The sequence below is a fragment of the Tenrec ecaudatus genome, chromosome 3, assembly GCF_050624435.1.
Source record: "Tenrec ecaudatus isolate mTenEca1 chromosome 3, mTenEca1.hap1, whole genome shotgun sequence".
Classification (NCBI taxonomy): domain Eukaryota; kingdom Metazoa; phylum Chordata; class Mammalia; order Afrosoricida; family Tenrecidae; genus Tenrec; species Tenrec ecaudatus.
Window position 1 is genome coordinate 41,819,497 of NC_134532.1, and position 72,089 is coordinate 41,891,585.

Here is a 72,089-nt window from a genome sequence, read left to right on the forward strand (position 1 = left end):
GTATGTTAAGATGGATAAAAAACAACGAGCAGGTTAAGTGATATGTTCCTGAATGAAGAGATAGAAGGGAAGTTAGTGTTGTCCCTCTTAAAACAAATAATGATAATAATAATATCTTCAAAAAGACCTGTTGCAGAAGCAGGACATCCAGAATTCTCATTGGAAGTTAAGAGACAAGGCTTTTTTAAAAATCATTTTGTTGGGGGCTCGTACAATTCTTATCACAATCCCCCATACATCCATCCAGTGTGTCAAGCACATTTGTACATTAGTTGCCATTGTGATTCTCAAAACATTTGCTTTCTACTTGAGGCCCTGGTATCAGCTCATTTTTGCCCTCCCTCCCCACTCCCTCGTCCCTCATGAACCATTCATAATTTATGTTACTTTGTCATATCTTACACTATCCAACATCTCCCTTCACCAACTTTTCTGTTGTCAATTCCCCAAGGAGGAGGTTATATGTAGATTCTTGTAATTGGTTCCCCCTTTCTACCCTGCCTTCTCTCCACCCTCCAGGTATCACCACACTCACCACTGGTCCTGAAGGGTTCATCTGTTCTGGATTCCCTGTGTTCAGGTTCCTATCTGTACCTGTGGACATCTCTGGTCTAGCCAGATTTATAAGGTAGAATTGGTATCATGATAGAGGAGGGAGGAAGCATTTCAGAACTAGAAGAAAGTTATAAGTTTCATCGTTGCTACCCTGCACCGTGACTGGCTCATCTTTCTGCAACCCTTCAATAAGGGAGTGTCTACTTGCCTACAGATGGGCTTTGAGTCTCCACTTTGCATGCACCCTCATTTACGATTATGATTTTTTGTTCTTTGATACCTGATCCCTTTGACGCCTCGTGGTCCCACAGGCTGATCTGCTACTTCCATGTCTAAGGTAAACTGATTTAGGGTGGCAGGTGCTCTTTCCACACTAGAATGGCTCTTGAGGAGACATAGCAGTGTAGTTGTCAAAGAAACGTTCTTCCTTTTTAGCGACTCACAAAAGCCATTCCTATTTACAGAAAACATTGGATTGGAACCACTTTTGGCTGAAATCAGTAAGATTGCTAGAGTTAGCTGATTTTCCAATTTTTGAATATCTAATAATGTTCCCATGATCTAATGCAGAAAATGTGTGTCTGACACATTTTAGATGCAGAGGGCTTAAGTGGAGAGCAAATGCTTTGAGAGTGGTTAGGGCAAAGAATGTACGGATGTGCTTTATACAATTGATGTATGTATATGTGTGGATTGTGATAAGAGTTGTATGAGCCCCTAATAAAATGTAAAAAAAGAAAATGATTAGGGAAAAGATGTACAGATGTGCTTTATACAATTGATGTATGTATAGATTGTGATAAGAGTTGTATGAGCCCCTAATTAAAAAAAAGAAAGTCATCCTCAATCCTAAGACCTGTCTACCTCCTCAACCATCTTCCACATCATTTTCTGTGGCCTGGAAAAACTGGACTTTGGTCTTGATGAATGGAGAAGTCATGGACAGGACTGTGTTCTCTGAGGAAAGTCAACATTCCCACCCCAGATGAACCCCTTTTTAACTTTATTACAAAGGTACCACTCACATGCAATCTCCACATAATCCATCAGATAGAGTCTCATAATGTATTTCTTTAAATTTAGGTCTTACTCACTCTGGATAATACAACTGGGAATCATGGACCACATTCCTGAGAATATTTCGCTTTCTTCCTCTTCTTGGGGGGAGCTCTCATAGGTGAATAGTTCGAAGACTGAAAGATGAAGCTTTTTTGAATGCTTTATCTCAGCACCTGCCTCACTGTCTCCAGGTGTAACTACAGGAGTTGGACCAGGATTTTTAAAACTCATAGACGTTATGCCTCACCTGTTCGGTCTGTAGATCCTTTTAATCAGCGATGAGTCCATATACTATGGAGTGGAGAGTACAGACTATGTTACTACTCTGATGTCTTGAGTACACAAGACCCCTTTAATAGTTAAATTTATTGAATGCTGAGCTCCATTGCTGCCCAGGCCATTGACATGCATCCCTGTGAAAAGAGGCGGGGAAAAGGCAGTGTGACTCCAGAACTCCTGGTGAAGAAAGGGGTCTGAGCTGCACTCTGCTCCATTATATTTATGTCTGTGTATCCTTTGTTTTCCTTGAACATATTTTACATTATTGTCTAGAATTGTTCTTTATTTTGATATTATAATTGTCTCCAAAAAATAAATTCCTAGTTTTTAAAATTAGGTCATCTTCTTTGTGTCCTTATCATACTATTTATAACACATGTAATGACATTTTCCTTATTTCCTTATTCTACTTAGTTTGAGTTTCATATTTTACTTTATAGTGCCCATCTCTATGTCCAGTGGGAGTCTCACCTTTGCTGTTTCATACATTATGACCCTTTTCTTCCTCTTTTGTGTGACTGATAACTTTTTGTGGATAGATGGACATGTTCAATATGACCATACATATCAGCATATTGTTTTATACACTGTGTTTTCCCTAGGGAATTGATAATGAGCTAACTCCTATAGACTGGTGGATTATTGTCAGGGTTTGTGAAAATATAGTCAGGCTCCCATATGCAGTTAACTATATGTAATGTCCATCACATTCCCTTGTTGTTCATTCCCTTCCTGCAAAAGGTTTTTATCAGTATTTTCAGCTACACATGTGTAAGGTCTTCCTCTTCAGATTGAAAACTTCACGCTTAAACAAAGCAAAGAGAAGTGGTTCTGGATGTGCTTTCACACTTGTTTGGCTGTTGCTAGTTAGGTGAAGAGTTTTATGAAGGTATTCCTAGCCTTTCAGTTATGTTGTTCTGTTTAGACTCAGGAGAGGGAGGTCTGGATGCTTTTGGGCAGTGCTACCATAGCCACCATCAAGGGAAGAGAAGAAAATTTATTTTGCTTATTATTTACATCTTAATGGAATGTGCTGCAATCAAACAAGTGTTATCTAAAGGTTGGGCTCATGGGAGAAACTATTCACTTTAACACAAGAAACTTCAAACTAAAAGTTTCAGGCTAACTTTTATACGGTTTAAACGTCATCCAAGACATCTGAAGATCAGACCTTGGTCGTCTTCTTTTTCTTCTTCTTTTTTTTCAACATTAGGGATTCATACAACTCTTATCACAATCCATATACACACATCAATTGTATAAAGCAATCTGTACATTCTTTGTCCTAATCATTTTCAAAGCATTTGCTTTCCACTTAAGCCCTTTGCATCAAGTCTTTTTTCCCCTCCCTTCCCGCTTCCCCCTCCTTCATAAGCCCTTTTCTTCTTAAGGGCAACTCTCTCTCTCTCAAACTATGATGGTTTTGTTATTTTTAATGTTACTAAGGTCATGTAATTTAGCATTCCCTTTTTAATATAGTGTTGGAGAAAACCACTCAACTCTACTGAGTGCATAGGAAAACAATAGCAGACAGTAGAGGTGGGCATATCTAAATGCTAATAAAATGTTATTTACAAAGACAGGCACTGGGCCATGAGCCATAGCCTGTTAATCAAAACCCTAAACTGAAAGTCTGTGTAAGTGATAGATGACCTTCTGGTTCTTTTTTAAAAAGACCGGTTTATTGTAATTTCATGCACATTAAAATACAATTCAATCATATCAAGAAAAATCATATACTATATCATCATCACTATAGTTTCAAAAAATTTCTTCTTCCTTGTATTCATTGCTATTTATGTAATTAAAATTTTAATTTGGAAAAATATACACAATAAAAAATCCCCCAATTCAACAACCATTATATGTATAAATCAGTGTATTTGATTATATGCTTCATGTTTTAAAATCATTATTGATATCCTTTTCCAAGTTATCTCACCACCATTAATATAAATTAAATGTCCCATAAGGAACACCCCTTTAAAAAAAAAAGGAACAACCCTTTCTCCTTCACCCATTGTAACCACTGGTCAACTTTGTTTCTTTTTTTAAAGTAGTTTTCTTGATATAATATCTACATAGCATACACTTACTTAGTTAAATCACTTTTTAAAAGAATCGTATGTATATGAATACATACATATATATCAACATAATCAATCTATATGTTCTCTCCCATTTCCCACATTCATTGTTTGCTCCCCAAATCACATCATCCTACCTACTACTCCATGCCCCATGCGCCTCATAAACCATTATATCAGTTACTGTCTCTATACATCCAATCTTTCTGTGATTTACAAACTTGGAAACCCATTAGAATATTAGAAAACAAAAAAAACCCCAGCAAGAATAAAATTAAAATAAAGGGTAAGAAAGAAAAGACCACCCTCCATACTTAAAAATTCGGACAAGAAATTTCTGTTGTGGAAAAAGTGAGAAATATTTGACCCTGGAGCAAATTTTGGTTGGATCAAGAGGTAAGTCAACTGGCCAAGTATCATATCATGCCGTGGTCCGATCCACCATGATCAAGTTTAGCTTTTGTCTGAAAGTAAGGCTTTTCAAGCCCCGCCTTATCTAGATAGACCTGCAGCACAGTATTTCTTAACGTCTATATTTTAGGTTCTCTGGTGCAAGATATTCTGCACCTGGGCGCTCTCAGACTTGACAAAATAGCATGAATTGTAGAAAATGAGTTTTCTTTGTTAGGTCTTCAAAAAAGTTTTTGTTTTCACTGTGTTTTTTGGAGTGTAGATTAATGTAAATCATCCCTAATTTGGAAAAAGAGCCCAAGTAGAGGCTTTACATCTGCAGAATGTAGAGAACAACTGCAGGAGACCTACAGCGAAACCATTCTCTACAGGAGACCTACAGCAAAACCAAATAGCCCACCGGTCTTTTGTGGGACCATATTTTTGTTTATATCTTTCTTCAGTGGGATAAGTGCAATTGTCCCTCCAAGTGTAATTGTCTAGGCCTTGTCCCTGATGGAGGTCTAAAGGATCGTTGGTAAATTGTTGCACTGATCAAAGGTCAGGACTTTTTACACGTATATTTATAAAAGTTTATACAAGACTTATACAAGAATGATGTATATTGCCAAACCAATAAAATATACATCATTAGCAAAGTGGAATTTCTTTGATACTATGAGCCACTGTCAAAGCACGTGGAAGTTCTGAGCTGTCTTTGATCTCATCAATGAGCAAACTGGCTTTATGCCACTCTTCTGTCACTTCGATGGTAACTTGCAGTTTGTCTTCTGGAACAATGATTAACAGCTTGTTAAAGCTTGGTTCTTGCTTGCTTACCTGGTAACTGAAATCAGTACTTGTAGGGTTCTAGGAGACTTCTTTGGACCGTTTCTTGAGCCGTCGTCACTGTTTTTAAATTTCAGAGCATGGTTTAACGTGGGTATCACGATTTGCTCAGTATGAGTGTGGAACTAGCTGGGTCCAGGATTAAGTTCCCACGTGACAGTTCAGACCACAGTTCCCTCTGACGCCTACTTGACTCCCTGCCCTACTTCATAGAATTCTCCACCCTCAGGTGCCAGCCACACCGCCTTACTCGGTGCAAGAGAATACATCATCCCGGTCACCAATGTAATTCTTCTTAATAAAATTACTTTGTTTAAAACGTATTTCTGAATGCAACTGAGGTTTACTAATAATTCATTTATTTGGAAGGAGGGGATCAAAATACTCCTACTTTGGAAACATATTAACTTTCAAAATAATCACATTTTCCACACTTTGCAACACAGAAAGCTGAGTTCCTGGATGCTGTCATTAGGAAAATATGTTTGAAATTCTTTACATTTTCAGGGGAAATGACATCTTTAATGTGACTCTTCCAGACATGTTTCTAACTCCCACAAAATGACCTTTCCCTGCTTGGGTCTAGTAGGAATGTGGGGGAGCAATAAGGAAGGGGTTCACCTGAGTAATTTCAGAATAAGATTCCCTGGAGAAGATCCCACTGTCTATAAAATGAGCCCTATGAGAAGCAGGAGGAAGGATGGCATTACCCACAAGTCTCGGATGGATGGAATTATCCAGTTCTGTGATCCCTGCACAGCGGACCTCCCCAATCCAGATGACAGCTATCCCATCAGAGACAGGGCGTGGAACCGTGATGCACTTCCCAATCCACAGAGTAAATGAACATGACTGTTCTTGGGCAGGAGGCTTGCCGACTGGACTGTCTTTGGGGACTCCTTCAGAAAGTTGGGCTCGCTGACTGTAGAAACTGGCGCGGAGTGCCTTCTGGATGAGGTTTGCTGGAGTTGGGTGCTTCAAGGAGCTTAAGCGGAATGCCTTCAGTCTGATATTTGTAACTGAGTGGTATCAGCAGACTCGACGGAACTGTAACATGTCCTGATAAAGAACTCAGTGACATTTCTAACTGGAACTACTGTTCCTGGAGTTGCTGAAGGAGTTGCCAAGAGCAATCGGGTTATATCAAAAAGGAAGAACTTTGTGTGGCCACCCTTGTCTCAGTGGGTGTGTATCCAGAAACAGCCTTCACAGCTGGGGTCTTACGGACTTTTACAAGAAAGGGATTACTCACAGGAGGTTGTTGGGGATTGGCAGGCCAGTGGATGACAGAAGCTAAAAAAGGCAGGTAAGCGTATCTCAGGGGAGGGTGGAGGGAAGGTGTGTTAGCCATGGCAGGGGCTTTTTGCATTTCTTTGAGGCCTCTTGTCTCTGGAGCAGTGAGTTGTCCCTGCCTCATTACAACTTGTTTGTGAATTCTGTGTAGCCATTACAATGGAACTTAGAACCTAGTGATGTGCAGTAGGTAACCCTAAGTAAGATATTGTCCTATCCATAGGAAGTTAGTCTCTTCTGTATACAGGGAAAGAACATTGTCCTTAGGTCTCTGGGACACACAGAGCTATCTCTCACACTGGGGAAACTTTTCAAAGCCAGGAGTGCAGGAGAATCTGAGTGGAGAGTGGGCATTTCTCCTGCGCGTGGCTTCCTTCCTCATGTGTGACATTCAGAATGTCATTGGCTGTGCGCTACAATCTGTAGTGGTTCCAAACTGAGTGTTTGCATCTTCTACACAACCCCCAGCATCGCCTGAGGAGAAGCAATGGAAGTGCTGGGAGGTGATCATTTCCCCTGGATTTCCGCCTCTCCTTACATGTGGTCCACTTCAATTTCAGGGAAACACAGGAACAACTGTATTCAAAGGCAGCTGATGTACCGAGTTCTCTCTACAGACTATTCTTGTATCACTTCTGAACCCCCATATGCAAACCACTCAGCCATGGAGGGAGGAGGGTTTTCAGCTTGGGCAGGTCAGTGCCGCTTTCAGTGAGGACTGGAGTCTGTGAGCAAGGCAGGATCCTCCGAGAGGAGAACACGGTGTGGTTGCGTCTCCTTCTCTGCCCGGTGGCTGCAGTCCCAGGTGAGATTGTCCCTGATTTCAGAGATCAGAACAAGGCACGGTAGGTCTGTCTGGAACTCACTGTGGTTTTCTTTGTTCCCAGGTGTTCTGTCCCAGGTGCAGCTGCAGGAGTCAGGGGCCGGACTGGTGAAGCCCTCACAGACCCTGTCACTCACCTGCACAGTCTGTGATTCTCCATCACCACCAGTGGTTACTGCTGGGAGTGGACCTGCCAGCGCAAAGGGAAGGGGCTGCACTGGACTGGGGAGATTTGTGCTAGTGGTAACACTTACTACAGCTCTTCCTTCAAGAGTTGCAGCTCCATCTCTAGGGACACAGCCAGGAACCAATTCTCCCTGCAAGTGAATTCACTAACTGCTGAGGACACAGCTGTGCATTATTGTGCAAGAAACATGGGGAGGGGAAGTCAGTGTGAGCCCAGACACAAGCCTACGCTGCAGGCTGACGAAGGCTCAGGCTGAAGGTTGTGCCCAGAACCCAAGTGTCAGAGCTCATACCCAGGTGTGTGGAGCCGGTGTTAGGAGAAAAATCACACCAGCTCTGTGCTCTGCTTGCTGTTCTTATGTTTTCCCACTGCTCTGCTCTTCTTTTTCCCTCTATGAACAAACAGTGACCCATAGCCCTCTGCCCCCATCCTGCCTTCATAACTTCTATTTCAAACAAGCTAACAAACAAAAACAAAACTTTCGAATCTGTTTTCTTCACATATGGAGTCTTAAAGGCTTGCTTCCAAACAAGCGTCCCTCTAAGTGAGATGTCAACTAAGCCTACATGGAAGAAGCACACCATCATCAGTCACTGCAGGATGGTAAACCATTTAATCTGAAGTTGCAGGAGGATCTGGTATCAAAGGCTAAATTGTGATGGTTGAGAATGGTAGCCCAAGATTCATTTGTGGAACTTCATAGGAAATAAGTCTTCAGAGAAGTCCCTCTATCTACAATTCAGGGATGGAGAAATGTGGTTCCCAAACAGAGAGCTTTGGAGAGATGAGTATAAAGGATCAAAAACATCAATCTTACTTGAACAGTTACAACATTGTCAGTAGATTCGCCTGCTCTACTGATGAGGCTGATCCTTATCTGGTGTCCTACATTTTCTGTATTTTTGGTTCGTGGTATTTGCTTTGGTTTGTGCTTGTCCATATTTGAATATATTTCAGAGGTGTTGTCATTGGAGGTCACCTTCTTGAATTTGTTGTATATTTTCCATTTTTTGTTATTTGCATCCTATGATTGATGAACGTATAGAGACAACAAGTAGAATGAGGGTTTTGGGAGGAGGAGGGGGGTACAATGGTGGAGGAGGGTAAAGTGGAGACAATGTCAAGGAGGCCGTGCAGAAAAAGAATGTTTGGAAAGCGTCATAGCAATTGTACAACTCTGCTGAATGTTTTAACTATCGAATTATATCATACCTATCATATTATTATTATATATAATAAAATAAAACCTGGCTTCTTCAATAGTGTACTTCTTAGTTGGGGCAGCATTGAGCATTCTCATAATGGAGAACTCTGACAAATCCTTCCTCAGCCAGGTGATCAAGGTCAAATTAACACTGTTAAGTTTGTGACAGTGTATATCCTGTCACAATAACATAGACAATTTCCAATCAGGCTATTCTCCAAAACAAACCAACAAAAAACAAAAACAAAATAAAAACTTGGCAAACACTGTCAGAGTTGTCAAGATAATTTTAAAAATAGAAAGGAATTTCTCAGAATTTGTCACATTAGAGAGCAAGCTAAAGGGGCATGATGACTAAATGGAATACGATGTCTTGTATGGGATCCCATGGCAGGGATAGTACCTTACGTAAGATTTAAGGAAATCCAAACAAATCATAGATTTTAATTCATAACAATGTATCAATATTGGTTTTTGATGATGAATATGTGCCATTATAATGCAAGGGAAAATCAGGAACAGCTGGGAGGTAGTGGTTTGGGGGAGATTATATAGGTATCTCTATTATCTTTACTGGTAAAATTAAAAATAACTTAATGAGCTTACATCTCTGCCATTGTATTAAACATTATGCAGAAACTGGTCCGAAGTCCATTCCCTCCCACTGACCTGCTGCCCTGGAGTCATTTCTGTCTCACATCAGTGGATGGGAGAGCAGTGCTTCCCCGCCTCTCTGAAAGGGCATTTCCAAAAGAAGCACCGTGATGCACCATTCACTTTAGGAGTAGCTGACGGATTTGAACCACAAACACTTATAGATAATACCAAGCCCATGTTTGACCTGTTGCACCACCAGCAATCCTTGATGTGAATTTGAGCTCATCCCTTCATCTTCCCAATAAACAGTTTGGTTCCTTGAAGGCAAATTTATAAAGTTCCCTTCAAATAACTGGAGTCACTCTGGGAAGTGTCATTCCAAGGGCACTTTCCCATGGACTCAGCGACATTATCAGCTTCCAGAACCTTTTTTGCAAGGCTTCCAAGTCCAACATTTCAAGTATCCAGTGAAGCAGAGTTAATGATCCTGATTACATGATTGTCCAGTTGATAGGAATTTATGAAGAACTGATATGAACTAAGATGATCTCCATTCAATATGTTTGTACATAAAATCGCCAGGGAAAATGTACATTTTTCAAAAGTGAATAATTGTAGTTTCAAAATGTGCTTTATTGTATTGGGTTAGACATTTCACCATTAAGTTTGAATGAACCAGGAAAATAAAGTTCTGGAATCTGTTCTTCTAGATCCTTTTGAATAAATTTCTCTCTCCATCATCAGCCCAGTAACTTACCAGGTGCTGGCAGATGTCGCTGTTGCCTCCACCTGCAACCCAGAGGTTTCTCACAGGCTGCAGCATCCAGCTCCTACAGCTGGGCTTGTGCCTTCTTCTAGAGAGAACTGTCCTCATCAAAGCTGCTCCTTAGGTTGAGATGTGTGCCCTCTGTACCATGGGCTGACTCAGTGTCCACAAGTTCATCTTCTGGCTCAAGACAGGATAAGTTTGCAGGATAAGTTTGCAGGAAGAGCCCTTGGTGTCTGTCCTGGTTGTTCATTGCCACATGTCCCCCATACGTCAAAAGACAGCTTCTTGAAGAACACGAAAATTGGGCAGCCCAAGGGCATTAGGCCCTTTTACAGAGAGAGTTCTCATATGATAGGCACTCTTCCTGGGCACATAAATCGATCAGAACCTTCACCCACGAACCCATGGCAATATTGCTGTTGTTGTTAGAAGTTGTCCATCAGTTCGGACTCCTCTCCACCCTGTGTAGAGGAGAATGAAACACTGCCCGAGCCTATGGCATCCTCAGAATTGTTCTTGTTGTTGGAGCCACTGTGTCCATCATCTTCTCAAGAGTCTTCCTCCTTTTGCTGCCTCTCTACTTTACGAGGCATGAGGGCCTTCTGCAGAGACAAGTCTGTCAGATAATATGTCCAAAGTCTCACCATGCTTTCCTCTGAAAAGAATTCTGGCTGGACTTCTTTGAAGATGAGTTTATGAATATTTTTGTTAGGACATGGTACTTTAAATATTTTTAACCAACATCAAAATTCAAATGTGTCAATTCCATTCTGGTCTTCCATTTTCCATGTGCAACTTTAGCATGCATAGGAGGGCCATTAAAAATGCTTGGCGTTTGTTTTTGTTGTTTTATTGTCTGGTTGCATACTGTTGCTTTGTTTTCCTCTGTCTTGTTTTCATGCATGTTAGTGTCTCCACAGGCCTGTCTGAATAGGACAGGCTGGATGAACTATCTGGAGGAAAAACAAAGGGACAGACAGTTCCTGGGGGACAGACAGTCCCGGGTGGGGGAGGGGGAGGAGGGTAAGGAAGTGGTGTTAATAAACACAGGGACAAGGGAACAACATGGGGCCCAAAATGATAGTGAGGGGGGAGTGGCAGGCCTGATGGGGAACGACCAAGGGTAAGGTTGCGTAGAGAAGAGGTATAGCTGTAGCCCAGGTGGGGACGGAGCATGGTAGTGGGGCAGGAGGAAAGTCAAGGGAGATGGAGGAAGGGGCTGGGAGTCAAGGGGCATTTATGGAGGTCTAGACAAAGACATGTACATACAAACATATATATGAGGATGGGGAAATAGATCTAAGTGTCTACATTTATAGGTTTAATATTAAGGTGGCGGAAGGACCTTGGGCCTCTACGCAAGCACTCCCTCAATGCATGAATATTTTCGTTTATTAAATTGGCACTCTATGATACTCACTCTCCCGACACAACTGCTGAAGCCAAAGTGGGTGAACAAGTAAATGTGGTGAAAGCTGATGGTGCCCGGCTATCAAAAGAGATAGTGACTGGGGTCTTAAAGTCTTGAAGATAAACAAGCGGCCAACTAGCTCAGAAGCAACAAAGCCCACATGGAAGAACATACCAGCCTGTGTGATCGAGTGGTCCCAAAGGGATCAGTTATCAGGCATCAAAGAACAAAAAATCATATCACTGGCTGCACACCTCCATGATAGGATCGCTGAAGACAAATGGGTGCATAAGCAAATGTGGCGAAGGAAGCTGATGGTGCCCGGCTATCAAAAGAGATAGTGTCTGGGGTCTTAAAGGCTTGAAGGTGAACAAATAGCCATCTAGCTCAGAAGCAAAAAAGCCCACATGGAAGAAGCACACCAGCCAGTGCGATAACGAGGTGCCCAAGAGGCCAGGTATAAGGCATCATGCAAAAAAAAAAGAATATATGTATGTATATATATGTATATATGTGTATATATGTATATATATACACACACACACCATATTGAATGAAGGGGGAAGTGCAGAGTGGAGACCCAAGGCCCAAGGGTCGGCCACTGGAGATCCCCTCATAGAGGGGTTTAGGAGAGGAGATGGGTCAGTAAGGGTGCGAGGTAGTACCGATGAAGAATACAGCTTTCCCCCAGATCCTGGATGCTTCCTCCCCCCAACTACCATCATCCGAATTCTACCTTGCAGGGCTGGATAGGGCAGAGGTTGTACACTGGTACATATGAGGGCTAGAGGCACAGGGAATCCAGGGTGGATGATACCTTCAGGACCAAGGGTGTGAGGGACGATGCTGGGAGAGTGGAGGGTGAGTGTGTTGGAAAGGGGGACATGATTACAAGGATCCACATGTGACCTCCTCCCTGGGAGAGGGACGGCAGAGAAGGGGGGGAAGGGAGACTCCGGATAGAGCAAGATAATGACAAAATAACGAGGTATAAATTACCAAGGGCACATGAGGGAGGGGGGAGCGGGGAGGGAGGGAAAAAAAGAGGATCTGATGCAAAGGGCTTAAGTGGAGAGCAAATGCCTTGAGAATGATTGGGGCAGGGAATGTATGGATGTGCTTTATACAATTGATGTATGTATATGTATGGATTGTGATAAGAGTTGCATGAGTCCCTAATAAAATGTAAAAAAAGAAAAGGAAAAAAAAAGAAAAGAAAATGATTAGGGCAAAGACTGTACAGATGTGCTTTATACAATTGATGTATGTATATGTATGGACTGTGATAAGAGTTGAATGAGCCCCTAATAAAACGTTTAAAAAAAAAAACTAAAAAAAAAACCAGATACCAGATCCTAATTCATAACATGATTTTCAAAAACCCCAATGATTTGAATAAAGACTATATTCAGAGACTATAAACAAAATGCTTGGCTTGGGTGAAGTGCATCTTTTTGGTCACAGGACCACTTGGTCCCCAGGAGTCATGAACCATACTGCAGTTTCCCTAAAGCAGCGTTGTGATAGCATACGTCTCCAAGACTGACTTCCCTCCCCTATCAGTTTCTAGCACTCCACTCCTGTCCCCACCTCCCATTCATAATCCTGCTCCCTCTCTGTTCTACTCCAAGAAGAATGGATTCCTCCTCACCCCTGGATATTCACGTTCCCTTCTATCTACATTTATTCCTCCTCACAGTCTTACCACATTGACTTTCAACATGAGAGGCACTGGAAGATTCCATCACAGGAACATTTTCCCTGATGGCAGGTCCTAAGGTGAATGACACAGAAAACAACAAACTGCTCATTGCTGTACCTTCCTGAATCCAGTTCTGATTCACAGCAACCTGACAAGCCCTCCCTCCTGCCACACCATTATGTGATTTTTTCCCCCTCTTGGGTCACCCTTTTCATATCTCATCCTTAAGAATTTTTCAAGTCACTTTTTGACAATATGGCATCTCCCCTATACTCTGCACTGAGCATGCTGAGTCACATTTTACCATGAAAATCTCAGCATGCAGTTCTGTGCTTCCTTTGGGAGATACACCCTGCAGTTGCTTGTCCCAACTCAGCCTTCTCTGACATGAAGGGGAGGTGACCAGAGAATGTTCCTACTCCATTTCAATGTTGCTTTGCAAAGGATCAGAAGCAAAGCCTGAGCTTCTGTCAATTAAAAAAGACAAATAAGCATATTTTGAAATGCTTCGTTATATTTTTGGTACCTTTTCTGTCATTTCTCCTAGACCATGCATTTTAAAATGCTGTTTTTCCTCTTATAGCTTATAAAGAAATTTCTCCCCAATTTGTCCTTAATTATCTGTCCCCAAGACAAAGGAACTTGCATATGGACGGTGCAGTATCAGACAGTGTTCTGTTGCTGTTCACAGGGTCACTGTGGGTCAGAACTGACTCAGTAGCACCTATCCACAACAACCACCACAACATGACCGTGAACTCCAATCTTGCCTTCATCCAGGACACAATGCTTTAGTGGGAAGAAGATATTTTAATTGCCCAATAATTTGGTCGACTTTCTGTTGGGATACCTATTTTATAGAGTAATCATGTAGAAATCCAAATAGGTTTCAGGGTGATGATCAGGGTTCATATGAAAAAGTTGTAAGAAGATATAAAACTGCATTTGTGAGAAAAAGAAGTTGGGTCAAGTATTTATTTATTATTTTTAAAATCCTTCATGACTTTGTATCTATTTATTTTTCAAGGATAGCAAGGGAACATAATTTGGAAACTTTTGTTCATCCACCCTAAAACCCTGATCATTCACCTTCCCAAATATTTTTGTTCCAAAATTTAAAAGGCTATTAAGAAGAAACACACACTGAGAGTTCCTCAAAGATATAACAAATACACTTATTACATTTCTGTTTATATTATTATTCCTATCAATCAGATATAAATTTACACACATTTTGTGTGTAAATAGAAAAATAAAATGGATTAATGTGTGATGACAATTTACTATAGAATGTCACATAATACATTATATTAATGACATTATTATTGTGCCCTTCACACCTAAAACACTCAGATCTGTTCTAGGAACAGAATCCTCAGATCTCAGAAGTCATGCAACTCCATTTATTGCAATATAGTAAGTGGGCATGCAAATCCCCCACTGCTCTGCCGATGAAAGCCAACGCGATCCCAACCCTGCAGCTCTGGAAGTGCTCCTGGATTCTCAGGAGTCCCCACTCAGTGATCATGACTGAGCACAACACATACAACATGGAGTCTGTGCTGAAAGGGGTTTTTCCTTGTTGCTATTTTAAGAGATGATTATTTTGTCAAGAACCAGTTTGTGTGCTTGGGTGTGAGTGAGAGACACGGTGAATATGTCTGATGGTTTTCCTGCCCAGGATATCTGTGCTTGCAAACGTTGAGAGTGAGGTGCAGCTAGTGGAGTATGGAGGCACCTTGGGACAGTGTAAGGGGCCTCTGAGACTCTCCTGCACTGCCTCTAGTTTGCCCTAAAGTAGCTAAGTCATGATGTAGGTCCACCAGACTCTGAAGAGGACCTGCAGTCGGTCTCAATCATCAGTATCTGCGGGTAGTGGTGGTACATAACACAAAGACTTTGTGAAGGGCCAATTCACTATCTCCAACGACAAGTCCTAGAACATGTTTCACCTGCGCACGAACAGACTGAATTTCCATGACATGCCTTTGTGTTACTGTGCTACCATCACAGTGAGGAGAATTCAGATTCAACCAGGATACAAGCTCCCCTGCGGGGAGAAAACAGGTCCCCAGGTGGCGTTCAAGACCCACAGAGCACAGATCTCAGGTCCAGGAGCAGGTGCAAATAGAGGTTCAGGGCTGCTTTCCTGTTGTGGTATTGGTGTTCTTCTCCATCTCTTCGTTTCCCTCAGAGAATCTCTCTATTTTAATACCATGCAGTGCCTATCCCTGAAATGTTCTACATTACAATAATTGTATTATAACAAGTAAACGTTCTGTACAAAAGTCATTCTGTTTGGTGTGGATGAAAATTACTCAGCCACGTGGGTCTCAGAATCAGGGTCCAGAAGATAATCAAGGAAACTCAGAGCTCCAAATGTAATGTGATTTAGAGAAGTGGAGCGATTGGGTGCTGTCAAAGGTTAGACTTTGAATTGGATCAGAAAGACTGGTTATTCAAACTCTCCAAATAGTGCCTGAAGAGAAAGATGGTGATGTGCTGTTGAAAGGACAGAGAGCAGAGGCTTCCATATAATTTCCCACTTGTGACATTGAGTTCCAGGTTAGAGTTATGCAGCCGGCTAGGTAGGGAACGAACCACATTAAAGCAGAATGTGCCTCCTTTCGTCAGTGGGAAGTGTGCAGGTCAGACTCAGCACTTGTCTGAAGTCTCTTTCTGTCTTTATCTATTTTCTGTGTCTCTTGTTCATCAAGATGATATGATTCAGGAATGTTTATGCTTCCCAATGCAAGTCTGTTCACATTCACATTCTCAATATGCCATGTTCATGGAAAAGGATACTCAACACCAAGGATATATCAAAACTACACAATACTGTCTCTAAATACCATGTAATTGTGATTCAAATGACAAATTAATCCATTAAGGAAATGGGAAATAGTTGCTCATTTTATATGGAGAATCCTAGGATAATCAAGGGACCCCAAAAGATTGAGATCAAGGTAGGGGCCCACACACAAACTAACCTGAAAACTATTCCACAGCCACAGCAGTCAAAACAGCCTGGTACTCGTACAGTGAAAGGTATGTTGACCAATGGAACAGAATAGAAAAATAACAAATAATCCATCCACACAACAGACAACTGATCTTCACCGAAGGCCAAAGGGACTTTATAAGGGAGAGTGACATTCTGTTCAACAATGATGCCGGCACAATTGGATCGTCACCCTCAGAAGCATGAAAGACAACTGAAACCTCAGCTCATGTAAAAATAGAAACACAAGATGATCAAAGACAGAATGTCAATCCCTGCGCTATAGAGACCATCTATAAGGAAGTAGGGACACACCTAAGTGGCTCCATTGCAGGACGTTCATACACTGTAAAACAGAGCAAAGGAAGCACACACAAAGAAGACAACATGGATGAGGGTGACCTTCTAAAATCAGACATTTATGTGCATCAAGAGAGTAAAAAGGGAACTCAAGCAATGAATAAAAAGCAAAAAGCTCCTGTAATTTTAAGCTGCAGAGTTGTATGTCTATTTACTGTACAATAGACTACCAGGGAAAATATTATTGCATTTTCCTTGGACATATTTTCTATCATTTCCACCTTTCAGAATTTTGAGAGATACAGTGTACCTTGACTAAGTGATTGACCAAAACTAAACCAGGAGATGGGGGACCGCAAAGCAAACCCAGAAATCTGAGTCTAGAAGAGCTCAATGTGTTGCTTCTTCAGAGTGCAGGGAGCACTCAGGAGCTCATTGAGAACATGTGTACCAAACCTGTTAGGAAAGTGATGTGCACATGGATAATGTCATGAGGGTGTCACTTAAGGAGACCCCTACTAACCACTGCTATGAAATTATCTGAGACAATCATGGCAGTCAAATTCAGAGATGGAAGTGGCTTGAACTCCTTGAACTCTTGTGCAGCTATATCACGATCTCAAGCTTAAATCGGTTAGAAAACCACCAAGAGCAGATGGTGAGATGGGGGCTTGGTAAAATGAACAGGATCAAGTGATGCTCTGCCAGTGTGCATATGAAAAGGGAACTGACACAATGATCTCCAAACGAAAAATGCTAGAGTGTCCTGTGCTTGGACCCCTGGATTTTGGTGAAAATCATGTGTATTCGTTTCAAAGCATTTGCTTATTCCCTTCAGCAAATTCTGGCCAAAAGAAGTCCAGGTGACCAATACTGAATGCTTGGATTTCCCCCCATTGAAAAACATATATTAATTTGGAGATATAAAGAGATTCTAATTCAGTAAATGGGTGGTCTCAAAACTTAGTCTGGGGACAATATTTTATACTTTGTTATTGAGGCAGACTAGCAAAAGAAATTCCATTTTTGTAAGCTGCTAAGTAACTTGCCCATTCCTCCCTCCTATCTCAGAAAGTTGACTGCTAATTGGTCTTCTTGTTCTCCCTCCCCTTATGGGAAATTCTCTGCTGGTGATTAATTTTAGCATGTGCTTCCATAGGTTCTGGACACTACAATTAGTTTTGACTATTCTTCAATATATCATTTGTTCTGATTCAATATTGCTCCCTGTGATGTGATAATCTGAACGGTGTAGTTAATCATGTTATGGTAACCAGGATGTTATAGTCAATTTTGGTATTGTTTCATTCTGATAAGGAATGTACCGTGTAATGCATACTTGGTCTTCTTGAAGTTACCAGAATATTATAATCAATGCTGTAACTTGTAAGGCTCCTTAACCCTAAAGAATAGTAACATTGATTTTGCTTTCTGCTTCTATTCATGCTAGCTTAAGTCTTAGACAAATGACAATGGAGTTTTTTGCATTGAAAAGATGGACTGAAACGTGGACTTAGGACTTCAACCAAGGACTCACTTTTAGATTCTAGCAGTCCAGTTATAAGTAAATAACGACTCATAAATTATGAAGACATTATAGTGGCTGCCATTTATTTGAACTTGCAACATTATGTAGAAAGAATCTGAAGGGGTTTCTGTTCTAAAACTGCATGGTTAGAGATAGTGCCACACCTTCTAGAGTCAGTAATATGAACAGTTTTCAAAAATTAGACAATCCTTGAGTTTAGGGAATAAATGTAAGGTGAGATCCATGAGCATTTGTGATGGGGCTGTGTCCAAAACACAAATGGAGAGGTTGTCCTTGAACCAGAGCCCCCTGGGTAAGGGACATTTACAAGAGTGTCTGAGCTCATTCTCTAAATTTTGAGGATCAGTTGTATGGATGAACCTAACTTTAGTGGAAAGTGCCTACTGGGTCTCAGGAAAATGTCCTTTTGTTGAAGATCTAAAATACTGCACTTGGCTTTTCGTTTTACTCTGATTATTTTCTGAAAGGATTATATTCCATCTACTGCTCTACTGAATCTTTATACTTGAAATCAAGACTCGACTTATTGTGCATCATTTTGGATATTCCAGCAAACAAAGGTGTGTGTGTGTGTGGGGGGGGTGTCTATTCAGAATCTTACATTTTTAGACACTACACAGTTAAAATATTAACTTGTCTGAAGACCAACTTTTCTTGGTGGCACATTCTTCCCTGAGATGCTATGGCACTTGAATCTCTTTACTTACATTGAGGTTGACCTCATTCATCAGGCTTTGGGATGTAGTGTGGATATTGCTTGTAGGAGTGGTGGGGTTGGTAAAGACCATGGCCCAAGGTCAGAAAAATCCTGGCTAAATAAGATTAGTAGCAGGACTACTACTGGAAACATTCTTTCAGAGTCTTCAGATTATGTGTGCATAAATAAAATGCAGAGCTAGGAGTGGAGACTGTTCTTCAGGCCCAGCAACTGGTTTACCCTTTTCTGAACTACAGAATTTTCACTGAACAGAATCCTCCACCACAATTCATTACCTCAGACTTTCATGAATTTCTGTTGGATGCTGCAGTGATTCTCAGAACCCAGAAATCTGAGGGGATCTCCTCCAGGGTGGAGTGGGTGGGAATTGGAGCTGAAAGGCTTCATTGAAGAGTTGGACCTTTGGGTCATTATCAATCCTTGGAACAAATTTGGTATTCGTGTTTCTAAAAGATGTTACTCTCACACATGGAAAACTACTAAGGACTATGAGGAGGTTAATTAAGAGGTGTCAGGATGTACAGGAAAAAATGGGTCTTGGAGAGTGTGAAGACCGAAGATGCTTTAAACAAACATCATATAGAAACCCAAGGAAGGGCAGGGGCAAAGAGGGGCTGGAAGGAGAGAACACTGGGCTCAGAAATTCTGGGCATTCTTTGACCTTTCCCACACACCTCTTGAGAAAAACCTTCTTTCATTATAGATTAACATGCATATGAGTTAAAGCAAACAGTTACCCTACAATGGGCTCATAAGGAAGAGGGGAGTCTGATCTCCATTACTTTCTGATTATAAGGACAGGGCTCCCTCATATGCAAATTATTCTTCAGACACTAAGGTCAAATTCACCATTGGTCTGGGAAAGCTATCAGTTTTCTTCAGACATGGGTGTAGGTCTCTTGGGAAAGCCCGCCTGCGGTCTGAAGATACTATTGCTGTGTGTTCTTCTGTGCCTGGTGACAGTCCCCCAAGGCAGGAGATTCAGATATCTGACCTGGGTCTATGGGGATGTTTTTGACCTCAAGTGACTGACAGGGACCATCTGTGTTTGCTTGCAGGAGTCCTGTCCCAGTGCAGCTTCAGGAGTCAGGTCCAGGATTGGTGAAGCCTTCCCAGAAGCGGTCCCTCACCTGCACTATCTCTGGTTTCTCCATCACAAGTATTGGTTACAGCTGGAACTGGATCCACAAGACCTCGGGGAAGAGGCTTCAGTGGATGAGAAACATATGGTATGATGGTGACACATATTATAAGCCGTCCTTCCACAGCCAACTCTCCATCACCAGATACACATCGAAGAATCAGTTCTCCTTGCAGCTGAGCTCCGTGACTGCTGAGGACACAGCCATGTATTACTGTGCAGGCAGCACAGTGAAGGGGAGTCAGTGTGATCCCAGACACAAACCACCTCTGCAGGGAAGACAGTGGGCAGGAGGGGGCATGCAGGACCCTCAAAGCACAGACACCCAGCCCTAGACAAGCCCAGATGGATGACACGGAGGATTTCCTGTTGTATCAAGGATGGCTTTTCTTTTTCTCTAAATTCTCTCCTCACTGAAGGCTTGAAATAAGGAATTAGCATTTTCTGTAGCAGTACAAATATTAAACCTGACTCTGATCCTTCATTGTCATCAACGATCTTTTTCTTTCTTGACAAGCAGGATAACATTATCATTCTCATTCTATCTCTTAATCTAAGTTTGTTGAAGGGTCAGGTCTCTGGAGATGTCTCTCTGCATTGCTCCCTGTGGGCTGTGGGTAGTGATTGACTAAAGATCTCTAGGTCTGAGAAAATAATTGTGGTGACTTCTGGGCCTAAACTTGTGACTTGTCTTCAGGGATGCTTGCTACCCATTGTCTCCCTTGATGCAGAAACAAAGCATATGGAGACCCTTGACAGCGGGAACAGGTGCACTGGAGTGGCCTATCTGCTTGGCGGAGTCCTTTGTGAGACTCCTCTTTGGAGTCATAAAGAGTCCACATTCTTTGGAAGGACACTTTTGATTTTAAAAATAGCAAATGTGTCACGAGAGGAGGAAATTCCAGACTAATATCTAAGAATTCTCTTCAGAATTGAGAATAGTGAGACTTCTCACATATTTTGAACATGTTATTGGGGAACCAGTCCCGAGAGAAGAACATCCTGTTTAGTAGAGTGTCAGCAAAACAGAGGAAAATGCTCAGTTAGATGCACAGACAGAGTGGCTGCAAACATGGTCTCAAACTCAGGAGCAAGTGAGGATGGTTCAAGACTTGGCAGTTCATGTGTTTCTTCTCTGGTGCACAGTTATGGTGAGTAAAACTGACTCAAAAGCTCCCAGCAACATCCCTGATGAAGTGAGGTACAGAACATTTAGACTAATTCTGGTTAGCCCAGTAATTAACAAAAATAACTATATATGATAGCTTTTTATATTTGAAAGTGATAAATTATTTAATATATAAAATTCAATACATATACCATTCTTATTAAATTTAACTATATGACTATCAAAAATTAGGAAAACAAAGTGTAATAAATAAGTAATAAAATGATAAATAAAGATGATATATAAATATACTCTCCCTGATACCATAGTGGATGCTACATTGGAATGCTAAGTACAAGAATAGTAGTTCAAAATCACATGCAATCCAAGGGAGAGCTATAAGGCTCTAAAAAGATGTCCCAGGATTGTAAATTTTAATCATTAAACTCCAAAGGGGGGAAGAATATCATGGCTTAAATTGGGAGATTCTGGTGTGCAGAAAGCTGTGGGTGACAGTGAAAACTCAAAACACTTACAGGATTTACACGGTTTATAAGTCTCCGGAAACTTCCCTCTAACCATAATTGAGGAATGGGAACAACCTGGTGCTCAGACTGAGAACACTGGAGAAGGGACTAAATTAAAATGGCAAATCTGACTTGAATGATTAAAACATTATCATTTGATCTCCCTTTTGATACCCTTTGTGCTTGATTTGGTTTTTAATATTTTCAGTGGGTTTTTTTCCGGAGATAGGTTTATTGATACTGTATTTTGTCATTGTTGGTAATCTTTTTGACTCCTGGTTAGGTCTTTTTTTATATTTAAAAATTTTTGAACCCCAGGATGGGTGAATCTACAGAGACAATGATGAGAATAAGGGTTCTGGGGGCTATGGCAGGGGATGTGGCAGGTAAAGGGAAGTTAACATAAAAGATTTCAAAATGAACAGTGTTTTGAAACGGATTGTGGTAACGATTGTATAACACTGCTTAATATGATTGAACTATAGAATAGTATGATGTTTGAAATAAATGCTCATAAAATGTTTTTAAGACAATATTAAAGGATCTTAATAGATAAACAAATGTTTTAGAATCTTTTTATTTTGAAAATATTTAAAAATTACTTTTATAAAATACAGTTGCACGTTCAAAAGGGAGTTCAAAATTTATATATTTTATAATACATATTTCATAGGAAAATGTGTCAATTTCTGAATGAAAGAAAAAGATTTCTGGCAGCTTGAAACAACCCTAAGGAGCAGTCTCCTCAGTCCTAGAGGGTCACTGTGAGTGTGGGTTCACTTGCTGCCAGTGGGTTATGGAATTGTGTTTCCAATTTGTATCTTATTTTGGTTGCGTTTCTCCAGTAGTTTGTTTTCTGTGTTTTTGGTATTTTGTTTAACCATATTTAATATTATTGTCAGGAATTGTTCTATTTTTCCATTATCTTGGTCTCCACAGAATTTTCTTCATGGCATTCTTATTTTATTTATGCCCTTTCATCTGTGACATCACTTATGATATCATTTATAATATCTTCATTAAGATGTTAATGGTTCACGTTGTTTATAATTTATTTACTCAAAAATCCTTTCATGGAGAATTTTACAATCAGCCCCACATTAATTTTAGAGCATCGTCCCCTGCCCCGCCATAGGTAAATTGCCTCGAAGATGGTTTATGCAATCACAATCTGTCCTAGTGCTCCCACCCCCTCCCATCTTCATTAGTTACTCCCCACACCCGCTTCCCTCCCGATCTCCCCCTACCTATTCCTATAGACCCTTATAGACGTTATTATCAACATGCATCCGCTCTACCTGTACTTCACTGCTGGGAGACCCAACAAAAACAAACAAACAAAAATGCGCTAAGTTGGTAAGGATAAAAGCATAATAGTATAACGACAAACATACAAACAATGTGTAAAAGGAAAAGACCACCAAAAATATTCAAAAAAACAGGGAAGAGGTTTCTGTCACAGGACCGGTAAGAAATGCTTGCGCCCAGAACAAATTCAAGTCTCGTCTTTTGGTGGTCCCCTGGGCGAGTGTTGAATTCAACCTTGCATAATCAGGATGACCATGGTCTCTGTCTGATAGTAAGGTTGATGGAGACTCTTGCCTGTGACTAGAGCCATCTGCCAGTGGCTCCGTCTGACCAGATGCTCTGCAGATGGGTTTGGGGCTCTCACCATCCCCAAAGGCCTCCCCAAATTGGGTGTTCACAATGTGTGCTCTGATGCTCTTCTCCTCACTGTACTGATGGTTTGTAATTGCCATCTTTGGGTCACACGAGCTGCTGTGCTTTCTCAGTGTGGAGTTAGCGGACTCCTTGCTTAGATGGCTGCTTGTTTGAATACAAGCTTTTAAGTCCGCAAACACTGTTCTGATTGATAGTCAGGCACCATCTGGTTTCTTCACCACTTTTCCGTAGCACCCTTATATCAAGAGATCATTTCATTAAGCTGAAGATCAAGCAGGCCCATGATGTAAGAACGGATTGTTCTTAAATTGGGGATAGGATTTAGTGCAAGCTCCAAACCCATTCCTTGATTTATTCTTTTATTTCCTTTTATTTGATAAAATTAAAATGATTTAACTTGGGAACCACTGCACAGGTCATATTGTTCCATAGTTCAATTCTGTCAAAACCAATTGTGCAATTTCTTGCATACTCCTACATGTTTTCCAAATGATAGGGCTCCTTCCTAGACTTCTTGAAATCCTTTCCCTTTTGATCCTCCCCCCTTCGAGCACCCTAAACTCTTGTTATACTTTATTTCCCTTCGGGCTCAACATCCCTAGGTTTCATTTTCTGAAAAATAATAAAATAAATCACACTGCTTCAACACGGTGAGCTCCAATGGCGGCACACCTGTGAGACACAGTCTAATGTAGATGAGTATAAGCAGACGGCAACAGGACAGCCATCACAGGGTTGCCAAGATAATACTTGTCTTCACACAGCACACTCGCTGTACCAAGACTTGTTTGACAACCAATAGTACAGAGCTCTTGGTACAGCTGTTTTCTTCAACCCCAGACATCATGTGTTTTCCAGCTTAAATCCTGAGGTTACAGAGTCTGGGGTAGAATCCAGTTCCCCCAGTGGAGTTCCCATTTGGGGATCTCACAGATGCAGCTCTGCAGCATGACTTGTACTCTGAGAGTCAGGATTCAGGTTCCCACTGTTCTGTGACATCTGGCCTGGCTTCCCAGGTAACCCCAGAGCCCTAGATCAGCTCTGCTATCCCAGTGCAAGTCATGAAATACCCTTCCTACCTGTTGATCCCAAGAGCACCTGCAGTCCCTCCTCCCCCCACTTGGCTGTCAGCTCCCCTTTCCCATACCCCAACAGACACACACTTAAGTTCACCCAAAATTGACTGTTCCATCCCCCCTCTTCAGTGCTGCCCACCCCATACCATCACTAAGCCTCACCCCTTTGAGAGGGCCACCACCCTTTCCAGGGGACCTCACCCCAGATCCATATTGCTACCACTCAGCATCCTGTCTGCTTTGCCCCCACCAATGGATCCCAGCTACCAGGAGATCAGGAAGTGCCCTCTGGCCAAATGACCTCCACTATACTTACCTTGAACAGAGGATTTGCAGTTCATGGCACTGGTCCAGCTCTTTCCCAGGAGATCTAGTTCCCACCCAGAAGACCTGATGGCTGCAAACTTGAGCTGTGCCCTTTCTGGTACTTAAAGGCTTGAAGATAAACAGACATCTAGCTGAGAAGCAAAAAAGCCCACATGGAAGAAGCACACCAGCCTGTGTAGTCATGAGGTGCCAAAGGGACCAGGTATAAGGCATCATCCCCCCCCCAAATATATATATACACACACACACATACATACCATAGTGAATGAAGGGGCAAGTCAGAGTGGAGACCCAAAGACCATTTGTCGGCCACTGGAGATCACCTTGCAGAGGGGTCTAGAGGAGGAGATGAGTCAGTCAGGGTGTAATGTAGCACCGATGAGAATTCAGCTTTCCTCTAGTTCCTAAATGCTTTCTCTCCACCCCCCATCCCCAAACTACCATGAACCGAATTCTACCTTGCAAGTCTGGATAGAGCAGAGGTTGTACACTGGTGCATAAAGTAGCCGGAGAAACAGGGAATCCAGGGTGGATGATACCTTTAGGACCAAGGGTGTGAGGGGCGATACTGGGAGAGTAGAGGGAGAGTGGGTTGGAAAAGGGGAACCGATGACAAGGATCTACATGTGACCTCCTCCCTGATGGACGGACAACAGAAAAGGGGGTGAAGGGAGATGCCGGATAGGGCATGACAAAATAATAATCTATAAATTATCAAGGGCTCCTGAGGGAGGGGGTAGCTGGGAGGGAGGGGAAAAATAAAAGACCTGAAGCAAAGGACTTAAGCGGAGAGCAAATGCTTTGAAAATGATTAGGGCAAAGAATGTACAGATGTCCTTTATACAATTGATGCATGTATATGTATGGATTGTGATAAGAATTGTATGAGCCCCTAATAAAATGTTTAAAAATAATAATAATAACCTCAGGGAAAAAGTTGACTTGCAGGGGTGCTAAGGCCCCACAGGAGCCTGGATACAGACTGCAGTTAGAACTGCTGTGCTGACCACTATGGGAGCTCCACTGCCCGTGTTTTGAAATCTGCAGAGACAACTCCAGGTAACACTCCCGACCAATAGTCTGAATGCTTATGACCAGAGAAAATGTTACTGTGTGCCCCACAGAAGTTGGAAGACAGTGTAAGCCCAGGAAACACCTCTCCTGTATGTGATGGGTTGCTGTCAGCAGGGAGCTCAGAATACCCAACACCTACATAGGGTACTAATCCATGTGAAGAAAAACGACCTTCTTATGATTTCTGTGGTTTCCTGTAACCTCACAAATAACCTTGTTGTTAGGAAACACTTTTATTCCAGTATTAAATATAGAATATAAAAGTATCTTTTATCCTTTCCCAAATATTCTGAAATGTTATAGGGGAAAGGAGTTTTAGGGATGACATATACTTGTTTCCCTACATGGTCAAAGGAATGACAAGATTCAGGTAGGCCTAGTCTTGATTCCATTGCATGGTAAGGATAGAGACTGTCTTTAATTTCACCAGATCATCTGTGTACTTCTGATGGTAATGGATGTAAAGCTACATTAAACTTAAAATCTGCACAGCCGTCCGCATGATTGGTAGAGGGAAGACCTCAAAGAGAGGGCTGTGTTCTCCCAAGGACTCCACCAGCATCACTTTTCTAGTGTGAGTCCCAGAGGCAGGGGCCCCATTCAGTCCTTTCCACCTTTACATACCATGCACCTCCCACACGCAAATGCCTGACAAGAACCCAAATGAAAGCACAGCATGCATGGATTTAAATTCATATTCCTTCTCACCCGGAGAGCATTTTCTGGGTGTCACGAATCTTATCCACATGAACACGAAGAAAGTGTGGGTTTTCCTCTTTCTGGTAACTCAGGGTGGTGAGTGGTTCAGGGAGTCAAACATGAAGTCTGGGAGTGCAGTATCCGAGCACATGACTAACTGGGTTTCTATCCCCAGCTGTATAGGCCCAGGTGCAGCTACAAGAGTCAGGCCCTGGACTAGTGAGGCCCTCACAGACCCTGTCTCTCACTTGTGCTGTCTCTAGATTCTCTTTAACCAGATAACATGTAACCTGGAAAGGCTCCAGTAAAGGGTCAGGAGTGGATTGGGGTAATATGGGATAATGGGGGCACAAAATATAATCCAGCTCTCCAGTACTGAGTCAGCATCACCAGGGACACCTCCCAGAACCACATTTATTTAAAACTGAGCTCTGTGAATCCTGAGGGCACAGCTATGTATTACTGAGCAAGTTATAGTGCTGGGAAGTCAGTGTGAACACAGACACAAACTCCGTTTCAGCCGAGGCAAGGAATGAAGGCAGTGAGGCTTTCCTCTCAGAAATTGTGGTTTCCCCACCTTGTCAGCACTTCTCCAGGGACCACCTTGCATAGACTCTAGGGAAACTTCATGCATCTGACCATGTCTTCTTTTCATTGGAATAGGTTTTGTCTATCTTTCACCAGGCAGATTTCAGAGCACTATGTATTGTTCAGACCTCAGTTTCCAATTCAGATACTACCTACTGTCATTTGTTGTCAAAGTTAGAAATATTTAATGCAGTAAAAAAAGATCACATTGAGTCTCAAATTTTGTCCACACCCTCAGATATATCTTCAATTTTTCATTCTAATGTATACTCACTACTGCACATTGTGCAATAATTTCCTCTTAGAACACCCTAGAAAATATTGTCTATGCCAATACTGTTGTTAGGAGACAAATAATTATTAAAAAATTCTCAAAAAAACGAATTCAAAAGAAAAAAGTACAAAGTGAGGTAAGGTTCTTGCTTCATTTTTCTGCAGGTACATATCTATTTTTCTGACATCATTTATTGAAGATGGCATCTGCTTCCCATTTAATATTTGGGAGGCCCTTATCAAAGATCAGTTGCCTGTATGCTGATGTTTTTATTTCTGGGTCTTCAGCTCTTTTCCATTGGTCTGATTATCTGTCATTATGCCAGTACCACTCTTTTGACTACAGTGGCCGTAAAGTATGTGCAAAATTCAGGTAGAGCAGGCACTCCAAATAGCCTGATTTAAATACTTCCCCTTTCCTTTGTAAAGAATGCAACCTAAATCCTGTGAAATATCTTTATTGTCTTTGAGCCAGATTTTTTTACCAGTATTTTATTGTGGCATATATCTCAGTATCAAAATCTATATAAATAGCTATGTCTGTAGATTATACTTGCTTGAGCTTGTGCCCTTTCTGCTACTTTTTCCAAGTGCAGTGGGCTTAGTGGTTAAAATCCTAATGTAGTTTACTAACACTGAGAGAAACCAAGGAGGGTATTTGCAAAGTCACTATACAGCCAGAGCTTTCCTTCTGCGTGAGATCACTGGTGTGGGATGTAACATGACTTCCTGTGGAGAGTTTCCCATCTTAACTGAATTTTTATTTTTAAATTTTGTAGATTTATGTCAAGAAAGCTTAGAAACGCAGGTAAAAGTTTGTTACCCAAACCCATTACAGCTACTGATAACTATCCTACAAGAAATCATTGATGACACATGAGCTCTTCATTTTTTTAAAAACTTTTTTATGATTTTAAAACTTTACAGAGTAAATTGGATTCCATTCAATTCATACATTAATTGAAATTCCCAAGACATACCAGCATTCTTCCCACTTCAATCCTCCTTGTGTTTTTATATTATTCATCCTTCTTTCCTATTCCTTCTTACTTTCAAAAGTTCTTATCCATAAGCAAATGCTGTCCTTTTGATTTAGTATCATTGATTTTTCTAAGGAGTGTATACCTCTCAGATGTAATTCTTACCCTCCAAGCCTGTATATTGTTGGGCTGAAATCTGAGTCAGAGGAGTGAGTACAGGTCCAAGAGTGAAGAGTCACTAGAAGCCATAATCTCGGGATTCCAAGTCTACATCAGACCAGTAAGCATGATTTAATTTATGATTTTGGTTTGTTCCAGTTTCTTCTCCCAATCGAATCAGGACCTTCTTTTGTGATCCCTTTAGAGTAATTAGCAGTGGAAGCTGGGCACCATCTAGTTCTTCTTGTCTCAGGGTTGTGGAGGCTGAGGTTCACTCTGGTCCATTCATCATCAGGATGAATTATTCCCACACATCTTCTTTACCACACTTACCACAAACATAGGGGTTTTCTCCTGTTAATTTGTAGATGTTTTGAGATTTCCTTTATGAATGAAGCCTTTGCCACATTCACCACATACATTGGGGTTTCTCTCCAGTATGAGTTCGCTGATGAACTGTGAGTCCATCCTTCCTGAGGAAGGCTTTTCCACATTGACTACATACATGGGATTTCTCTCTTATGAGTTCGCTGATGAACAGTGAGAGCAGTCTTTGTGATGAAGACTTTTCCACATTATCTACAAACATGGGATTTCTCTCCAGTATGAGTTCGCTGATGAACAGTGAGTCCATCCTTCCTGAGGAAGACTTTTCCACATTGATTACATACATGGGATTTCTCTCCAGTATGAATTTGCTGATGAACAGTGAGAGCAGTCTTCTGCATAAAGCCTTTGCCACAATGACCACATACATGGTGTTTCTCTCCAGTATGAGTTCGCTGATGAACAGTGAGTCTATCCTTCCTAAGGAAGGCTTTTCCACATTGACTACATACATGGGATTTCTCTCCAGTATGAATTCGCTGATGAACACTACGCTTACTCTTCCTGATAAAAGCTTTTCCATATTCAGCACATACACAGGGTTTCTCTCCAAGATGAGTTTGCTGATGAACAGTAAGCATACTCTTTCTGATAAACGCTTTTCCACATTCACCACATACGTGGGGTTTCTCTCCAGTATGAGTTTGCTGATGCACAGTGAGATCATTCCTCCTGATAAAAGTTTTTCCACATATGTGGGGTTTCTCTCCAGTATGAGTTCGCTGATAAACAGTGAGAACAGTCTTCCTGAGAAAGCCTTTTCCACATTCACCACATACATGGGGCTTCTCACCAGTATGAGTTTGGTGGTGAACAGTAAGACCATCTTTCCTGAAAAAGGCTTTTCCACATTGACCACATACATGGGGTTTCTCTCCAGTATGAGTTAGCTGATGAACAGTAAGCTTACTCTTCCTGAGAAATGCTTTTCCACATTCACCACATACGTGGGGTTTCTCTCCATTATGAATTTGCTGAGGAGCAGTCAGATCACTCTTCCTGGTGAAGCCTTTCCTACATTCACTGCATACATAGGACATTGCTGCCACATGAGGTTCCTGATGTCCCTTGAGGCATGATACACTGTGAAAAGTTTTCCCACATAGCAAGCATTTTCCTAGCTTTTGTCCTTCATGACTTTTTTGATAATGTTCATTGAGTTTGAACATTTTCTTGAATATTTGCCCACACTGACTACATTCATAGGTTTTATCTAGTACATCAATAATCTGCTGCTCATAGAGCACAGAGTCCTCGATGAAGGCTGTTCCACATTTATCGCCTGTGTGTGGTTTCTCAATTTCATCACAATCCTGATGCTGACTGCATTGTGACTTCATGAGCCTGGGTGGTTCACACTCAGGGAATTTCATTTCAGTACAAAATTGCTCTTGTTCAATGTGGAGAAAAGTTTTCTCATCTTCACTGAGCACACCTGACTTGTGGATTTTGTTGCTTCTGTTCTGATTTAATTCTAGAATGATTAAATTTGATTTTATAATTTTTTCATGTAATCCAAACATCTCATAAGTTTCCTTTAGAGGAAAATTATTTTTATGCTGAGAATATGTATTAAATTTATAGCATTGTTCTATTCTGTCCATGCATCTTTCACATGGCAAGTGCTCAAGCAAATGATCATCATCTTTCTGGGTTTCTATAAAAGAACAGAACATTGACTCTTTTCAACATCTTGATTTACAATGGACCCCTTAAAAAATGCATTGATTTAAAGTAGATCTTTAGTGACAACCCTCTTATATGAATATAAATAAAACACTATGCTTAATGTTTATTGCCCATTGGGCAAAATACCATCATGTAAACAATCCAAATGATAAAAACAGTTATTATAGAAATCAGGTTGGATATGAAAGTGATGAATGGACACAGATTTGATATATGCTTAAAGATGTACATGAAAACATACAACAAACATAGCGGAAGGACGAGATTGAGACCAATAGACCACAGGAGTGAGAAGACTTGCTAATTCCAGTTGGTAGAGGTTAGATATATACATTTCATCAATCTAAATGAAAAACAACTAAGTACTAGATAAAGTTGGGAATGTGAAACATGTCGAATGTCCTACTTGGGAGAAAACCATTTTTACAGGTATATATGAAAGGGATTATGGCACAGAAACACATTATTTATGTTTATGGAGTCTGTATTCTAGCTCACAGCACTCATCTTACAGTGTTGTTCTGTGGTGGCGTGCAGGTTGCTGTGATGCCAGAAGCACTGCCACCCAGTCTTTCAAATACAAGCAGGACCACCCATGGTGCACAGGTCTTAGTGGATTCTCCAGAAATAGGGCCTGGGAGGAAGACCTGGTGATCGACTTCTGGAACATGAACCCCTCAGGTTTAATGGCAATGAAATAACACTGAGGAAGTACTAAATCCTTAAAGTACACTCAACAGTACTGATGTGGATGGAGGATGAGCTTTGGGGACCTTAAGTGCTTGACATGCCATGACTGAAAATGAGAAAAAAAATAGCTGCTAACATCCTCTAATTGGAAAATGGCACACATGCAATATTTTCATGAAAATTTTGTAAGTTGTCAAAACAAAATGGAATGGTAAAATTTGATAGTGTATGCATTATTCAGCTTTAATAGACTGGTACTGGCTATTTTTAATTAGATAATCAAGTAGTTTATAAAGCTGAGATTGACAAAATTCAAGAAGATTGTCATCATATTCATTATCCAAAAAAACACTTCAATATTTTCCCTGATGTATAATTTTGTCCGTGGTAGGCTAATATTCATATGCCTGCAAGCAAGACCAGTTAGTCCAAGTGTTATTTAGTTTTGTGCACCAATTAAAGCAAACATAGAAGCATTCACTAAGTTGGAGAAGAGTCCCAGTCAAATTCTCTAATTAAATATCGCCACAATATCCTCTCATTATAGTGCTACCTTAATGATATTTCATACATGCACATGACTAATTACTACCTGCCAGCAGCTGAAACTACAAAAGCAGACATGTTGTTGTTATTGTTCTCCCCACTCAGGAGACAGTTACTCCACTCCACCTACTCTCAGCACTGGTCTTAAGTTGCTCATCCAATTATTTCAGGATCTCCCGGGTAAAGATCTGCCTACTTTGTTAGGCAGGTAGGTGTCTGCCTGTGTGTGTGTGTGGGGGGGGGGGTGGGCTGCATGCTCTGAGATTACATAAACTGGTGAAAGAATGCAAGGCCTTTTTATTTCTGCTCTTCAATTACACAACTGTCCTTTAGGACCCAACCAGAGGGCATTTAAGAGACAAAGTGATAATTGATTCCTTGAGTGACAGCAACAAAGGGAACCTGATTGCTTTTAAAGCTAGGCATCTTTCAGCTGAGTAGCAAGAAGTCAGGTGCCTGTAGCAGTTATATACTAACAACTTATTGGAGGGCAGTTGTGGGGAAAACTCTATGTGGAGATTGTGCATTAGCAGTTCTAGCTTTGGGGCTTGTGGAGGTTTTCTGCCAACACTAGTACTGGTCTTCCAAGTCCTGTATTCAGGAGTATAGAGATAAGGCTGCTTACACTTTCATCCAGGTTCTGTTTTCCACAACAATGAAATTGAGGGGAGAGGGGGAGAAGGGATAAAGGAGAGCTGATATCAAGGAATTCAAGAAGAAAATGTTTTCAAATGGTGGTAGCAATTGTACAGTACTGCGCCATGTAATTGAACTATGGGAAGTTATGATATCTATAAGAGCTCGCAATAAAATATTTTTAAAAATATATTGAAAAATTTACATGAATTTTTCAGCCTGACATTGATCAACCATACAATCATGTACAATGATGAATGTAAAATTTGGGGAAAGTATCAGTAATTGGAAAATGTGATCTTAGTCACAGAAATGACACACAAGTTTACTGATAAAATTTTGAGACTAATGATGAATTCATAGCAAATTCCTTACTAAACACCAGAAATGGAAACTATACATATGGAGCTTTCAGAATGGAACAAATGAAAATCAAATCAACCACATCTAAAAAAAAAAAATGGTGGTGACGCTTATTAATCAAAACACGCCCATGGGTTAACTGTGGAACAGATCATAAATTGCTCAAATCCAAGTAGAAGCTATCCAAAGTAGCTAGAGCACAAAGCTTAGAGACTATGTAAAGAATAAACTTGAGGAATAAAAGACTGACTGAAGACTAATGACAGAGACCAGATGGGATGTGGGATGACATGAAAGCCAACTTCCATATGGAAACCAAAAGGCTACTCAAAAGACAGAAAAGAGAGCAATATTGAATATACTATGCATTGTTTGAATAACTAATAAAATCTATTGGAATATCTTGCAAAAATGTTCTTTACAAGCAGCAACGGTCATCTTTCGTGTATTGGACCTGTTAAGAAGGGGTGGGCCTAAGGAAGACACACTGTATACTAAGGAATCTACAGCAAACATGTGCTTAATGAAAAAAGCAAGCATATAAGATGTTAAAAATGCCCTTTCCACTTAGAAAATTACTAGAGGAATAGACAACTTAAAATAAAAATCTTACAGGTACAAAAATATTGAAGGTACAGTGCTAAAGTATGTTCTAAGCTGATAACAATTTTCTTGTTAGGAAGATGATTTTAGATACCTAAAAATAACAGAAGTCATAAATGTGTTTTAACAAGAGGAATAAAATATGGAGAAACATGTCTGTTAAAGAATTCCAACAGAGCAGGCAATTTGACCATCTCTCTAAGAAAACAGAAAGAACAGATGTCACCTGCATGAAGAAAACTTTAAAGGAACAGGACAACGAATGAGAAAATGGACACCAAAACCTTTAGAGAAACTCCAAGGGGGGAAGCTAAGGAAGCCCAAAGGAGACCGTTTATGGTGGGAGTTCAAGATGCAAGACGGTGCTGCATACTGCAAATGGCAATCCATTCTTACTCAGTAGGGGAGGAATGTGCTGTATTCAGAGGAGTTATAAATTCAGAGTTCTCTGTTTGGAGAGAGGCGTGCAAGACAGATTTTCATAGTAAAGTGGAAACATAAAAGAAGGGAAAATTTCAGAATGTTAAAGAAAATTATGGAAGCAAACATACAATAGTGGAAAACAAGAAAATGGAAATCTAATCTCATAAGAGCTACAGGTGTACTTCTCTCAACATCTAGGACAAGTGAACTCTCACATTCAAAGTAGCACACACTTTTATGCATTTTTGGACCCCTATCATAGATATGAGGCCTTCTCCCTGTTGAATCAACTACCCCAGCCAATTCCCCTTAAGGTATTTTGACCATGCCTCTGAGGAAATTCCATTATACCTTGCGTCAAATACCAAACACAGTTCTCTTGTTTCAATCGAAAGGTTCTGGGTTGACAACTCGATAACCTGTTTATGAGAAATTACTGAATCTTAAGACACCAACATTAATGTAAAGCTTGTAAAATCTGCAGAATTTTGTATTTTTAGGAAAATAATGCTCAAAGGAACAAAGTAAATAGTGTTCTCTCAAGGGCAGAAGACCTAACCCACTAACTTAGGCTGAGATAATGCAATGAGAATCTACCTCTTTGAGAATACCACAAACACCGCAAAGTTTTAACATATAAGACAGGAAAAGCCAGTGACGAGGTCAATGACTTGAGAGTTCTCCTCACCAATGGAAACCAGGTTGTGATAGTTCTCCAACATCACATCCTGATACAGGGTTTTCTGAGCAGGGTTCAGGAGTTGCCATTCCTCCCGGGTGAACTTTACAGCCACATCGTTGAATGTCAGTGGTTCCTGTAGTAAGAGGAGTTTATTTAATGGAGTATTTTATACTTGAAGATTTTAAAAATATATCTTACAATAAAGAAAGCAAAACAGTAATAAAACTGTTGCGGTACTTCATTCCATAATGTGTCATTAACTGAGGACATGGCAGACAATATTTCACCTTGTTTCTACATTCACGACCATCGGCCCAGAAAACTAGGCCTATTTTTAGAAAGATCTCCAGTGTTCTGAGAAATGTTTTCAAATACATATTCTCCAGGTCAAATAATGTGCCCCTTACAATAGCTAGCTCGACATTAAGGAGCAGATTTAAAGAAGCTCCCATAGTAGATGAATCACTTCTGTGCCTGGCTACTTCACTATGCCAGAAAGTTACCTGGAGGTCAGAGCAATCAGGTTCTAGAGCCAGACCAACATAAATGTAGCAAACACCTGGGAGGGCACAGGGCCGGTTTGAAGTCAACTAACACTAGGTTAAGATGGTAACTCAGCATCTTGATTGTTTATAATTTTACCCACTTAAGATATGACCCATTAACTATGTACATGCTAACTGCATGACATGAATGCCTTATGGAAAGATCTGTAAGCTCCATTATATATACCCATTGGAAAATATATTCACTCCCTCAGGTCTGACATGGGAAGAGAGCCCCTGTGTCCGGCTGTCTGCTCTCTGTCTTTTAATATTTGCCACAACTGCAATGTCACTCCGAGGATAACTTTTGGAGTGTTGGGGACCCCAGTGTCCGAAAATAATGCACCCACTCATAAAATAAGAATTTCGAGGTCCAGTAACATTATTTGAATGTTCTAGAAATAGCTCAGCTTTATAATCACTCAAAGTAGATAAACACCTGTTTGTTATTACATGGAATTAGGGTTTCTAACGGCATCACCATTATAAGAGGCTTGGTACCTTTAGTGGCAACATGTACCGGGAACAGTGCAGATGGGGGCGGTCAAACATACCTCAACTCTCCAACATTTTCTGTCAACACTAAAAAAAGTCAGTCCTTCCACACCACTCTGTCTCACTTCTGGGTTTGATAATCTGTTGCTGTGGTCACACAACACTCAATAGATCAAAGTGGTCTATTAATGAACAAGGTACAACTCGGGATCAGGAAAAAGAAGCCATAACTCAGAACCAAGATCAGAATGTTCACAGACATTATCTCCCTTCCTAAATGCAGAACAACTTTCTAAGCTCTTAATGGCCACCTTAGGACAAGCTCCTCTTGACAACCTTAGGACAAATTCTCTCAGCCACCTTTGGACCGAATTACCTTAACTTTAATTTCAAGGTCCTCTTGAAGCTGCCATCTTTCACTACATGCTCCCCAAGGGGGTCCTCCTAGTTCTGTTGGGTGGATCTCTGGAGCCTTCCTAACCTTGGCTAGGCAGGGAAGGTGCTAGGTTGGCCCAATAAGCCATCATATTAAGAGGGAGAGAGAGAACTGCCTGCAGGCATGGATTGAGAAAGACAGTGAGGCATTATCCTGTCATTTGAGCTGCTGATTTGGGTTTGTTAGCCGCTGCAGCCACACAGTTCAGAAGGAACCCATGGATTAGGGATTTGCAGCTTCCAGATATTCATGAGCCATTTCTTTGAATGACAACTGCGAGCCGCCTGTGTGAACTTACTTGAAAGTTTCCTCCACTCCATGAGCCAAAAGCTTGTTGGTCTGACCTTCCCATTTGGGTTCCTCAGCCCCTGCAACCTATTATCGGACCAGATTCAACAACTTCACCTTGTGAGGCAGTGGACTGTTGTCCTGGTGATCTGGTTCATCAGCCTTTGCAAACACATCAATGAGGAGAACCTTCCAGACCAGCGGTTCTCAATCTATGGCTCTCAACCCCTTTGGGGGTCTAATGACACTTTCACAGGGGTCTCCTAAGACCAGTGGAACACACATATTTCCAATGGTCTTAGGAACCAAGATACCGCTCCTCCTCTATCTTTATCCAGGCAAGTCCACTCACATGCAGATACGCCCACATATGAGTACCGGGTGTGAAGACTATTACCCATGCTACACATGCTTCAAAACAAAATTTCATTTTTTTGTCATTAGAAAGAATTATTTCACAACATAATGACATATTGTTTTGTGATTAATCACTATGCTTTAATTATGGTCAATTTGTAACAATGAAAACACATCCTGCTTACATTATAATTCATAACTGTAGCAAAATTACACTTATGAAGTAATAACGAAAATAATTTTATGATTTGTGGTCACAACGTGAGAAACTGTACTAAAAGGTTGCGGCAGTAGGAAGGTTGAGAACCACTGCTCCAGAGTGATACCTGACCTATGGATTTGGGACTCACCAGCTTCCACACCTTGAACAGGGATTTATTTACTTGATGGCTATTTAGTTTTGTGAGATACAGCAGGGCAAATCATGGAGCATCCTGAAGCTCTACCTCATAGGGACAGGTCTACTGCTGGTCCTGCAAAATGAACTGTAATATTCATGGATCAAGAGCTATACCAATGAAGATAATGACCAGGGCACATGGGACACAGTGACAGAGCCAAAAAAGAGCTTTCCAGCCAAGATCGAGGAACAGGCCGGCAAAATCCAGAGGACAATCTCAATAACGAGCTGATCTAGATGAACTGATAAAGATGGAACCAAGAAATGAGCCTATATTCAGAAGGCACAGTGTCTGAGAGGGACACAGAGAACAGGCCTGCTCTGAAGGAGTGCAAATCTGCCTACATGTTTCCTTAACATGAATCCCAATGTCTATCCTATTGATTCTGTTAGCAAGTTACATTTTGTTACTTAATAAAACTTGTGCCTGTGATTCTGGACTGTAATTTCTATGTGGCCACTGCAAAAAATTAATGATCTGCGAAGGAGAGAATTGTGTAAATATAACTGCTGTCAGAACTGGAAACCCATTGGAGGGTAGATTTACGTTTAAGTTCTGCCTCACATGAATCAGGGCTGATGCTGATGGATGGTTCTCTCTCCTACATCTCTAATTAGAGGAAGTGAGAAGCCATCAACCATTTTAAAATTAGTATTCCTACAAGGCCCATTTCAGAGGCATTAATGAGAATGCTGCAGTTTGGGATATTATTCAACACCACCTTCAGAAAGAACCATTACGGAAACTCACTCAGACAAAAAAAAAACCCGTGGAATAACGGACTCTCCTAAAGAAGTGATCTTATTTCTCCTTAAAAACTTAGCATAGTGTTAAATTTGAATGATTCTCATGGGTTGGCCATAAAATAATGAATTATCAGTTGAAAGCTAATATCACCCAAAGAATCCTTAGTGATGTATTATGTTCAATGTCAGTAGTTTAGTGTTATTCCTGTGATCAACATATTCCTAATCTTCTCCATCCCAATGTTGAAGTCAGAGTCAAAGTTCATCTCTAACTTCTACTACTTCAAATTTCCACTATCCAGTGAACTGAATCAGTATTATACAGGCTTCTACACTTTTAGTAGGTAATACAGAAAAGGAAAAAATGCATCAGAATTACCTGAGTCTTGGTCATTTTCTTTGGTCCTTATAACACTGCCAGCAACTGGGATGTTCTATGTTTTTCTTATCTGTATCAGCTCCAATGATGCTCATGAATTTCAGCCTCTCAGGAGGACATCCCAGAAATAATAATACCCAAACCAGGCACTTCTTCCTTCTTCCTCTAAGCTGCTGGTTGGTGAAAATCTGCAGGCTGATGGGAGGATACAATGTGAGTAGTTTAGGTCCAGATGCTGTAAGTGTTCCTGTCCATCTTCTTAACACAGTCCCCAATACTGTTAACGGTCTCCTTATTGAGTGACAGAAAACATCTTAATACCATGAGCAATAAAAGCTAAAACTCATAATTTTCAGACTTATGTGTAAAAGATGACTTTATAATAAATAGAGATTGGGTAATCAAATACACATGTCAAAAATAAGAAACAACCTGGACCGCTACCTCAAAACACATGAAATATCAATTCCTTACTGTGTGACTCTCAAGGAGAATGACAAATCAATGAACCTTTATGATGATTATGTTAATTAAAGAATCTGGAAATTTTGAAATGGGCTATATAAAGAACTATTTAAAACTGAATGCTGTTTTTCTAGAGCTGTAAATTGTACAATCACTTTAGAAACACTTTAAAACTCACCATCAAGTAGAGTTACACATATAAGCAACGATAGGACACAAGAGAACGGTTCACAGTGTTCCCGAGACTATAGAGGCACTACAGGCAGCTAATGGGTTAGCAGTCCTACACTTAACACTTGTCAAAAACCACAGCTCCATATTAAACACATATATCACCTATTAGTTTGAAATTCATATATATATGTAGAAGTATACATTCCCCCATAGTGAGTGCACTTTTGAACTCCAAGACAAAGAACATTTTTATTGTAGCATTATTTGCAGTAACTCAATGCAGTTAGTTGCCTGTACATCTTTCTAGTGATGGCCCCTTAACTCCTTCCAAATATTTAGGTGGGTGTGTCATCCGTCAATGTGATTGAGGAAAAGGAGATCTGGTGGCATAGTGGTTACTGTTGGGCTTCTAATAGCAAGGTCAGCAGTTGGAAACCACCAATTTCTCCTAGAAAGAAAGATGGGATTTCTTCTTTCACGAGTGACATGGCTTTCTAGTCCACTAAAGAGTGACAGTCTTGGAAACCCACATGGGGCAGTTGTACCCTGTCATACAGGCTCGCTATGAGTCAGTGTTAACTTGATGGCAGTGAGTTTGGTTTTTTTGGTTTAAGAGAATGGTGAAAATTGCCAAACAATAGATTGGTACCCTTGAGACTTGGGGCTATGCAAGTAAGCTGCCTGAAAACCCAACCTGGTAATGAGTCACATTGGACGTCTGTTAGGTTTAACTGAGGCATTTCTCAGACAGAAATTGGGATCTCACTACCATCGAAAAAAAAAAAATGAGAGAGCCAGGAGTAGGGGCCTTTGAAACTCAGATTCTTGCATTGAAACTCTTCAATGTAGAAGACAGAGAGCTGTGACACAAGAGAGCAAGTGATGGGGAGAAGCAGCAACAGAGACATGGTGGCAGCAGAACCAAGAGACTGAGACAGAGCAGTGCAATTGCCAGGCCACGGAATAAGAGAGCTGAGTGCCTCTGGGCAGGAGGTTAATACGTGAAGTGGCATACATCTGAGTATTTATCTGGGGAACCAGATCTGCCAACGTACACAGAACTAAAAGACCTTTGTAACACTTGCCCATTCAGGACAGAAGCCAAGGGGCTGCAAGGCCGCACTTTAGCTGCAGGTATGGCTGTCAAGATGCTGTCCCAAAGTAGAACTGTATCTTGAGTTATTTAGGATCCAAATTGTGTGTTAGGGAACAAAAGTTACCCCTATGCCAAATATAATTTAAGGAGAACATTTACTGAACTTTAAGAGAAAACAAAACACACACACAGACACACACACACACAACCGGATGGATAAGGGAGACCACTAGCACGAGGTCAAAATAACACCTGAGGATTCACAGCCTGGACCCTGGATAACAGGGCATAGAACAAAAGGCATGTCACAGATCATGACTGGTGGCAGATCAATACATCACAGGTACAGGTGGGACTTCAGAAGCAGGAAAGGGACCATGACTAGGACATGTACCTTATTCAATAGAAGAACTTACAAGACTGCTCCAGGACCTTTATACAAAGCCAGTCAAGCAAGACTCGACAATGTCCCTTGTTCTGTCCTCAGTAAGGTGACCTCCATCAGGCATACACCGAGGCAGGCCCGCGGAGAGGGCTGGCTGCAGAGGAGTGCAGGCAATCTACTTTCTCACGCATTCTTCCGGAGGGGGAGATGATCTATATCCTTGGTTAATGATCAGAGAGAATTTAATGGCGGCTTAATCAAAGTGGGGACGCAGCAAATGGACACTGAGTTATCACTGTCATCAGCAACCCAAACCTAAAACCCCACTGACTGCCATCGAGTGGATTCCGATTACAGCGACCCTTTAGGAGCAGTTGGACCTGCCCCGGGTGGGTTCCCGAGACTGTAACTCTTGACAAGAGTAGAAACCCTGCTTTTCTGTCCAGATGTGGCTTGTATTTCTGAACTGCTGACCTTGCAGTTAGCAGCCCAATCTGTAACCACTGAGGCCACCACTTTTTGCAAATTGGAGCGCTCAGAATTTAAGAAGCTCTAATACAATTATAAGCGGTTGTCCATCCAGTGAATTCTGTCGTTCAGGGAGAGGTGCAAAGCCCTCTGGCCCTGACGCGCTGGACAGCCCGGCGATTGTGGTGGGCGCTCTCCCTGTCGGACCCCAGAAAGCATGGCTCCCGCCAGCTGCCCACCGAGCTTCTCTGCTCCGCCTCGCCCTCAGGAGCCCGGGTCCTGACGCCGCACGTCGGCGCGTCGCTCGCCCTGTTTCAGAGACAGAAACACACTTGTTCTCCTCTCTCACCGTCGTCCCGACAACTTACACTTACTTCCCAAAGGCACCACCGCCCCGCCGGTGCACAGGACCCTCCTCAAACTCCCGCCGCAGCTCCTGAAGGACCGGAACGCAGAGCGTGACTATGGCGGCCGCCGAGGGCCGAAATACACGCACTTCCGGCCCCGCCCTTCACAGACTTGATGGAAGCCGCCATGCTTAGATACTATCCGTACAAAAGGAAAGCATGTGTGCGTTACTTTCCGTAAAAGAGGAAAGGGTGGGTGGGTGTATGTGTATGTGTGTCTCCCACTTGTTCTAATTTCATACACCTTATTTGCATGGCCTTACCCATTCTTTTATTGAGAAGGACAAAGCAGTGGACAGAAAGGCCATATAAAAGCAATCCATCACTCCACATTGGTTCATGAGGTTAGTCACTCACTTTCAAATATAGATGCAATCTTTCTGCTGTGAAATATCAACTAGTTTTGAAATTTTATTGCCTGGGATCCTTTAAATGTTGATTTCACGGATTTTCATATATTTTTTCAACATATATATGTATATATACGCACATACACAATTCCCATTATACTTTACATTTTCATTATATAGTCATAGCTATAAAACAGGAAGTCTTGGTCTGAGGATGTTCAATTTGGTAGGGTGGTAACACATGTCTAGGTAACACATGAAATGTGATCAATATAAATAAAAAACAGGATTGTAAATTTTAAGGTTTGTATTTTTAAATCGTCACAAAGTAGTGCCATTAAGTTATTGCTAATTTATTTAGGAATGAAAACTGAAAAAAATTTAAGGAATTTGTAATAACCTGTGGGGAGATACGCATTTATGATGTAGCTTAATTATTTGAGTAATTCACAGTGGAATAGATTTTCAATCAGCATAAAGGTGATTATTATAAGCTGGAGGTCAGATATACCACTACTGTTCTCCAACTCCTTCACTATTTCTAAACCCAACAGTTCCCTGTACTTTACTCCCTGCTCAGCTGGGTTTGACAACTCCATCCACTAGCTGTACAGACTCACACCACACTCACAGGTATGTAGTTAATTGGAGGCTGGAAACGGGTTATACATTGGGATAAAAATTAATTTGAAATCAGGGGCTCAAGTGGTAAGAGAATCCTTTGAAAATGATGATGGTGGCTTTTGTGTAAATGTGCTTGACACATTAGAGGAACATATGGATTGTGATAAGAGATGTAAGAGCCCCCAAAAAAGGTATTTGTTGAAAGAAAAATAATAATTTGAAAGTAACAAGATACAAATTGTATGTAGTTGGCTAACCAGGGGAGCTTTCGAAGCAGATAAACCTTGGAACAGAAATATTCCCTGTTGATACAATTCTTGATCAGAGCATTGGACAGTTTTCTGCCAGTGGGGTCTCTCTGCTGCTCACTGGTCTAACTCCAGGTCAGTACAGCATTTCTGCATTTGGTCTCTGCACTAGCAACCTCTCTACTGCTATGTGACCTAGCTCACAGGCAGTGGATAGCAGATTTCTCAGCCCTTACCTGCTATCTACATTGGGTAGCTCAGGTGCCAGAATCCCTGCCATCAGATTCTCTGCTACTAACTGGCCTGGAAGATCTTCTAGTCAGACCTCTCCACTGTACTGCCTCTTGACTCATTACCTTTCTGCAATCACGGGATCAGATCCTAAACAATTATGTTTACAGACACGGTATCACATTGGTGACCATTCTGCTTACACACGACTCTGTGTTATGGTCAACCTACTTCCCAGCCAGCATGCTTTCTGTCATTCAAATGACTCACACAACCATCACACATTTGTTGTTGTTACCTGCCATCCAGTTGGTTACAACCCTATAGCGAACGGTACGCAACAGAACAAAACACAGCACGCTCCTGCGCTTTCTTTACAATCGTTCCCATGCTTCAGCCCATTGTTGTAGACACTGTCAGTCCAGTTCCTTGAAGGCCTTCTTCTTTCCATACCCCTTCACTTCACTCCAAGTTAGACAGTTTGTCCTTTGAGCAGTAGCCAGTACTTTCAACTTTCTTCTTCAGGACCACAATTCAAATGGATAGATTTTTTGGGGTCTTCCTTATTCAATGCCAAACTTTTAAAACTCACACATGTAAATCATTCTTCAGGCACTAGGTTAAAATTTCACTCTTGAGCACTGAAGGTTGTCAGATCTCTTCAGCAGAACTCTAGGTCTCTTGGCAAAGCAGAGCTGTGTTCTATTGCTCTGTGTGCTATTGCTCTGTTCTCCTGTGCCAGGTGACAGTTCCCTAAGGTGGGAGATTCAGATATCTGACCTGGGTCTATAGGAATGGTTGTAACTGCAAGTAATTGACAGAGACCAATTCTCTTTATTTACAGGAGTGCAGCCTCAGCAGTCGAGACCAGGATGGGTGAAGCCCTCCCAAAAGCAGTCCCTCACCTGCACTGTCTCAGTTTTCTCCATCACCAGTATTTCCTGCTGGAACTGGATCTGCCAGACCTCAGAAAAGGGACTTCAGTGGATGTGAGTAATATGCTATGAGGGTAGTACAAGTTATAACCCATCCTTCCAAAGCCAACTCTCCATCACCAGAGACACACTAAGGAATCAGTTCTTCCTGCAGCTGAACTCCATCAACGCTCAGGACACAGCCATGGATTACTGTGCAAGGAGCACAGTGAGGGGATGTCAGTGTAAGTTCAGACACAAAACTCCACTGAAGGGGAGACACGGGCAGCAGGGGGCGCACAGGACCCACTGAGCACATACACAAAGCCATAGACAGGCACAGAAAATGACAGGGAGGATTACGTGTTAGAATTAAGGCTTCCCCTCTTAGCTCTCAGCATCCCCTGGACAGTTTTTCTCTAAATTTCTCCTCACTGCAAGCTTGATAGGAGAAACTAGCATTCTCTGTTTGCAGTCCAAATATTAAAAGTGACCCTGACCCTTCATTGGCATCCCATATGATCAATTTTCCTTCTTAGCATACAGATTGTCATGGTTATTATCATTCTGTCTGTTAATCAGACCTTGAAGGGTCAGGTGTCTGACTGCTTTGCTCCCTCTGCAATGTGAGTAGTGACTGATTGATTTTCTATGTCTGAGATAATTAATGTGGTGACACCTGGGGCTGTACTTGTGACATGTCATTAGTGATGCTTGTTACTCATGGTCTCAGTTTATGCAGACACAAGTGTTTCAGGCAGAGAGAGATCTCTAACATAGGGAACAGGGGAACTGGAATGACCTTTGTGGTTGAGATTACTCTTTGGAGTCATAAAAAAGCAAACATTCAATGGAAGGAAACTTTGATAAAAAAAATAGCAAATTTGTCACAAGAGGTAGAAATTGCAGACTAATATCTCAGAATGCTCTTTAGAATTGAGAATAGTGGGACTTTTCACATATTTTGAACCCTTGATCAGGGAATCCAGTTCCTAGAGAAGGACATCCTGTTTGACAGAGTGTCAGCAAAATAGAGGAAAATAGTTAATTAGATACACAGAGAGTGGCTACAAAATTGTTCTCTAGGAACAAGTGGGGACGGTCCAAGATGTGGCAGTGTATGTATTTTTTCTGATGGACACAGAACCATGATGATTAAAGTTGACACAAAAGCACTCAACAACATCTCTGATGAAGTGAGGTGCAGAAAGTTTAGATTAATGCTGTTTAGTCAAGTAATTACCTAAAATAGTAATATAGATGTTTACATTCACAAAGTGTTAAATTATTTAATGCTTAACATTCAATACATATACCATTCCTTATTCAGTTTAGCTGTATGGCTATCAAACAATCAGGAAAATAATGTGCAATAAATACAAAATAAATACTATATACCAATGAATATAATTGGGGATTCCACTGTCATCCACAGTTTCCTGCAAAACAGAATCTCACCATTTAGACAAATGCAGTCCCTTCTCTTACTTTCCAGGCATCTTTGTGAAGTGATTCACTAGACCTTACTCTCAGGCACCTCTGGGTGAGTGTGAATCACCTGTCATTTGGTGAGCAGAGTCGAGTGTAATCCTTCACAGAGGAACTCCATATAGACCAATGGAGTAACTTTTAAAGTAAAAATTATATGCTTATACAACTGAGGTAAACTTATTTAATATAAGAGTATTAAATCCTCTTACGTGAAGTAACCATTAAATAAATGATTCTGTAAGAATTAGATTTCCGGGACTTCCGGGAAGATGGCGACGGAGTGACACATACCAGGGGGACTCCACAGAATCCAGCCGAGGAGAGTTGCTTAGAGGGAAATTCAAGACTGTGGGATCACAGGAGGTGCATCATAAAGATAAGTCTGTCCAGATGGGATGGGTTGGATGAACTGTCTGGAGGGGGGACGGCGGGACCAGCAGTTCTGGAGGGACTTGGGATGGGGGGAGGTGGGGGGGTGGGGAGGTGGTGTTGACTGGTCCACGGATAGGGGAACAACATGAGATCCAAATTGATGGTGAGGGGGGAGTGGCAGGCCTGTTAGGGAATGACCAAGGGTGAGGTAACGTGAAGAAGAGGTGTAGCGGTGGCCCTGGTGGGGACGGAGCATGTTAGTGTGGCAGGAGGAAAGTCAAGGGAGGTGGAGAAGGGAGCTGCGAGGCAAGGGCATTTATAGAGGTCTAGACAAAGATGTGTACATGCAAATATATATATGAGGATGGTGAAATAGATCTATGTGTCTATGTTTATAGGTTTAGTATTGGGGTGGCAGAGGGACCTTGGGCCTCTACTCAAGCACTCCCTCAATGCATGTATGTTTTCTTTTATTGGATTGGCGCTATGTGATGCTTGCCCTCCCGATACAATTGCTGAAGCCAAAGCGTGTGAACAGGTAGGTGTGATGAGGAGGGCTGATGGTGCCCGGCTGTGGAGGGGATTTGGCGTCTGGAATCTTGAAGGCTTGGGGATGGACAGGCGGCCATCTGGCTCGGGGGCAGTGGAGCCCACATGGAAGAACACACCAGCTTGTGTGATCACGTGGTTCCTAAGGGACCAGTTATCAGGCATCACAGAACAGAAAATCTTATCATTGGCAGCAAACCTCCATGATACGATCGCCGAGGACAAATGGGTGCATAAGTAGGTGTGGTGAGGAGGGCTGATGGTGCCCGGCTATCAGGGGGAATGGTGTCTGGGCTCTTGGAGGCTGGGGGTGGGGAGACTGGTGGCCATCTGGCTCGGAAGCAACAAAGCCCACATGGAAGAAGTACACCAGCCTATTGCGACCATGGGATGTCAAAAGGATCAGGTATAAGGCATCATCAAAAAAAACCTTACCATAGTGAATGAAGGGGGAGGTGCAGAGTGGAAATCCAAGGTGATTTGTCAGTCACTGGAGATCCCCTCACAGAGGGGTCTAGGTGAGAAGATGAGTCAGTCAGGGTGCAACGTAGCACCGATGAAGAATATAGCTTTCCTCCAGTTCCTAAATGCTTACTCCTTCGCCCGACCCCCCACTACCATGATCCAAATTCTACCTTGCAAGACTGGATAGAGCAGAGGTTGTACACTGGTGCATATAGGAGCTGGAGGCACAGGGTGGATGATACCTTCAGGACCAAGGGTGTGAGGGGTGATACTAGGAGAGTAGAGGGTGAGTGGGTTGGAAAGGGGGAACCGATTACAAGGATCTACATGTGACCTCCTCCCTGGGGGACGGACAACAGAAAAGGGGGTGAAGGGAGACGCCAGATAGGGCAAGAATATGACAAAATAATAATTTGTAGATTCTCAAGGGCTCATGAGGAAGGGGGGAGCAGAGAGGGAGGGGAAAAGCGAGGACCTGATGCAGGGGGCTTAGGTGGAGAGCAAATGCATCGAAAAGGATGAGGGCAATGAATGTACAGATGTGCTTTATACAATTGATGTATGTATATGTATGGATTGTGGTGGGAGTTGTATGAGCCCCTAATAATAAAAAAAAAGAATTAAGATTTCCATGTGCCGAAAAATGAATCCGTGTATCAGATCATGTCCCCCACCCGCCACACACAGACATACAACTAAAAATATCCAAAGATCTAAGCATGAAAAATGAAGTCATTTTTAAGTAAGTATAAGACTATTATTTAAAAGTTTTTTTTAATGAGAAATAAACATATGACAGCAGAAGCAAGAAGCATAAATGACAAAGTAGGTTAAAGTCTGTCTTATCACAAACCTGGCTTGTGGCCCAAGACCAGAGGCACAAGTGTGGGGAAAAACACCAATAATTAAGACTAACGGGGGCTGTATAATCTATCTATTGGGTCAGTTAAAGACATAAAAGTTAACTCAGAAGCTTATGATGAGTAAATTTTGTTATAAATCGTTAATCTTCAAAGATTTTTTTAAACTGAGGAAATAGAACATGGAACATATTATGAATTTTTAAGAAAATGGAAACATGCAATGATGGGCACATGTGTGGATAGAAGAATTGAGGATTTATTCCCCATTGGGACATTGTGCTCACCTATTCTTTTAGGTATGAAGAGTTGTCCTCTGATAGTTTCCTATGAAAATCTCACAAATTTCACCCTATAGCACTGAAGTAGCTTACCTCAAAATCTTAGTTTTTTCCCCTAAAAGCTCAAAGAACATGGACAAAGAGCATGAGGTGAGTCTCTGGGGGATACACAGCTGAAATTTTAAGAAATTCATTTGTAGTTTTACACCTATAAAGTTGAGATGGTAACAGTGCCTCTACCCATATTTTGTCTATTTATTAAAAGATGCAATAAAGTGATCTGTTCTCTCCGTTTAGTAAAATTATACATACCTTCTTTTACCCAGAATGCAGTGTCCTTCCAAAAGCACATCCAAAAACCATCACTGTCGTTGAGTCATTTCCTCTCAAAAGACACAAGGAGACAGAGTAGCACTGCCCCTGTAGGTGTGTTAGGGTGCAAATCTCAGTGGAAGTGGAAAGCCTCATCTTCCTCCCAATGAACCACTGGTGGTTCATACTGCTGACTTTGTAATTAGCAGCCTAACTCATCATAAACAACACCCCTGAGACTCCCCATGATACTTAGGACATTCATCTGCTCTTGTGATGACCTTCTCAGAAGTCATGCACTTCACTTACTGGTGTCGACCCTTCCTTCTGCTGATAAAACCACACCAGCCCTGGGAGAAGTGCCTCAACTCTGGAATTCCCAGGTGTCCAAATTCAATTATCAGGACTGAACACAAGTCACCTTTGAGTGATGATCCAGGTTTTCCTTGTTACTATGTTAAGAAGTGGTTTTACAGAGAACAAGCATGTGTGAATGTGCATGGTGGAGAGACACAGTGGATGACACAGAGGGTTTTGCTGACCAGAATGTCCCTGTTTGCAGGTGTGCAGTGTGAGATGCAACTGGTGGAGGTTGGGAGAAGCTGGAGGCAAACTCTTGGGGGCAAAACTGTCTACTTCTTGGACTAGTAGGGCAGGATCATCACTTCCTTTGGCGGAGACAGGGCCGTGTCCTTCACCTAAGAGACAGTTGACAGTTCCCCTCTTGTTCCCTGTAAAACCGCTGAAGCACGATGATCTGCCCATCAACTATGCTTCCTCTTCCCAGCTTCCCACACTCCTCGACTAGCCATGAAATTCCTTATGCCGTGCCTGTATAAATTAATGCGCTGCAGTTGCCAGGAAGTCTCCTTCCTCATCAGGGAAAAGGCTCCACCTGCCTCAGCTTCTTGTATCAGGTCTCCTGTCTTTCTTCCATCCCCCACCATCCTCCTCCCTGTGTTCCAGGAGCTGGGCAGGTCGCTGCAGCCCTTATGGGTTTGCAAATGTAAACTTTGAACAATGAGTTGGCCCCAATTTGATGCAACCTGTTGTTGGCAGTAGCCTGGTTTCTCTCTAATAAAGTCACTATTATGAATACATCTGAAACCAAACATCACAAAGAGGTGAACTCATTTCAAACCCAGACACCATCCCAAATGGACACTTTCCTATCTCTTTTTCAAAAAGCGGTGGTTGGGACAGGGGCTCGAACTTACACTCAGATGTATGACAATTACCCCCCGAAACCATTTTATTGGGAGCTCTTACAAAAATCATACCAATTCACGTTGGTCTTTTCTTTCTTACCAACTATTGGTATTTTTATCTCTGTCATATTATTGTATTATCCTTGCAACGTATTTTTTTCTCTTTATACTGCTTCTGTTTGTTTTACAGGTTGCTAAACATAGAAGGAGTAGAAGCATAGACATAAGAACTAATGCAAGGGTTTATAAGGGATGTAGGGGTTAGGGTGGGAGTTAGGGAGAGTAGGTATTGAGGGAGCAAACGATGCATGTGGGATGGGGAAGGGAGCACTCTTTAGAAATGATAATGATTATGCAACTTATTTTAAAAGTGCTTTAACCATGGAGTCGGGAGTACATGTTCAAAAATAATTTTATTGAGTAATGAGTGTACAAATCTTCTTGTTATGATTGAACTAATGAACTGTGTGATATGTGGATTACATGCCTATAACACTATTAAAATAGTTTTAAATGAACAAAACCATAAAAAAATCCAGACATGATCATGTACTATAGTAAGGAGACAAGAATGTCATATATCAATAATGTGTTGTGTTGAATAAAATAGAGGGAAGTTCTGGGGGCGGGGAAGAAGGAGGGGTGATTTGTCCTTCAGGAGAAAGGACCAAAATATTTCGTAGGATTAATATGGGGAGATTGCAGTAGATGAAATGCCACACTTCTCATTTACAGAGTTAAGGCACATATTCAAGAGATAAGTGGGAGTGCTGATAACAAAATTTTGGGCCAAGTTGAGACCCAACAAAATAAAACTAGGATCTTGTAGGTCAAGGCTTCTGAGTACGCACTGTTGTATCTGAAAACTTTGACCCTGATTATCCACTATTGGTAAGTGCCAATGCTACATGGCCACATATAGACTTACCCTGGTGCCTAGAGAGTAAAACTACTCCAAACATATTAGGAAACTGAGAGCCACAGGGCTAAGTACTATGAGACCCACTGGATCAGATATAAATGCCCTCAGGAATTGCAGTTTCAAGGAGTAATAGCCACATCCTTTACATAGAAAACCTTATGTGTCCTTGTTTCAGCACAGGCTGGTAGTGGTGCCATTGACGAGTCACAGCACACAGAACATAGTTCTAGTTAAGATTTCTATAGACAATATAATCACCTCAATATGTACGGGGTTCCTTGTACAGTTATCAGCTACCAAATGCCCTGTCTCACTATCACTTACAACACACATAGTTAGTGTTCCTCCTGAAAGGAGTCGCTGCTCTTCCCTCAGAATCTACATTGAAATCCTACTCATGGGGTCACAAAATGCCACAGGTCCTTAAAAACAAGTTGACAAATTCTTTTTAAAAAATCATTTGATTAGGGGCTCATACAACTCTTATCACAATCCATTAATACATCAATTGTGTAAAGCACATTTGTACATTCATTGTCCTCATCATTCTCAAAACATTTGCTCTCCACTTAAGGGCCTGGCATCAGGTCCTCATTCTTTCCCCTCCCTCCCCACTCCCTCATGAACCTTTGATAATTTATAAATTATTACTTTGTCATGTATTTCCCTATCCGACTTCTCCCTTCATTCACTTTTCTGTTGTCCATCCCCTGGGGAGGAAGTCGCATGTAGATCCTTGTAATCAGTTCCCCCTTTCCAATCCACTCTCCCTCTACACTCCCAATATCACCATTCACCACTGGTCTTGATGGGATCGTCCACCCTAGATTCCCTGTCTTTCTGGTTCCTATCTGTACCACGGTACATTCTCTGGTCTAGCCAGACTTGCAAGGTAGCATTGGGATCATGATAGTGGGGTGAGGATGAAGCATTTAGGAAGTAGACAAAAGTTGTATTTTTCATCGTTGCTACATCGCACCCTGAGTCTCCTCCCCGAAACCCTTCTGTAAGGGGATCTCCAGTGGCCTACAAATGGGCTTTGGGTCTCCCCGCCCCCTCAGTCACTATGGCAAGATTTTTTGTTCTGATGATGCCTGATACCTGATCCCTTCGACACCTCATGATCGAATAGGCTGGTGTACTTCTTCCATGTGGTCTTTGTTGATTCTGAGCTAGATGGCCGCTTGTTCACCTTCAAGCCTTTAAGACCCCAGCCGCTATTTCTTTTGATAGCCGGACACCATCAGCTTTCTTCGCCACATTTGCTTATGCACCTATTTGTCTTCAGCAATCGTATCATGGAGGTGAGCACACAATGATATGACTTTTTGTTCATTGATGCCTGATAACTGATCCCTTTGGCACCTTGTGATCATACAGTCTGCTGTGCTTCTTCCATGTGAACTTTTTTTGCTTCTGCACTAGACGGCCGCTTGTTTACCTTCAAGCCTTTAAGACCCCAGATGCTGTATCTTTTGATAGTCAGGCACCATTAGCTTTCTTCACCATATTTGTTTGTTTCACCGGCTTTGTCTTCAGAGGTTGTGTCGGGAAGGTGAGCATCATAGAATGTCAATGCAATAGAAGAAAGAATTCTTGCATTAAGGGAGTACTTGAGTGGAGGCCCAATGTCCTTCTGCTGCCTTAATACTAAACCTATAAATATATGCACATAGATCTATTTCTGCATCCTCATATATATATTTGCATATGTACATGTTTTCATCTAGACCTCTATAAATGCCCTTTGCCTCCCAGCTCTTTCCTCTATTTCCTTTGACTTTCCCCATCCCACCACCCTACTCAGTCCCCACCAGGGTTTCAGCAATTCCTCTTGGTTACATTACCCTTGATCATGCCCTACCTGGCCTCCCCCACCTTCCTCACTACTGATTTGGATCGCTTGTTGTTCCCTTGTCCCTGACTTTGTTAGCACCACTACCTCCCCCTCTCCCATGTCCCCTGGAACTGTCGGTCCCATTGTTTTCTCCTCAAGATTGTTCATCCAGCCTATCTTATTTAGACAGACCTGAGACATAATAACATGCCACAAAAACAATACAGAGTAAAACCAAGCAACAATATACAACAGATGACAAAAAAAAAAAAAAACAACAACCAACAAAATACAACAAGAAAGAAAAGCTTGTAGTTAGTTCAACGATCGTTTGTTGGCCTTTAGGAGTGTTTTCAAGTCCAGTCTGCTGGGACACCATGCCCTGGCCCCAAAGTCCACCTTCAACATACCCTGGGGACCTCGTTGCTCCATTCCCTTGCTGTTCTGTTGCATCCCCTTAGAGTTTTGCCTAGGTGTGGTGGGATCAGAACGGTGCAATTTCCACACAGTGTCTCCGGTGTTGTCCCCTGTAGGGCTATGAGTCAGTGAGGGGCTTCATGTCTCATAGTGGGGCTGGCCATGTGGTCCTCTCTGTGGACTGGCTGTTCTAATTGGGAACAGTATCCTCACGCCCTGGTTGGCCAGATGTGCTCCACTCTCTCCTCCTTCCCCTTCATCTGTCCCATGTGAGCTGATTAGATATGTCCTTTTCTGAAAGCTGCAGATTCAATGCCGTCCTTTGAAGTAAAATTTTCTGGTCAGAGGGTCAGGTGTCCACTTAATAGTTGAAATTGGGGCTGGACTCCCAGACTTCTCCACTGGTTCCTTACTCCAATGCCGACATGTTGCATTCACATCTTGAAATCTGGTTCCCGTTGGGTGGGTTAGTGCCCTGTGCCCCTGCTACACACTTCTTTTTTTATTACTTATTTCCTTTTGCCCAGCTATTTTTTAGTTGTCTACCATGTGTACCCCTGTATTTGGTCTGGTCCCTGCCATATTACCTGGTCCTCACCCCAGGAATGTTTGTATATACTAGCTTTTTCCCTATGCCCCTTTTGATTTTTTTTTTTAAAGCTTACCTCAGCAGACTCATGTGGTACTTGTCCTTTTGTCCTTGACTTACTTTGTTTAGCATGATTTCCTCCAGTATTTCCCATGCAGTGTTGTGCTTATACATTCATCACTGCTTTTTAGCGATGCATAGTACTCCATTGTATGTATATACTACAGCTTTTTAATCCAATCGTCACTTGTTGGAAATTTGGGTTGTTTCCAACTCAGCATTTGTGAACTGTGCCACAATGAACACTGAAGCACAGATGTCTGGCCTTGGTTTGTTTCTTGCCTCTTCTGGGTATATGCCCAGTAGGGGGATTGCTGGGTCATATGGTCGCTTGATTTCCATCTACTTAGATATCGCCAAATCGATTTCCATAGTGGCTGTACAACCTTACAGGTCCACCAACAGTGGATGAGAGTTTCTTTCTCCCCACAGCCCCTCCAACACTTGTTGCTTTCTGATTTTTTTAATTGGGCTACCTTTCAGGGTTTTAGGTGGTACCTCATTGTTGTTTTAATTTGCATTTCTCTTATGACTAAAGATCCGGAACATTTTCTCATATGTTTGTTGGCCATTCAGATTTCTGCCCCTGTGAAACTTCTGTTCAGGTCCTTTGCCCACCTCACAAGTGGGCAATCAGGTTTTTTTTGTTTTTGGTGGGGAGGCTAGTAGAGTATTGTAGATTTTAGTAATAAGGCCTTTGTCTGATATGTCATTGCTAAAGATGTTTCCCAATTCGTGGACTCTCTTATTACTCTCTTGGTGAATTCTTTCTTTGACACAGGTGTTTTATCTTCAGTCTATCCCATTTGTCAATTTGTGCCTCCTGTTTGTTTGTGTCCTTCCCTATTTCTAATAGCCTATGTATTCCCTGTGCCAAAGTTCTCAAGTTGGTCCCAAATCCCTAATTGATGGCCCTAATAGTTTGGGGTTTAGCTTCAAGGTCTGTGATCCCTCTTGAGTTTATTCTTGTGCATGGAGTGAGATAAGGGTCAAACTTCATTTTTCTGCAGGTAAATATCCATTTTTTCCAGCACCACTTGTTAAAGAGGGCATCTATTTCCCATTTGATATTTTGGGGGCTCTTATCAAAGATCAGTTGTCTGTATGCTGATGCTTTTATTTCTGGGTTTTCAGTTCTTTTCCATTGGTCTGAGTATCTGTCATTGTCCCAGTACCATGTGGTTTTGACAACAGTGGCTGTATAGAATGTGCTAAAGTCAGGTAAAGCAAGTCCTCCCACTGTGTCCTTTTTGAGGAGTTCTCTGGTAATTCTTGGCTTCTTCCTTCTCCATATGAAGTTGGCAATTATTTTTTCGATTTCTTTGAAGAAAAATGAGGGTAATTGTATCAGGATTGCATTAAACTATATAGTGCCTTTGACAGAACTGACATAAAAATAACTCAATAAGAGAATTAACACTTATCTCCTGGACTGGAAAACCCTCATGAGCAATGACATAGGGGCAATTACATACCTCTAAAATATATAAAATGATGCAAAACTTTAATAAGAAAAAACTCCAAATAAATCAACAATAAAGGCAGTAAAACATTATACCTAGACAGTTAACCAAAACAGGCATCCAAATGTCAAACAGACACATTAAGAATGTTCCTGATCAAGTGAGTGCTCGGCTTGCAGCAACCATAGAAAATGTTCCTGATCATGAACCATACAGAAGATGCAGATACGAAAAAAAGTAGAAATATCATTTTACACTGAAAATGGTAGCTCATGAAAAGAAAGAAAAACAAAGAATATGTACCAGAGAAGAAGCAGAGAAATTGGAACTCTCAGACACTGCTGCTGGTAGTTCTGTCCAACTACTCTGCAAAGTGATATGGTGATACCACAAATAAATGGGACAATAAATTGCATGCACTCCAGCAATGCTTCTAGTGGGTATACTAAGATCACAAATTAAAGATAGAAATATGAACACCCATGTTAATCAAAGTACTCTTCAAAATATCAAGAAATTGGCAATAACCAAAAGCCAATGAATAGAAGATTGGATAAAGCAACTTTGGTACCTACACACAATGGGATACTATATATGTGTAGGAAATACTGGAACACAGACAAAACTCATCACTACACACATAGACCTAGACAACATTATGCTGAGTTAAAGCAGTCCATCTCAAAAGGGCAAATATTGCATGAGACCACTATCAGCATAAACAACAACAGAGTCTCAGACCTGCTCTCAGATTAGGTAATCATTTCATATGATGCCCCAGGCAATGTTGTTACATGACTCTAATGTTTATTACTCTATGACATTTCTATCTCAAAAATATAAAATGAAAATAGTGCTTCAATGGAAGCTCCACCTTGGACGGGGACATTTTGGCATTTAGCAGGAAAAGATCAAATAACTCTTGCAATGCAGCAGCAGCATAGGGTTAGCTCAGCTCAATTTAATAGTATAACTTACTTTGCTGTTATTAAAGGAATGGAAATATTCCATTGGACTTAAAGCTGGGATATCCTGGTATGGGAGGCGCAGATGACTGCTAACCCAAAGCCATGGGCTTCAGAGTATGACCCAAGGATTTCACATGGTAAAGCCAAATTCAGAGGAGGGAATGTTATTAGAGGTTCAATCCGTGGGTATTAGAGTTGAAGTTCTTTCTTTGCTTCTTTTGCTTGGCTTTGCACTCTCCAGAAACAAACATCAAAAATCCCCCAAACCTCACTTGCCTTTCCAGCACTCTCAGGTGCATTCAGGGTTATTATATTTAATGATGGTTAGTTTTGTGATGGGGCTTTGCTAAAGGGAGTGGTGATTAATCTAATCTTCTGACTTTGCATTATTTTTAAGGGAGCATCATGAACCAAAGTCTGGGTTGGGACCTTGAAAGTATCCATGTTTCTCCCTCAGGGGAATTATGGGCCCAGGAGAAATTTCTGACCCTTTCTCATCCTCCCTCCGACACCCATCTTTTCCACCAGTTAGTTTTCCACATGTGACGATGACATCCTTATTTTGGTGTCAATCGCTTGTACACTTGGGCAATTATCTTATGGATGACAGGAGTTGTGTTATGGGGGAAATTTTGTTCCCTATGTTCCTCTTGGTGTCTGTGTGGATTAATCAGTGCCGTAAACTCATATAATCAGATATCATGTTTTTCCAAACACTATAATTCGCAGCTATTTGCCCCAGGACAACCTTCCCCTCAGCTATCTTTATAATGAAAGCATCTCCCAAGGAGCGCATTAGTCTGCTGATGAAGAGCAGCCTAGCCTAACCCTTAAATTCGAGGAACGAGAGTGCACAGCCATGGACTGCCCAGGTCTCCCCATTCACTGAGCAGGTGTGATTATGCACAAGTCCCAGTGGAGTTTGCTGACCTAAGGTTCCCTGGTGGCAATTATAAAAAAGGAAGAAAAGATGATGAACAAGATAAACAGTGGATATGTGTGATAGTTTCCTGGACAGGATGTCTTTGTGTTTCCAGATGTCTAGGGTAAAGAGCAGCTGGTAGAGTCTGGGGTAGACCCAAGGCCAACTAAACAATGTCTGAGACTCTCCTGTCTCTCTTGTCCTGTCTCTGCATTTACCAGCAGCAGTTATGACATGGATTGCATCAGCCAGCTCCAGGGAAGGGCTTGCAGTGGGTCTCAATTACTAGTACTAATGTTGGTACACATCCTACATAAGCTCAGTGGGTGGCTGACTGGCAGTTCCCAGAGACAATGACAAGAACATTCCCCATATTCAAATAGTCAGGCTCAAAGTTAAGGACATAACCTGTATCACCAAAACAGACACAGTAAAGGGAATCATTAAACGTTTATACATAAATCTCCCTACAGTGGGATACTGGACTAGAATGATTGCTGAGGACCCTAAGACCCAGGGCTCAGTTCCAGCAGACCAAACAGAGAGGAGTTAAAAGCTGGCTTGCTGTCTGTGTGTGGGGCTTCCTCTCTAGCTCACCATTTCCCTTGAGGATCTCTCTAGATGTGTGGGTTTGTATCAAAAACCAAAAGCCACACATGGAGGCACATCATCCAGAGGGAACGAGGCAAAGCTGACGGACCTGTCGGCTCTGATACAACCCTGTCCCCAGTAACTGATACCAGGAGGAGAGGATATAGGATGGTCAAGACTTCCCTAAATTTTGCTCAGTCCAGGGTAGACCAGCAAGAGCATAATGGTATCCTCAAGCCATAATTGCTCATCAGAGTTGGCAGGTGGGTCTAAAAAACTGGTGGCCTAAATCCTGCTACCATCCTAAGCCACTGACTGGGAATCAGGACAGAAGAAGTGATTGGTTTCAGAGGACACATTTGGAGCCCTTGGAATAGTGTGCTCCTGTGCTTGAAGCAAGGAGAGGTGCTTATTCCTGAGTAAAATGCTACATGTTCCCTTGTGAGGCTGAGTGAATATAATTACCGAACGTATTCATAATGTGTCAGCTCTTAGAGACCATGTTAATTTAAATAATTTCATTTCATAACTTTAATTTAAATATAAGTGAAAATCAATAAATTTTCATGTAACTTTCATTTTATTTAACTCATGAATTACAGGAGACACCTAAGCACCATGTTGGGGGGAAGCTCAGTCCAAAGGAGAGATCCAGGTGCTAGAACAAGGTCCTGGCCCAAAGCCCTGTATGCATTCCTAGCTTACAACCAGGCCAGCTGGCCAGACTTAAGACAAAGTCATCTTGGAAGAAAAGGCTCCATTAATCTGCTGAGCTTTTCAATTGGGCACTAGATAAGATCTGGAATGGAACAATCTCCTCCATGCCATTTCTTAGATATAGAGTCAGAAAAACAGAAACAAAATCAGAATTTTTAGCTGCAAAGCTTTATTCTTATTTACCATTTAACTGAACACAGCCAGTGTAAATTTGATTGTATATTCCTTTGATCATATTTTAGATCATTTTGACATTCCAGAATATTGAGTTACTTAGTGCATCTGAGTAAATGACTGACCAAATCCAACCCCATATTTGGTGCACTGGAAAACAAGCCCAGTACATCTGAGTTCAGAGGCCCAACATGTTCCTGGATAGTTCAGGGAGTAGTCCTGAGCTCATTAAGGACATGTTTAGTAGACCTGACAGGAAAGTTATGTGCAGGCAGATAATGTCATCAGGTGACACTGAAGCACTCCCATACTAACCACTGTCATGAAATGAACTGAGATGAGCATGGCAGTAACAGTCAGACAGGAAGGTGACTTGGACTAATGTGCAGCTATGTCACAGGATGGAACTTAAAACTGGTCAACCAACAAGAAGTACAGATGCTATGAGATGGGAGTTTGCTGAAATGACAAAGTGATGTCATATTAGTCTGCATTTGAAAAGTAAACTAACTCAATGGCCTCCAAATGATCAATGTTAGTGTCCTGTGCTTGAATTCTTGGATTTTGGTGAAATTTATGATTCTTTTTTTTGCAAAGCAATAGCTGATTCCCATCTGCAAATTCTGGGCCAGAGAATTCCAGGTGACCACAAGCTTGTGCTCATATCCTCACACCATTGATATATGCATCTATACAGATATCTACAAATATTATAACTGGCCAGAAAATGAGTGTGGCCAACTCTAATCTGGGGAAAATAATATTTGTTATGAGGGAGCAAAATGAGGAAGGAATCTGAATGGGGAATGGCTTGGTAAGCTGCATGTTTAGAGACAGTCCCACTGATTCCATAGTCAGTAAGATGAGCTATTTTCCTTGAGTCTAGGGAATAAGCTCAAAGATCACATCCCCGAACAGTTATCAGGGAGCTGTGTACAGTGAATAAATGGAGAGGCTGAATGCCCCGATCCGCGGGACTCAGTTATTTGAGGAGTTCCGAGGGGGACCCAGCCTGAAAGAGAAACGGGCGAGAGAGAGGAGCGAGACCAAGCAGATTCTTGTCAAGGTCTCAGTTTATTGCTACACAAGCTTCTTTTTAAAGGGTGAGGCAAACAAAGGAATTCCAAGGGAAGATAAAAAAAAGGGAGGACTGGGGTGTAGAGCACACAGGGCGGACAGACACAAATCTACGGCTGGAATGTCTGGTGCTGGAATAAACAAAGGTGGGCCATCTGGTATTTGTCAGGGTAAGATAAGGTTGAGGCTGCCGGGCAGGCAATATGGAGTTGGTTTTGTCAGGCTGATTATGTCCGGTTCCCAACATCTCCCCCTTCCTTACATTATTAAAAAAAAAGGGGGGGTATGGCGTGCAGTGACCATCCTTCAGGGAATTCCGCCTGTCTTAGGTGGCTAGGGCGCAACTCAGTCCTTACCCGTCATCGGCTAGGAGGCCCTCTTGGTGGCCAACGCCTGTCCTAGGTTGGTAAAGAGTGCCCCCAGTCCTTATCCGTCATTGGCTGCAAACTCAGCACTGAAGGCTGGGGGGGGGGGGGTCTTACAATTGACAAATATGCCGCTTTTGGTCTTACAATTTGGTCAAATATGCCACCCCGATGAGGGCAACCATGGCCCGGTCACACGCCGCAGGGGAGGGAACAAAACGGATGTTTGTATGCACTGACAATGTTATCAATGGCTTTTAGCCCAATTCCAGGCCCTGAGCGGCCAGAATTGAGGCAGAGTGACCTCAGATACAAGGGTGGAGAGTCGTAATCCCGGGGGCTCTGTTTCCCGGGACAGGTCCTCGTGGGATGTCACGTCATCAAGCTCTTGGGTGTCGATTCGATGGTAATGAACGGAGACCGGCTTCGGAGCGTAAGGCGGCGTCAATCTGTGACTTAACAAAACTGGTTAACTTGCTAAAGGGCCAAAAGTTAAAAGTAGAATAAGACCTACAAGAGGTCCCAACAAGCTGGGGAGTAAAGTGGAGAACCAAGGGGAAGTAGAAAACCAATTTTTATACCAAGATTCCTGCTGTTCTCTTTCCTTTTTTCTTTTTTCCAAGCTATCTCTGACCTTTTGCAAACTGTTTTCCACCAATCCTAACTTATCCACATAAAAAAACATTCTTCCTTAAGCACGGCACATAGGCCACCTTGTAAGAAAAGCAAATCTAGCCCTCTTCTATTTTGCAAGACTACTTCCGCGAGGGAGCTCACTGAATCTTTGAGATTGGCAAGCCCCGCCTGTAGGTCTTGAAGATCTTTGTCGATAGCTGCACTTAACTGGGTGTACTGTTGATTGGTGGTAATCAATGAAGCAATTCCAGTACCTGCCCCAGCGGCTCTGAGGCCGAGGACCACAGCTAAGGTGAGTGCAGTGAGGGGCTCACGTTTGACTCTTGAGGGGGGGAGGCGTTTTTTGTTCCCAAAACTGCAAAAAATCTGCGGGGCTGTGGACAGTTAAATGGGGCAAAAGTAAAACTTGAACACAATATTTCTTATTTTTTAAAAAGGTGGCGGTGATTATGAAGGTGGTTAATCCTGAGGAGCAAGCAAAATAGGAATGATTTGTAGAAGAAACGTACGTAAAAGAAGCATTCAATACAAGGGTCTGGTTACAAATATCAACTAATTCTTTGGGTGGTAGCATATGTGGTCCTAGAAGGCAGAGTCCCGCCCCTGAGATCTGTCCGAGAGTGAGGCCCTGCTGCTCCTCGGGGTTCCATCGAAGCTCAGTAGTTGAGTTCGTGAATACTGGGTTGCCAAAATGAGCTACTCCTTCATAAAAAGGGGGAAGGGAGGAATAACACACCCAACAGTTATCTGAAAAAGTAAGGTTAGATTTTTGAAGGGCGTGCACTGAGGCGTTAACTACTGCCAACAAAAGATCCGCGGTTGAGGGGGGCCCTACGGGGAGGGTAGGTTGAAACAATGCTGAGGAATGGGTGACAGAGGGGCTTTTTGTAGGAGCAGCCGGATTATGCCTTAGTACAGGGGCTTGGCCATGGCCCCGACCATTGTGGAGCTCCAGATTAGGCCCAACAGCGGCTGGACGTTGGGCGTTGGGAAGTGATTTAGTTAATTTTATTTTAAAGGTAAGTCCTATGTCTGGCCCAGCTTTATATATGCGAAGGTCCCACTTAAACCCTACACTTGTGCCTGCTGACTTCCAGGCCTGTAGAGACACACAAAAAAGAGGAGCATCTCTCAGGGGGTTGTTTTCTCCCTGGAGGGCGTTATTTCCGGCTGTTGGTCCATTAATTTGACCAGCCTGTCTGGTAGCCATCTGGCATTTTGTGCTTTGGAGTCATAGACACAGGCGTGTCCTTTTCCCCAAATGAGGACCGGGTCTGGTCCCTGCCATTTATTGAGCAGGGGGTCCTTCCATAATGCCTGTGTGTAGCCTCCGGCTATGGCTGGGTGCCAAAGGCGATCGGCAGCCGTTTTGCCACTGGCATCGTAAGTGAGGAAATTTAAAACAAACAGTGCGTGGTTTAAAAGAGTTTTGGAGTTGCCAGAGCGGGGATATAAAGACTCCTCCCCTGACTGTAGTTTGAAAAGCATGTCTTTTAAAGTTTGGTGCGTTCTCTCCACAATGCCCTGACCTTGAGGGTTGTAAGGGATGCCAGTAACATGGTGGATGCCCATTTGTGCGCAAAATTGTTTAAAAGTGGAGCTGGTATATCCAGGGCCATTGTCCGTCTTAAGTACCTTGGGTTGAGGGGTGGCAGCCAAGCAAGAGAGGATGTGATAAATGACGTGCTTGGTGGCCTCCCCAGTTTGAAGGGAGGCACAAATGAAGCCGTTAAATGTGTCGACCGAAACATGGATATATTTAAGTTTGCCAAAGGGTGGGTGGTGGGTAACATCCATTTGCCACAACTCTCCAGGCACGAGCCCACGGGGGTTGACCCCGTTGTGAGGCTTGGGTAAAAGGGTCAAGCAGCCTTTGCATTGTCGTACAATTTGTCTGGCCTGCTCCCGTGTAATGGAATATTTGATCCTGAGGGTATGGGCATTAAGGTGGTGTAAATCATGTGCCTTTTGGGCTGCTTCAAGGGGAGTTATAGAGAGGTTGGCTGCAATTAATTGCGTGGCTTGGTCAACCAGATTGTTTCCTTCAGACAACAGTCCTAGCAATCCAGTATGGGCACGGATGTGGCCTATAAAGAACGGGGCTGTACGGGCAAAAATTAATTTTTGTAATTGGGAAAACAAGGAGGAGGCATTAGTTGTAGGGTGGTATAAGGGACCGTTTCTAAAAGTGGAACAGAAGCGGCAACATAAGCACTGTCAGTATACAAATTAAAAGGATTATCTGGCAAGGTCTTAAAAATTTTTATGATGGCGCTTAATTCCACTGACTGAGCTGAGGAGAACTCGGTCCGAAATTGAGAGACCTGCCCATTTATGCTAAAGGCGGCCATTACAGAAGACGATCCGTCAGAGAAAACCAACAGGGCCCCCACAACTGGAGCCATCTTAGTCCAATGGGTGAAAATAACAGGGGATCTTTGGAAAAACTGGATTAATTTATCGGCCGGATAATGAATATCTATGGAGCCCTGAAAAGAAGTACAATTAACAGCCCAATCATCATCACTTTGGAGGAGCCACTGAACCTGGGCGGCAGTGTACGGCACAATTATAGTCTCAGGATCTCTACCAAACAGTTTTAAAGCAGCTTCCCTGCCAAGGCATAAGAGTTGGGCAACCAGATGAGGGTAAGTAGGTAATACTCGGTTAGGGGAAGCGGGCAAATAAACCCAAAATAAAGGCTTGAGCTGCCAGAGCAACCCTGTGGGAGAATGGGGGGTGGGGAAAATAATAAAATTGAACAGCAATTCTGGGGAAAAATAACCAATGCTTTGATTGTTAATGGCTTGCTAGACCTGGGCTAAGACTTGTTGGGCCTCAGGGGTGAGCGCGCGAGGGGAAGACGGATCAGCATCTCCCCGCAAAATGTCAAATAAAGGCTTAAGTTCTTTGGTAGTGAGCTTCAAGTAAGGGCGGAGCCAGTTAATGTCCCCGAGTAACCTTTGGAAGTCATTTAAAGTATGCAATGCGTCAGTACGTAACTGGATCTTTTGAGAATAAACTCGATTAGGTAACAATTCAAACCCCAGAAATAATTGTGGGGGGTGGACTTGAATTTTCTCCGGGGAAATTTGGAGACCACTATTTTGGAGGGCAATGATGAGTTGCTGTCCCACCTGATGGAGCTGTTGCTCGCAGGGCCCTGCCAACAAAATGTTGTCCATGTAATGGATAATATATAAGTTAGGAAATGACAAGCGGAAGGGGTCAACCGTTTGAGCCACAAATTTCTGACACAGGGTGGGGCTTGTGGTCCCCCCCTGCGGGAGGACCCGCCACTGAAAACGAGGGGAAGGCCCTACGCAATTAATTATAGGGAGACTGAATGCAAAACGCTTGCAATCCTCAGGGTGAAGAGGGATAGAAAAAAAACAATCTTTAAGATCAATAATTAGTTTAACAAAATTTTTAGGAATAGCTATTGGCGAAGGGAGACCTGGTTGTAGGGCGCCCATGGGAACCATGGTTTTATTAATTGCCCTTAAATCTTGCAACAACCGCCACTTCCCTGTTTTCTTTTTAATAACAAACACAGGCATATTCCAGGGCGAGGTGGAGGGTTCAATGTGTCCAGCCTCCAGCTGTTCCTGCACCAACTGTGTGGCGGCAGACAACTTATGTGACGGGAGGGGCCATTGGTCAATCCAGACAGGCTCATCACTCTTCCATGTAATCTTTTCTGCCTGGAGTGCAGGAGGAGCAATGGCCCTTACAAAAAATGATTAGAAAATCCTAAGCCTGTGCGATCATTTTTTGGGACAGCTGCGACGGGCGTTGAGTCTCCCTGACTTAGTTTGCCTAATCCCTGCCCGGGCAAATAACCCTGGGAAAGCATTTGTTGGGAGACGACTTCGTTAGGGCTGCACATAAAAACCTTCATTTGAGAAAGAACATCCCTGCCCCAGAGATTGACGGGCAGGCCGGGAACAACAAAAGGCTGAATTGTACCTGTATTGCCCTCGCTATCCTCCCAGGTTAGAAGTTGGGAACTTTGCAGGGTATTTTTTGACTGTCCAATCCCTTGCAGATGAGTTAGAGAGGCCTGTAAAGGCCAAGCAGAAGGCCAGGAGCTTTGAGAAAGGACAGTGGAGTCTGCTCCAGAGTCTAAGATGCCCTCAAAGGCCTTTCTCTGGATCTTAAGAGTAAGTGTTGGGCGATCCTTAGTAATGGCCTGGACCCAATAAAGGTCAGAGGAGCCCGGTTGGGAGGCACCACGAGTATTGCATATCGCTGGGTGAGAAGTGTTCAGAGGCAGCGGTAGGGCTTGGGCCAGGCGCTGCCCTCGCAGGATGGAAATAATACCTTTAGAAACACTTGCCAAAATCTTTATTTCTCCTGCATAATCACTATCTACCAATGAGGGGTGAACAGTAATACCATTTAGGGTGGTTGAAGAGCGTCCCAAAATCAGAAAAAAAGGTGCCTGGTGGTGGGGGGCCAAAAATTCCAGTGTCGATAATTCGCACTCCATCTTCGGGGGTTAGTATTGTGGGGGTGGCGGTACACAGGTCCACTCCTGCGCTTCCTGGGGTGGCCCGGTACAGGGAGGGTCGGGCTGCCGGCTGTTCCCCAAGGCCGGAACAAAGGGAATGGGTTCAAGGGCTCGTGGCTGGCCCCGCTGGCCGTTTCCCGAGAGCGGAGGCAAGGGACGCCCGTTGATATCAGTAATGGAGCGGCAGGCAGTAACCCAATGCTTTCCCTTTTTACATCGGGGGCAAGGGGTAGTGGGGATGGCGGGGCGGGTGCTCGATTCCGCAGGGGAGGTAATTTTAGTGAAGAAGGGGGCTGCGAAAGGGCACTGCGGGGCGAAGTGTCCCGGTTGGCCGCACTTAAAACAATTTTTCGAAGAATTATTGACCTGCAAGGCGGCGCCCACTGCAAGATGAATGGCCTGGGAAACCTTAGCGGAAAAAGGGTCGACATCCTGGCACAAGCGTAACATTTCGTCAAGGGTCTTATCTCTAGCCTTGCCGTGCATAATCGCCCTGCAGGAGAAATTAGCATTTTCATAGGCCAGCTGTTTAATGAGCTTATCACTAGCAGCCTCATGGCCGAGGGTCCGTTCGGCCCCTTCCAAAAGGTGGCTAACGAACTCATTGTATGGCTCCTGCAGCCCTTGAGTTATTTTAGTGAGGGGGATAATGGCTGAACCTTAAGTGGGAAGCGCTCGCCACGCGCCAAGGGCGGCATTGGCAGTTTGGGCTAAGAGACTGATTGGGAAGCGTTGCTGGCGTGTTTCAGCAGCATACTTGCCCTGCCCACTAAGCTTTTTAAAGGTCCAAGCAGCCGAAGGTGATTGAGGGGATTTGAGGTTGGTGGCGGCAATAGACTGACATCTATCAAAAAAATCGGCTTTCCAAGTTAAAAATTGGGCTCGAGTCAAAACGGCCTGCACTACTAGCGTCCACTCGGCGGGAAGCATATGGCCCCTGCGGGAGACGGCGTCCAAAACACTTAAGGTGTAAGGGGCATTGGCTCCGTAAGTTCGGACTGCGGTGTTGAGTTCCTTTAAGTTTTTAAGGTAGATCTTACGGAATTTCCGAGTTTTAGAGCCAGTTCCCTGTACGGGCGGCTCCTCGTCTTCGCTCCCGCTTTCGTTTTCATTCTCAGACCCCGACGCGTTATCGTTTTTCGCCTCCCCGTCCTCGTTACCAGAGCCCATGGCCAGGGAGCCGATGGACTCTGCCTGAGGGTTATCAGGGGTGGACCTCGGGGAGGAGCGGGTGAGAACAGGGAGCAAGAGCTGGGCAGGTTTGGCCTTCTTTGTTTTAGGGACATGCTCTTTAGTGGACCCGCAAGGGTGTGCTGCCTGGCAAGGTGAACAAAAAATAGTTTCTCGGAGGGACGTTTGAAGGGAGGAAAGTGTTAAAATAAGATTAGTCCCAAGAAATTGTTTGTGCGTAAAGCAATTTTATCAGGATGTTATTATTACACTATGCAAGCTATTACCTTTTGCTCTTACCCATTTGCGCGCGCCCTCCCCCTTCCCCCTGGAGCTGTCCAGCCTCAGTCCATTTGAAATACTTTATAGGCGACCCTTCCTTTTCTCCCCTTTCCCTCCCAGTGACAGCCCTCCATTAGCCTCATATTTACCATATTTTTCGTTACTCCGCAACCTCCTTAGACAACACGTTAACTCCGTCATCCCTGAACCTTCTCCAGCCTCTCCCAACCTCCCAAAGTCAGTACACCCTGGAGACACCGTATTAAATCTTTAACACCCAATCCTTTGGCACCCCAGTGGGAAGGTCTGTACACTGTCATTCTCACCACTCTCTTGGCTGTCAAAGTAGTAGGTCTACACTCTTGGATATACCTCTCCAGAGTCAAACCGGTAACCAAAGTTAATCATGATCCCCAGTGGTCTGTTCAGTCTACTGGTCCTATGTCTCTCCGCCTCACTCGCCTCACCAAACCAGCCAGCTAAGCCTAGCATTAACTTCCCCTTTCGCCTGGAGGTTTTTTTCTCACTGAAAACGTAACTAACCCCCAATATCACCAGCATCACCTACTCACAGGAAAAAGTTATCTCCTAGCCACAGCTGATTGCCTGGTCACTAGTTATTCTGGTCCAGTCTACCTTAATTTCACCTTGTTCAAACACAGTTCCAACTCCCTGAATGCGCACCTTCTCCCAAAACCAACTTCCCCCATCGTTTGTTTTCTATATGACCAAATCTCTAACCCCGCTTGTGCACAAAAATGGGTAAAACAAAACACAGGGTGCCCTGAAGGTCCTGCAATATTCACCATGCTCGCCCCTACGCTGTAACCAAATCCCACCTGTTCTTTTGGTCAGGAATACAATTCCCCTTAACCATCCCTGACCCGTACAACAAGAGATAGACCAAACCAGTCAAGGGAGGCTGGTATTTTAACTCCCACAGCACATATCCTAATGCTAAACTGTTCATATAAAGGTTGTTAGCCCAGGTCCAATCCACCATCCACCGTAATATTCAGATCCCAAAACATCAACTCATTAACCAAATTTCTAAACCTTCCAAGTCTCTCTTCTCCTGGATCGCCCTGCTACAGCAGGGACTGGCCATCACCAACCTTGCTAAATTAGGCAACCTTTCCACTTGCCTCATGTGTGCAGCCCTGGAATGCCCTCCTCTAGCAGCAGTCCCAGTTCCCAGCTGGTCATCTGCACTTAAGGTCTCCACCATGCAACCCATAATTATCCCCAATGTCCCTCTGTACTTCACACCAGGGTACGCACAGGTGCCGTTTTGCTACTCCAATGCATCCACTCAACTGTGCAACACCACAATGCCATCCTCCCAGCCAATAACAGCACCAGCAGAATTTTTCTTCTGGTGCAATTATACACTCACCAAACTTCTTAACATCAGTAGCAGGTCTGCCTTCTTGTGCCTACCTGTCACTCTAGTTCCGCAGCTCACTGTCTACACCCCAGCTAAATTCCAGAACAAATACACCCAGACACATAGTCACTGCAGTAAAAAAGCAGTTTTTCTCCCGGTTATTGTAGGCCTTTCCCTAAGCGTACTCACCAGTCGCAGTGGGACTGAGTGGTGGCACCCTGGGACACTCCATCACCACAACCAATCAGTTAGCTGAACGCTTCCAATCGACATTCGATATCTCCGCAGAATCTTTAGACTCCTTACAAAAACAAATAACCTCTATTGCTCAAGTTACCTTACAGAACCGTCGCGCTCTAGACCTCATCACGGCAGAAAAGGGAGGAACCTGCCTCTTCCTCCAGGAGGAATGCTGTTATTACATCAATGAGTCGGGAATTGTGAAAACCAATATCCAGATCCTTAACAAACTAAGCCGTGAGTTACAGAGCACCAGGCCAACAACAGATGGAACTATTCCCCGGTGGAGCACTTCTCTGTACTCCTTTTTAGCCCCCATAATAGGACCCATAATTTTAATTACACTTTTATTTTTAATTGCTCCTTGTTTTATCCAGTTTTTCCAAAATAGGCTCCGCAACATCACCCAAGCTGCAGTTCACCAAATGATGTTGCAGCTGCATGAACCCCAATATGAAACTGTCTGGGAGCCTCGATATGAATGCCCCCATCGTGCGTCGACCCTAGAATCCCAGGACTCCGCCTTACAAAGCCCCCCTCCCCCTTAAATCGTCGTCCATGGTCAGCATGAAGCAGTTACGGAAAGACAACATCGTCCATTTTCCCTATAGGGTGGAGTCTGGGATGAAGGATCTTAGCACAAGTAACTCCATTTTGATTTTGGAACTATGTTAAGTTCTTATAACTTACCCTGTACCTACCCCCCCTTGTGGGAAGCCGCAACTCTCGCCGCCATTACAAGATGGCGCCGGGAAGTCAGGGCGGTGGCCCAGTTAAGTGGTAAACAACCACTTAGAGCATGCGCACTGCTTAGATGACATAGTCATAACTCCACCCTGGAGTATGCTAATAAGGGTTCTGGTGAACGCACCAATCAATGCACAGCACGTCCCCATAGAGCGCATATAAGCAGCAGTAGTTTGGGGCTTCAAGGTCTTTTTCCGCATCTGCAAATCGAACCCGCATTAAACGCCTGTGGAAGAATCCTGTTGTGGCGCGTCCTTCTTGCTGGCGAGACTGAGCGCGCGACAAGTGGTACTGAAACTCGGGAACGACCACCTCCGGCACGAGCGGAGACCCCCTGTCATCAGGGAGGATTCAGAACCGCACGGCGTGGGAAGAAACGGTAAGTTCTGAGAGACATGAGCCTGAATGATTGTTAAGCCGCTTGCTGGTGCTTGAGTGTTGGCGTGTGAATACTTCCGCTTTCGGTTTGAACGGCGAATAGCCAGCCGCCTTTTCTTTATCGCGCATAAATCGGGTGTAGATAAATCCGTGCGCGCCCGTGTGTTAAGTCTTTGTATACATAAGCAGGCAACGTGGGGAACGCGGCAATAAAGACTATGGTTACGGCTCTCGATGCCCTATTGAGAAAGAGAGGATTAAAAATTTCAGAACAGACTTTGTGTAAATTTGTAAAAAACATAGATGAGATAGCACCATGGTTTGTTTCCACAGGCTCGCTAACATCCGCGAGCTGGAATAAGCTAGGGCGAGACACAGACCGAGCCGCTGAAGCCGGACGGCTGAAGCCGGGGATTAGACCCATTTGGAAGCTAGTGAAAGCATGCATTGAGGACAAAGAGTGTGAGCAGCCATTGTGCCAAGGGCAGCAGGCTTTAGAAGATGTTCAGGAGAGCATGTCAGAAACAGAGCGGGAGGAAGAACAAGGAGCTCATAGGCAGCAGCACAAAGCTGTTAAAAATGAGGAGGCTGCGCAGTTAAAATTAAAAGAGGAAGTTGATCAACAGAAGAAGAGCCGTGCCCGCCATTCGGAGCCCTTGTACCCATGGCGAGAACTAGAGCTTCTTGAGTTATCAGAGGAAGACGAGGAACAGTTAGAGGAGGCAGCCGCTCGCTATGAGGAGGGACGGTATAATGCTTTTCAAGTAACCGCTGTGAGCCCGTCCGCACCACCCCCTTATAGCGAGAACAGGCAGAAAGGGTGTGGATACTCCTTTTGCCCACCCGGTACCCGCAGAGCAATACAACAAATGTACCCAGTATTTGAGGACCAGAATAATGCTCGTTATCATACGCCTTTAGAGCATAAGCAAGTGAAGGACTTAGCTGAAGCAGTAAGATCTTATGGTGTCAATGCAAATTATACTCAGTCCCTGATTGAGAGACTTACAGGCAATGCTATGACACCTACTGATTGGACTTTTGTTACAAAAGCAGTCTTGACAACAGGACAGTATTTGGAGTGGAAATCCTTGTGGCAGGACCTATTAATGGCTCAGGCTAGGGAAAATGCCGCGGCAGGGCAACCCGCATGGAATTTTGAAATGCTGACAGGTCAAGGAAGATGGGTTAACAATCAAACAGCCTTCCCAATACAGGTATATCAACAAATAAATACTGCCGCGAGCAAGGCATGGAGGACCGTGCCTAATAAAGGAGAGGTTAGAGGTAACTTAAATAAAATTATACAGGGACCCACTGAACCTTTCTCAGATTTTGTCGCCCGTATGTTGGAAGCGGCAGGAAAAATCTTTGGAGATCAGTACACAGCCATGCCTCTCATTGAGCAGTTAGTTTTTGAGCAGTGTACTAAAGAATGTAGAACAGTTATAACACCCTGGAAGTCCAAAGGACTGCAGGCATGGATGAAGGCTTGCAGGGAAGTTGGCGGTTCTTTGACAAATACAGGATTGGCTGCTGCAGTATTGGCGGCCCTAAAAAGAGGCCCCCTAAAATGCTTTCAGTGTGGTAAGGAAGGACACATTAAAAAACATTGCCCTACTGGCACCGCGAGTCAAACTAGGATAGGGACCAAAAGGACCCCGGGAGTTTGCCCTCGGTGTGGTAAGGGTAGACATTGGGCCAACGAATGCAGATCTGTGAAAGATAGCAAGGGGCGCCCCCTAGAGCAAAATGACTAGGAGCCAAAAAACGGGAAGCGGGGCCCTCGTCCCCAGGGCCCGCAAATGTATGGGGCAATCCAGGAGGATGGCCTCCGCCCACTGGGGAGGCCACTCCCAAACAGGCCACTGCGGGATCCGCAGGGGTGGACCTCAGTGCCACCACCAGAGCAGTACTAACACCACAGCACGGATGCCAGCTTATCCCTACGGATTTTTATGGTCCCCTTCCAGAAGGCACCGTGGGCTTGCTGCTTGGTAGGTCCTCCACCACCTTAAAAGGCTTAATTGTGCACTCAGGAGTCATTGATCAGGATTTTACAGGACAAGTAAAGGCAATGTGCTCCTCCCCACGAGGAATATATGCCATCTCACTTGGAGACCGTATCGTGCAGCTCTTGGTGTTGTCTAGCAAGCATGCACTATTCCCAAGTACTAAAGTTAGTAGAGAAAAAATGAGCTTTGGATCATCAGGAGAAGCTGGGGCCTTTTTCTCAGTGCAGTTAGATCAACGCCCAACTTTGACATTGGACATTGAAGGGAAAACCTTTAAAGGTATATTAGACACAGGGGCAGACAAAAGCATTATATCCACCAAATGGTGGCCTTCCTGCTGGCCGGTAACACAATCTTCACAGTCTCTACAAGGACTCGGGTATGCATCCATGCCTATGATAAGCACCAGATGGTTGCACTGGAAAGCTGAGGAAGGACAATCAGGCCAGTTACAACCATATATCCTCCCCTTACCTGTAAATTTTTGGGGAAGGGACATGTTGACAGACCTAGGATTAGTACTAACCAATGATTACTCACCTATAAATCAAGAACTTATGCAAAAAGTGGGATATGTACCGGGAAAGGGAGTTGGGAAACACCTACAGGGTCGTCCTGAACCAATAGAGGTAGCAGTGAAGAAAGATCGCACAGGTCTGGGTTTTTCCTAGGGCCCACTGCGGAGCCGCTTCCCATTCCGTGGCTCTCAGCAGAGCCAGTTTGGGTACCACAGTGGCCGCTCCCAGTAGAAAAATTAATTGCGGCACAAAGGCTAGTTAAGGAACAGCTAGAACTAGGACATTTAGAACCATCCGTGTCCCCGTGGAACACACCCATATTTTTTATTAAGAAAAAATCAGGGAAGTGGAGATTGTTGCATGATTTAAGAGCCATCAACGCCCAAATGTCACTCATGGGCCCTGTGCAGAAAGGCCTCCCATTGCTATCTGCAATACCTAAAGGCTGGACTGTCATTATAATAGACATTAAGGATTGTTTTTTCTCCATCCCTTTGCATAAGAAAGATAAGGAAAGATTTGCCTTTACCCTACCCTCCATTAATCATGAAGAACCTGACAAACGCTTTCAGTGGCGAGTTTTGCCAAAGAGAATGGCCAATAGTCCTACTATGTGCCAGTTATTTGTGGACCATGCCCTAGCACCCGTCAGAGAAAAATTTGGTCAGTTAAAAATCTACCATTACATGGATGACATATTAATAACTGGAGAAGAGGAGCCAGATGTGCAGCAGGGATACAGAGAGGTAGTTAAGGAATTAGAATCCTATCAGTTAGCCATAGCACCAGATAAGGTCCAACAATCTTCAATTGGACAGTTTTTAGGAGCCACAATAAGCCCATGTCACATAATACCTCAAAAATTGACTATACGGAAGGATCAGTTAAAGACATTAAATGATTTTCAAAAGTTGCTAGGAGATATCAATTGGCTCCGCCCATATTTAAAGATCTCCACTGCTGACCTTAAGCCATTGTTCAATATCTTGGAAGGAGAAAGCCTTGTTACTTCTCCTCGAGAAATCACTCCTCAAGCCCAGAAAGTATTAGAACAGGTTGAAAAGGCCATTTCTGAAGCGCAGTTAGATAGAATAGACACAAAATCTCCTTTTCAGCTGTGCATTCTA

General features: G+C 42.8%; 1 protein-coding gene across 2 annotated transcripts; it reads right to left on the minus strand.

The window, feature by feature from the left end:
• Nucleotides 1-24,475: 24,475 nt before the first annotated feature.
• On the minus strand, nt 24,476-41,108 carry LOC142442570 (uncharacterized). Of its 2 annotated transcripts, none has more exons than XR_012783438.1 (4): nt 41,037-41,108; nt 38,075-38,269; nt 34,434-34,560; nt 24,476-24,971 (listed from the first exon to the last, which is right to left on the minus strand). XR_012783438.1 is itself a non-coding variant. In XM_075543662.1 (4 exons), the coding sequence occupies exons 2-4, from the start codon at nt 38,087-38,089 to the stop codon at nt 28,984-28,986; spliced, it is 1,611 nt and encodes a 536-aa protein (XP_075399777.1). In that variant the 5' UTR covers nt 38,090-38,269; nt 41,037-41,108; the 3' UTR covers nt 28,207-28,983. The 2 variants fall into 2 exon arrangements, 1 of the variants encoding a protein (XP_075399777.1); XM_075543662.1 differs by lacking the exon at nt 24,476-24,971 and adding an exon at nt 28,207-30,452.
• Between the last annotated feature and the right edge of the window lie 30,981 nt (nt 41,109-72,089).

What these genes read in the sequence shown, in the direction of transcription:
- LOC142442570 (XM_075543662.1), bottom strand. An exon ending in TCACAACCTGGTTTCCATTG is followed by an intron (nt 30,453 to 34,433) that starts GTGAGGAGAACT and finishes GTTCTTTTATAG; the next exon opens with AAACCCAGAAAGATGATGAT.